Source organism: Chelmon rostratus, chromosome 13 (genome assembly GCF_017976325.1).
Source record: "Chelmon rostratus isolate fCheRos1 chromosome 13, fCheRos1.pri, whole genome shotgun sequence".
NCBI classification, from domain to species: domain Eukaryota; kingdom Metazoa; phylum Chordata; class Actinopteri; order Chaetodontiformes; family Chaetodontidae; genus Chelmon; species Chelmon rostratus.
The window spans coordinates 2,853,601-2,925,689 of NC_055670.1; the positions used below are offsets into that span (position 1 = coordinate 2,853,601).

General features: G+C 42.1%; 3 protein-coding genes across 4 annotated transcripts in view; 2 read left to right on the plus strand and 1 right to left on the minus strand.

Annotated features, from left to right (window-relative positions):
• Positions 1 to 3,384: 3,384 nt before the first annotated feature.
• ndufa10 (NADH:ubiquinone oxidoreductase subunit A10) lies at positions 3,385 to 9,323 on the minus strand. The gene is made up of 10 exons (XM_041950657.1): positions 9,165 to 9,323; positions 7,768 to 7,936; positions 7,264 to 7,479; positions 6,960 to 7,046; positions 6,592 to 6,713; positions 6,271 to 6,350; positions 6,115 to 6,169; positions 5,949 to 6,034; positions 5,571 to 5,679; positions 3,385 to 3,608 (listed from the first exon to the last, which is right to left on the minus strand). Exons 1-10 carry the CDS (start codon positions 9,237 to 9,239, stop codon positions 3,540 to 3,542), a joined length of 1,068 nt encoding a protein of 355 aa, XP_041806591.1. The 5' UTR covers positions 9,240 to 9,323; the 3' UTR covers positions 3,385 to 3,539.
• Positions 9,324 to 19,304: 9,981 nt separating this feature from the next.
• Positions 19,305 to 49,154, plus strand: LOC121615695 (aryl hydrocarbon receptor-like). Of its 2 annotated transcripts, none has more exons than XM_041950042.1 (11): positions 19,305 to 19,760; positions 26,282 to 26,472; positions 39,589 to 39,695; positions 42,134 to 42,223; positions 42,721 to 42,835; positions 42,953 to 43,080; positions 43,297 to 43,499; positions 43,635 to 43,744; positions 44,598 to 44,739; positions 44,907 to 46,641; positions 46,909 to 49,154. In XM_041950042.1, the coding sequence occupies exons 1-11, from the start codon at positions 19,702 to 19,704 to the stop codon at positions 46,987 to 46,989; spliced, it is 2,961 nt and encodes a 986-aa protein (XP_041805976.1). In that variant the 5' UTR covers positions 19,305 to 19,701; the 3' UTR covers positions 46,990 to 49,154. The 2 variants fall into 2 exon arrangements, with proteins under 2 accessions (XP_041805976.1, XP_041805978.1); XM_041950044.1 differs by having other exon boundaries at positions 46,912 to 49,154.
• An 8,553-nt stretch (positions 49,155 to 57,707) lies between these two features.
• LOC121615707 (aryl hydrocarbon receptor-like) overlaps positions 57,708 to 72,089 on the plus strand; it is a 40,115-nt gene continuing 25,733 nt past the window's right edge. Inside the window, exons 1-2 of the mRNA XM_041950066.1 lie at positions 57,708 to 57,820; positions 62,218 to 62,405. Coding sequence (XP_041806000.1) covers positions 57,780 to 57,820; positions 62,218 to 62,405 — 229 coding nt within the window. The 5' untranslated portion in view covers positions 57,708 to 57,779. The remainder of the gene's footprint in view (positions 57,821 to 62,217; positions 62,406 to 72,089) is intronic.

The following is a 72,089-nucleotide window of genomic DNA, read 5'->3' on the forward strand; positions in this document are numbered from 1 at the left end:
CCGCATCAGGTCATGGCACGCCACCATGATCTGAAAATGAAACCCAAAGAGAATCACTGTGCCATTATGTTAATATCAGGGGTTAATCTTATCCTGTTACAGGTTGCCTGTCCCCGGGGAGATAGAACTGGAGGGAAAGGGGACTCAGGATAGAGGGCCCTCATGTGAGGAGAGCCCACAAAGATACTGGAATGAGTAGCCTTGGATGTGGGGAGGGGCTAGTAGAGAATGCCTATATACAGGGTTCAGGGTGTCATGCTGCGCCCCTGCCTGTCCCACTCAGGCCCCCTCACAAACTTAAAGTGATATGTTGCATTTATTTCCTCGTCAGTCTGTGGGTTTCAATGCCAATAAGTACCAATAAGATGTAAGATCAGTTCTACTTCTGCGATGTCTATACAGTTACAACTCCATTCCACAAAAATACTCCACAGCCCCCCTGCCTGATAAGACCTCTGTGTTACATTATACCAGACAGGACACTGTGCCAAGTTGCCTTCTCTGGAGTTCATGTTTTCCATCCTCCATTAGCTCACTGTGACTGCGCTAGGCTGCCGCGCTGTCAATTATTCACACTCCTTTTGTCTGAGTAGCCCTGATGCTCTGGCACTCGGAGTGCAAGTAGACAGCCTCTTTTCAGCTCCTGGCAGGCATCCGGCCTTCGTTGCCTGCTGACTGTCCAGGCCAACTAAGGGTGGATTTCTTACTTTGTTACACTTTGAGTGACCTGCAAAGTACTTCTTTGTTTTGTTCACACTGAACTTGTAACTTTGTTGTTGGTGTTTCCACCTGCAAGGGAGGAAAGTGTTCACTCAAACACAGTACAGTCATGAAGGTCTTTCAATACATGCCAGTTTTTAAAAATTAACAAAAGTATTGGATATTTTGTCTGTTGAGAAACTTTGTAACAAGCACATTTATTCCTTTGTTTCTTCTGCCTTCAGGTTACTTTTCCTTCACCATGACTTCTGGCCTCGTCAGTTGCTGGGGAAGTTTGAACTTGTTGTAAGAGATTTAACGTTCTGCCAGACCTGAACTATAGCAACGGTTCAGCCAGAAATGTCTCCACTGCTCTCCGCCACTTCCCATTCAGCACGGAGTACTTCGATGTGTCCAGGGACCTTCTGACAGCGCTCCCCTGCGGCTCCTTTGGGGCATTTTGGGGTCTGAAGTGCTGGAGAGAGAATAACATGATTCCTGTGGAAGGCAGAACTTTCATCAACTTCCAAGGGGTACAGAGGCTGAAGCAGCTCTGTCCTGAGGGAGTCTTCTCTTTGGCAGTGGACTTCCTCACAGTACTTGTCCTAGAACTGCTCTGCCTCGCCGTTCTGCAGAGCAGTACTTTTGGAAACCACCTTGTCCAGCATGTCAAGTCCAGGCCTACTGTGATAATAATGAGCCAGTCACTTGTATGACAGGATAATGAAGGGATTGATAATCACCACTTCTTTTTCACACTCCAGAACTGCTCTTTGATATTTTTAGCCCTTTGATTATTATTACAAATAGCAGATCTCTATTTCGTTTTGTAGAGGACTCATTACTGCTGAGATAATAGATATAATTTTAAATCAACCATGGGTGGCAGACTTTTCCTTCACACTGCAATCAGCACAGCAGACTGGTCAGAGAGTCCTGCCACTACATCATGCAGTAGTTCAGGGAAAAGGGTTGCTTTCAGCACAATACAGATGGGCGATGGCGACAGCAGCTTTAATACCTTCTCTTTCCCCCCAGGCGCCATGCTGGAGAAAATCTGGGTTCTGGATACAGACAAGAGCAGCTTGGTCTGGTTCATCAAAGGCTGCAGCATCATGGACGGGAACACTTTATGGTAAAGGCACACGAATGATCATGAATTCATGAGCAACTCAAATAAAGTGGTGAACCATCAACACTGATGAGTTACACATGATTAATCGTGGCATGAAATTAGATGTATTAAGGATTAATGGTTTGGCAAAATGATACTACGGTCGCAGAGTTTACACAAAATGCCCTGCAGATGCATCAGTTCTTCAATGTGTTTCACTCACAACACTCAAACTTAATAAGGCACTGAAACAGCAACAGTATGTTGAGTTTAGGTTACGAGCTAAGGACTGTCAAAAAATACAAATAATAAAAGAAAATACTTTCTGCTGCTAGAGGCCTGTCCCTTTAACAGCAGAGTTACCAGTGAAGAAGAATTGAGCATCATCAATAACTCAAAGAAATCACGATGATTGAAACACCCTACTTGTTGCATTCAGGTTAGTTAAGTCCTCCATGACATACTATTGATTTCTGCTGACTTACTTCATGCTTTTCACGCTTGGAGCTGTGATAATTAATGTACCCTTGCCATAAAGTACTTCCAAAACCCCAGAAAGCACCAAAGGCCCAGCAGAGGAGTACTTCCTGTGCCAGCTGAGGAAGTTCAACCTGCCTCAGGAGCTGCTGCTCCAGTTCTACACTGCAATAATCCAGCCTGTTCTCTGCTCGTCCATCACTGTCTGGTTTGGATCGGCCACCAAGCAATAGACTGTAATGGACAGTCAGAGAAAACCATCAGTGCCGACCTGCCCTCCAGTCAGGACTTACACAGGTCCAATCAGGAAAGAGGCAGGAAGCATCACTGCAGACCCATCACACCCTGAACACAACTCATTTGAAACTTCTCCCTTCAGGAAGGTGCTGCAGAGGTCTGCACACCAAAACCAACACACAGGAGCAGTTTCTTCCCACAGGCCATCACTCCGATGAACAGTTCAATCAGTCATACAGTGCTAATAACCCTCTAACACCAGAACATCCAACAAATGATATACAGTTTAAAATGCACACTGTGCTGTAACAGGGACAGATCATCCATCACTGTCAAATATAAACCCTGCATGCTCCATATACTGTATACAAACATGTCTACATGCATATACTGGACAGAAATATGCACTTCATGTGTGTAATCTATGACATTAATCATTCAACATTTATTCCAGCAGTCTTTGCACTGTGCACCCTTGCAAATCATATTCTTGATTACAATTTACAGAGACAGTTCCACATGTACAGTGTTTACTTTTGCTTTTCTAAATACTGAATGAGATTACCCATCTCTGTCCAGCTTTGTTGTCCTTGTTTTAGCTGTATCATGCATCGATCCAAGATGAAGCCAAGCAAGGCGTCACAATTCAGCCGCTAACTTACGGGACCGTTCACCTGGAGAGCTTCAGGATGGCAGATGCACAATTCTCCACACAGCCAAGTTGACTTTAACTTCGCAACATGACATCATGTGATCCTGTGTATCCTGGTGTATTTGTGCTAAATGTTTCTCAGATTTTGCGTTTGCGTTTCAACCTCTGTCTTTCCATTGCCTTCCATTAAGACAAACACATGTTGTAGATTCAAAATTTATTCTTTTAATAATACATACACGTTATTTAGGATGTACAACAGAAGACAAGGATCAATAGTGAAGGAGTTGTTCAGACTTCACTCAGAGAGCTGATCAGCCAGTGACGAGGGTTGAATTAGCAGCAGGCCCGTGGACTCATTTACTTCAGCCAGATGTGTTTGTCCCCGACGTCTGCATTGTAACCAGGGGCGTACTTCTTCCCAGGAAGCTAGAAGGCCAAAAAAAAGACAATTAGAGTAAAAGGAGACAGACTGAACTCTGAAAACAACAGAACCACATAGCATGTTGGACAAGCATAATTAAGTGAAGCACTGTACATAGCAGAGGTATCACTTTGTGTTTAAATTTACTGGTTCTAATTAAAATAGCTCAATGCATCTAATCAAGGTTACTGAGCTAAATCTGATGCTTTCACACTCAATATAAAGGCATTTATTCTGAAGTAATGCAGGGAAGTTATCTGTTTAATCAGTTTAATCTTGGGAATAAGAAGAACTAAAATCAACCATTTACTTGTTACAACTTGAAATGAAATATCTTTATCTTTTTTCACTGTTGAGCGATATTTTCTCCTGAAATGGGAGCTGCAATACATCAGTGTTACAAACGTCCTTCCATGACTTTACTTTGTCAAGTCTAATGTGCTGAGGGAGATTACGCCGCCACGTGCCACAGTTCTCGTTCTCTCCACTGAGAGCCGAGCTCAGAACTAAATGTCAGGTCACAGCCTCCTGTAGCATTACGCAGCCTCGTTTTTGCAGCAGGGGGAGACAAAAAAAAAAGTCTCCAGTCAATAAACAGAAAAGGTCACACCCAAATGTTTCGCTGAAAGACTGATGATACCAAAAGTCTCGCAGAATATTCCACATTTGGTATTTGCCTTCTTGTAACTACGAGCCGTTCAATATTTCAGTGAAAGAAAATGAGTTGCGGCGTGCCTACAGCACAGCGCAGGCGTCACATGGCAAAGAGAACGGCGAGGATTTAGACATAGGCAGGGCTCAATATGGTTTTGTCGCTTTCAATAAGGTGCTCTTCACAAGACTTATCCTCAGATAATAACAAAGCATTGAAACAAAAAGGCAACCGCCGCTCCTTCAACACAGCTAATTAATGTTGCCAGCCAACAGCATCCAGCGTCTCATTAGGTGTCGCCACCTGATCTGCAGGATTAGTAGAACGATCATTCCACACAGGTGTATGTGCAGAGCGCTTGGGAGCAGAGCGGGGGTGCGTCGAAAAGTTCACATTTGTTGATGTTTGAGATCTGCTGATCCAAGCAGCGCTGTCCTTCAAATCGCTGTTGAATGCTGCTTGACTGAAGGATGGATTAAAAGATTAATTTGCTGAATTTCCTAAACCGTGCAGTAACGGATCAGCCTCGCGAGATGAGACCAGATGAAAAAATATATATATCAGCATGCAGATTCAGGTACCAGGTTCTCACCAAGATACTGTAGCAAACTACTTCTTGCACCATTAGCATACTAACTATCAAATGGAAAATGCCTGCCTCAGTATATCTTGGTTGCATCTTTTTATTGACCAAATTCAAAAGGTACCTGTGGAGTTTTCTGATTCACAAACAAAGCTGTGGCTACACTCAGTGCTCCAATCCAAAATGCTCTGTGTGGGTCCCTGAAGCCAGACAAACACGCTGTCTTCCTCAAAACACACCCATGTTTGCTATCGAACTGTTTTTACTCGCCTTCGTGGGCACGTTGACGTGTTTCTCTGCGCATCACTGCCACCGACTGTCCCTCAGTGGAACAGCATGGAAGCAGCAGCAGCAATGTGTGCTGCGTCATGCGCACCTGCGTCCTCGCGTGCACCCCACCGCCACAAACAAACGGGGGCTTGCTCGTAAAGACTTGGCTCCATCTCACGGTAAGCAGTAAATGTCCACAGGGGGTACGTTCAGCATAAAAATAATAACACTGCCACTGATGGGACACCACACAAAACCCAAATTAAAAGGACAACCGTTAAAGCAAAGCTGTGATGCAGGCCATATTTTCCGGATGCAGTGTTTCCCAGTTAGAAATATATATGTCGTTGGACAGGCTTTAATAATTCTAATGCAAGTCAATCACACAGGGTTTTCATTCTGTCCATTGCTGTTCTGTTCAGCTGTCTAACATGAAATATGTGCAACCTTATCTCTACATACCGATTTATAGGCATAGTATTTTTCATCGTACTCGTGGGCCCCGATGGTTATCTCTGGCAGGAACTTCGGTATGTGGGTCAGGGTTGCCACCCGCTGTTTGTCTTCCACCCTGTGAAACACGGAGAAAAAGACAAAAAAAAAAAGACAGCTTATGGCGAAGTGTTGAAAACCTGCATGTCGGCGCTCGCACACAACAGTCAAACAGAACAAATCTGCATTTTCAGTTCTCCACATGATTCATTTCAGGTGCTTTGCATATTTATCTATAATGAGCAGGAACAACAGAGGCAGAGGTTGTGATATGTTGGTACGAATCTGACTTCCTCTGTGTCATTTGCATTTCAATGAGGAAACGTAGTACGCTAATCAAGAACTCACAGCATCCGCATGTGGTGGTAGGTGACGTCATCCTGTTCCAGCCACGGCCCTTTGTCAAACTTCAAATACTCAATGTCTTCTGCCACCTGTGGACAGCACACAATAAATAAGCTGCCTGTCCACTCAAATAGTGGACTTTAGGTGCTGCTGCCCACTATAGTCTTACCCGTTCAACATCTTGGGCTTGGGCGGCATCATAAGCCAGCAGTTCTGATGTTTTGCTAAAAGAAAAACACACACAGCTTCGTTTAAGCAAACACTTAAGATTTGGAAAGAAAGATATCCACACACTGGCTCGGAGTTTTAATGTTTTAATCCTCACCTGATTTGGGGCATGAAAGACTTCTTGTAGCAATCCTCGATGGCCTTGAGATAAGTCAGGGGCACATTCTGAAGATAGGACTGAGAATAAAGAGATTCCATTTTAACAAGTCAGTCACATGAAGCTTAAAGAGCCTGATTAAACTGCCCACATTACACCATCAACGTTTTATTTGGGATCAGCATATCCAGCCCTCTGATGTCTCTTCCTGCTCCGCTGTTGCAGCGGAAGAGGGAAGATTACGCCCTCCACTCAGAGTTAATGAGTGAGGCTGAAATGTGTTGACAGGATCCCAGGATCCAGGTGAGTGTGATTCGCTACCTTGCCGCTCTGTTTCAGCTTCTTCTGAACCTCCTCAGCTGGCATGTCAACATAGATGGCGAGGTGCGGCGGCAGGAACTCGCAGATGCTGATGTCTTTGATCTCATTGTAGTGCTGCACACCTGCAAGCCACGGGACATTTGTTTACCAAATGTGTAATGTGTGAACTGCAATTTGTTTTTGCAGTACGCACAATATCCAAATTCTACATTTCTTTTTAGCAGCTGATCTAACTGAAACCAAACGAGATGAAAGCAGGACTGAATTATATACTTTGTATATTTGAGCCTACTGAAATAAAGAAAATGACTTTTAATGGCTGTGTGTTATAGTTCAGTGGGTTGTTGTTAGTGACGCTGAGTACTCACACTCCTTCCTGATGTAGCCCTCTTTGAACATGGCCTCCAGGAAGACCATGTCACTGAAGGGGGAACGCTCCAGGACCACTCCCTGGCCTTAAACGCAGAAGATCAGTATGTAGATGAGTTATTCTGTTACTTTCCTCCCATTCTCCAAATGTTATTACTATGATCAATCTACTGACATCACAAAAACTGCAGACTTGATTGTATACAATCACAAACATGATATTCAACATATGTACGAATCCACTGCCTGCCATGCATATGACCTAACAGGAGAGCGCTGCGTGTTCGAGGTCTGGCCCCCTACCTGTGGTGAGCAGGTGTTCGATGGCGTCAGCGTAGTGAAGCAGCCTCATGGTGTACATCCACAGCTGCAGTCTGTAGCTGTTTCCGTCGGCAGCTTTGGGGTCTGTGTAGAACTTCTCCAGGCTGCACATCCCGTTGAAGTCGACAGGAAGTGGCTCCTTCTCGTTGGTCATCTTGTCCAAGTAGAAAGTGTCAGGCTCGGGCATGTAGAGCATCCCTGTGCATATAGAATTAGAAGATCTTGTTTTCTAGATTATAGCAGATGAATCAGTATTACTGTATATGTTTTTGAGGGGAAGAGCCAGAGACATGTCTGAGGTCATTTAGCCAGTCTTGTTTTAACTTATTTTTCAACAATGAAATGCCCCACTCAGTATGTATGTAGCAGGTAGTATGGATTTTGTAACTCTAGTACTAGCCTCAGAAATGTCAGTCAGTCATTTTAGCCTCATTTTAGTCATCCACTGCATAACTTTAAACCTGAGGGAATCACTGAGATCGTTACCCAGCCTGTCAGCCAGCTTCTGGGCCATTGCTCCTTTCCCTGAGGCCAAGTTGCCATCCACGGAGATGATTTTGCTGTACTGGTTCAACCGTGGCGTCGTCCTCTCACCGAGTGCGTAGGCCCACCAGCCATACCGTAGGCTTCTCACGGAGCTTGTGTGAACGCCTGCCTGCATGACACACACACACACACACACACACACACACACACAAATCTTTAAATGATAACAGGCCAGAGCCAGATAAATTCCCCAGTGGGCCCGAGGAGACAAATGAGCTGTCGGCCCATATTGTGAGTATATATCAGGGCTGAACGATATTAGATAGAGAGAACAAAAGAAAAATTCATATTGCGATTATTAAGTCAGATATATTGGTCCAAATGAATTAAATAACCAAGCTAGAAAGAAGGAAGTTAGTTTGTCAACTCAAATTTGTTAAACAAAATGCACTATGTAAAAATCATTTCAACCGATGTATTACAGGTATTAAAACTAGAGATGACACAAGCCCCCTGTACAAGTACAAGGTCCTGACTATTTCAGTTGTTTATGTGTTCTAGTGGTACACAAGAATTGCAATTAATGACAAATACTACAAAGAAACTGCCACACCAACAACCTGGGGCCCAGTGCTCAGGTGGTAATCCAGCCTTGACACAGACTATGACATAAACATGTTAATGGATGTTATCTTACTATTCTCTCCTTGTAACAACTGACCTGGAGTGAAAACAGTGAGCCATATGCATTACAGCTCAGTGACAATGTAAAGAGGAACAACAACAGGCAGTGGTACCAAACGACTTGTGAGACAGACCTTTACAGTACACTGTCCAGTAGCTGCTTTCCCAGGTGCATCTATCTTAAACTAGTGCAGTGCAACAGTAGTTGATGCCGTTGACTTGTTGTGCTGCAATGAGAGAGGTGTTGCTAATGGTTAATCCATCATGTTTCACGTATATGCTCCCCCCCGAAGGTTTGCATATACGTGACCGAATCACGGAGTGTTGAGGTAAGAAACGAGAATAACGACAGCTGTAAACCGTTGCGGTGTTTTGGTTGAAACCCTGCATTTGGAAACATCGGGACTGGCTCAACCGAATGACATACCATTTATTAGCTTCAACAGTGGGATGCCGACCTGCCTGGATAAGGAGGTCATTTAACTTATGCCTCCACGCAAATATTTTCAAATTTGCTGTACTGCCAACTTGTTTTATTGACCCACTTAGCTCTCGACTGCAAGCATCATCTGCAAACCAGGAGGTAGCATGTTCACGACCGGCTGTGATGCTAGCTGCTAGGACGCTAGTTAGCAAAGTTAGCTTGCCCTTGTAAACTTGAGACATTTTGCAGGACAGAGAAGAGTCAGTGTCTGCACGTTCCCCATCTTTACCTTCTGCACAATGTTCACCGATTTAAAAGCAGTTGCTCCCGATGGGATGACCAGCCGGATCACCCTCAGGGCCATGATTAACTGTCCTCCAAAGACCCTCCGATCTGACCCGAAAAATCACCGCAGCCCAGCGACTGAATAATACGTCAGAGGAAGTAAGGGCCTTTGCGTAGGGTTGTCTCATACATTGTACGTTTAAGTATGTCTAACTGTTGCCTGAATATATTGCGTTTTTTATAAAGTGAATGAAAAAAAAACATCCGCACCCTCAAATCTGTGCAAATAGAGGGCTTTCTGTCAGAGACCTCTTTTCATTCAGTTGTATAGTTTTCAGTTGACTCCAGCGCATCAGATAAGTCTGATATCGGGTGAGCGTGTTTTTCTCTCTTTTTTCGACCAATTAACAGTTTAAATAGCAAAAATGAAAATGAATGATTATAGTTCACAAAAAACAATTTTGATAAAAAAAAAATAAAATAAAGACATCCTGCAGGAGTCTAATAAATCATTGTCTTGCCTATAAGATGTAAGAAAATACTAAAAAAAAAAAAAAAAAAAAAAAGTCATCTGGCTTATAATGAATTGAATGAATGAATAACTAATCATTCTTGCAATTAACTGTTATCTTTACCTTTAATAAAGCTCCACTGGAGCCACAACATTGGCCTATATACACGCCTGGTGTGTATGTCTGTCCTCTGACCAGCAGGTGGCAGTGTTGATTTATTTTAAACAGCCCTGTCTCACCAATCATGTCAGAAAATGCTACCGCTGTTTATTCACCAAGAAACAACAAAAAATTCTACTGCAATGTGACCATATGCAGTGAAAAAGTCGGTGGCTCAGTGTGCTTCCCTCAAGAAATGTAAATGACCATAACAATAAACTGACCGCCAGACAAGAGACATTTCAAAAAGGTGCTGCTTTGATAAAGGAATAAATATCTGAGCAATTTTGTATTTGATGCATGGATTTAAATCACATCACTCTGCCAGAAACAAACACAGTCAGTGTGTGATAGTGGTGATGGCCCCATATGCCCATGTTTGTGGAACCAGCAGCATGAGCTCAGTTTCTACCCTGAAATCAGCATCACATCAAAGGGAAAATTATAAATGTACAGTAGTTATTTGACAAATGTTTCTGATTCAAGATGAAAATATTTTTCCGATGTTAGGATTCTTCATGATTCGGAATAGAATTTACATAATGTGGGTCGAAGCAATGCTTGACATCCCATTGTGTCTTTGTAGTACAGTAATGACTCACCAACAGGACAGGTGTAGTAAACAGGTGTGGCAGAGGTGCTGTGGATTAAACCATCAAAAGAAAGCTGTTATTGTGACATTGGTTTACGGAGAATGACACCAAAACAAATGACTATACCTCATTCTCTTCGTCTCTTCAGTGGTTTCACACTGACTATACTCACCAGTACGCAGTCACCTTCTGTTTCGGTTACACTCATCTCTTCCTGCCCTTGCACTTTCCCCTACAGCTACAGGCTTCCTACATTCACACATGAATTCTCAAGATTTTATCTGACACCTCCAGCCTGTCAGCATACAAGTGTGACTCACTGGCTGTTTCCTCTGTAGGCAAGGAAACCACCAATGTAAACAAGTCTGACGGTCAGCTACACAGCTTCATATTTCATAGACGGTTCAGTCTGAGCTCTACAGTGTTTCAGCTTTGCACAGTCAAGTCTGTTCAGACGCACTCACTGAAAGATTTCAGTTGAATTCAGTTAGTGCTGACACTGCCCACGACACCAACAATAACCTTCTACTGTTTGCATCTGTTTTCCAGCTTTTACTCTAACCTCTCTTCCTCCATAGATTTTGTCAAATGCACAGCTTGGATGGAGCATCATGTTTTAGTTGTCAGCCATTTTCACGATGCAGACTAGTTGCACCTCTGGAAGTGCACATCTAAAGCCTCAGCAGTGCCCCCGAGAGGCTACAATGTTTATTACAGCCTGCAAGATTATTCATGCACCCTTAAGCAAGCATTAACATCAGTGGGGTTACACTGTTTTCGGAGGTTGGAGCTAGAGAAAAGGTCATGGCATGACCAACCATGGCTCAAAATGCAATTGGGTCAATTTTGTATCAACACGATACGGCAATGTTTTTGATGATCTGCAAAGTTGTGTTCATCCAAAATGTATCTGCAAAATGTTCCCTGGTAGCATTTTTTGTTAGTTTTGCCACAATATTAAAGTATGATTCACCAAAGGGTTGGGTTTTGGAAAAGTTTGCGGTCTTTTTTGGACAGGATGTGTTTTCTTTTAAAATATTTAACCAGAACCGCAAATTCCCTCAACCTTAACCAAAGTGTGTCTGTTGTCAAAGCCCAGCACTTTGTACCAACCACCTCTGCTGCTCCTGTGCAGTGCGAGAACACAGCTGTTTGTGTCCTGGACTAACTTTGAACATTGAAAGTAATCCACACAGGAATTATGTTTTCCCTAAAACATTATTAGGCAAATACACTACAAACTAGTATCTAAACATATGTTTTAGCATGCAGGGTTCCATGGGGGTCATCATAATAAAGGATTATCCTCTATGAAGTTGAATACACTCAGCAAATTTCATGCATTGTGATATCTTTTGTGCAAGAAGTTTCAACCTGATGTTGACTCCAGAGGGAAGCTCAGTGGCTCACCAAGAACACTACGATTCATGCACAGCTCGTTTCAGACCGACAGATGTTTTTGTCAGCAAAGTTTGAATGTCTTTTTTAATCCCAGTTCCACTGATTAAAAAAAGAACTGGCGATAGTTTACTCTAACGTGTGGGAAAAAGGGGCAATACACTGAGGGAAAAGCCTGCAAGCAACAGATCTTTGCAGCCAACGTTGAGAGATGAATTCATTCAACACACACGCACACACTCATACACACAGTTACAGTACGGTACCAACACTTTCCTGTGGACACATCCTGCCACACAAAGACACACACACACACACACACACAGACACACACACACACAGGAACCAGAGTAATTAGTCAACAGTAAAACAACAATACTCCACATTCAGGTCTCACGGCTGAAGCCCTGTGAGGCCAGCTGAGGGGTTTGGCAAATCTATCTCTGCCAAATTTCCCCTGGTTTTACAGCAGTTTTTATTTCACTCCTCTGCAGTTTGGACTGGCTTTAACAGCAGCAGCAGGGAGGAGGCTCGCCTGCGTTGTTTACCATAAATACAACTCAAAAGCATGGCAACCAGCACGGTAGCGTGTATTTTCTGCTGTACACCTGCCTTAAAACATGCAAAGAAGCCCACTGCAACAGTAGCATGAACATGAAAAAACCCAACATTCAGACAGTAAATGTATCACTGTTGCTTTTCACACCGTGTTGTGGGTGCAACCTGTGCTCCAGTGTTTGTACTGCGCTTTGTATCCGCATCTCACAACTGGAAAATAACGACCAAATGCCACCAAAATGTCAGCACGCCGATGAAAATCTCTTTGGCTGGCTTTAAAGTGTAGCTTTGACTGACGCTGTGGTTCCACACTGTGTTGCACAGCTTTCAAAGCAAAACGATACGACAACACTTCTTTGAAATACAGTTCACATCGAACATTTGAGAATTCAAATCTGAGACTGGCAGCAGTGTTTTTAAAGCAACTGCTTGACTGACACCTGTTGGCTCGCACCTCGGACCGTTTCCTGTCGGATCATTTCTTGACTGCACTGTCAGTGTTGGAACATGTGATGTTACATAAAGTCTTTTGTGTGAAACGACCGCAGGCAGGGCGCTCAATGTGAAACCATTTTCCAGAGTTTTGCAATCCACCTGGTCTAACAGTATGTTGTTTCTTTGTGTCACATTTTGCAAATCTTTGATATCTGAGGTACATCGACTACAGCTGGAAAAAAATATCTGATTAATCCTTTAGTCCACTAACAGAAAATGACTAGCTGCTGTTTTCATGAGTTTAAGTGACTTATCAAGCAATGTGAAACCAGCTTCTCAGTTTCACACATTTACTGTTTGCCATCGTCTTTACCACAAGCTGAATATTTTTAAAGACTAACTAATCAAAGAAAAAAGCAAATAGATCAATAATGAAAATTAGGTATCCAAAATGAATCAAAAGAGACAGCTGGAGGAGTATATACGCACGTATACAGTATGTCGCTCTGTCAGTCTGCCTGTGATCATGATGCTATCACATGTTACCAATCATCCTGTTTACCTGTGGAATGATCCAAACAGGTGTTTTTGGAGCGTTCCACATCTTTCCCAGTCTTTAGTTGCTCCTGTCCCAACTTGTTTCAAACAAATTCAGAAGAAGCAGATATTTACAATGAAGTTGATGATGTCGAACATGAAATATATTGTCATTGTGCTGTTTTTAATTGAGCACATGTCAGAAAGTTTTTATTTATGTTTTACACAGCGTCTCAGCTGTTTCAGAGTCAGGGTGTGCAACCCGTTTGCGTTGTTGCATGTGTAGATGTGATGGCGCTCAGATTCTTTGTCATCACATCGCATGTCACATTTCTGTCAGTGTTGGCTGTCAATGCAAAATATTTCCACTGATGATACAGTGTCTGTAACGAGAATGACTCTCTCTTGCTGCTTTTAAAAGATGGTGATGATGATTCCACAGTATATGCTTCAGCAAGTACAGTAGAGGAGTTAAATGAGGTGTTAAATAAAGAACTAATGCTTATTAAGGAATGGGCTACAGGAAATAAATTAAAGTTGCTGGTATTAATTATTGATGACAAAATGTTGTGGAACAGTTACATTAATCAGAGGGTGACAAAGATGGGCAGAGGCATGGCAGTAGTAAAACATTGTAAGAAATTTATACCAAACTACTTAATCAAACAACTAATTCAGACACTAGTTCTATCACATTTAGAGTACGGTGCTGTCATCTGGTCAAATACAACACAAAGTAATCTGCACAAATTACAAGTGGCGCAAAGTAAAGCTGCTCGTATAGCTCTGAATTGTCCATATAGAACTAGTAGCACAACAATGCATAATCAACTATTTTGGTTAAATGTCAAAAGTAAATTACACTGTTTGCTTGTATCTTTCATAAAGAATGTTATTGTGTATAAAATCCCTGAGGTACTCTATAATAAATTGACATTCTTTTCTGATCGACATCAGTATTGTACTAGGCAGGTGTTAGAGGGGAGATTTAGGCTGCCTCAGTGCAGAACAAATTTGATAAAAGGAACGGTGCACTATAGGGCAATGCGGCCATGGAACTTATTACCAAGTTTTTTAATTTCAAGTAGTAATAGGAGCTGCTTTAAAAAAAGGTTAAAAATGTACTTATTTACATATGGGATACCTTGAAGGAACTGCTCACTGCTGATGTGAGCTTTTCTGATTAGTTGAGTTATCGCGTGAGCGGAGAGTTTTGCTTTTTGTTTGTACCTTTCTTTTCCTTTTTTCCTAGTGCTGTGTTTATTTCTATGAAATCAAGAATTAAATAACAGAGCTACTTGCATGAAAGGATTGTTGGTATGAATGTATGGAGTGTATTGTCTGTAATTTTATGTTTCAGATGAAAATATTGTTTGAGAATGTAACGTGAGGACCCCAGGAAGAATAGCTACTGCATATTGTGGTATCTAACGGAGGATCCAAACAAACAAACAAACAAACTTCTGGCTAAAGAAGCACAAACTCGATGTATATTCTGCAGTTTACAGTGCAGCACTTGGTTACAATGAGGGGGTGATTGAGTTCTTGGTAAGACATTTAGAAAGTGAATGCTCATGCTTCACCATCAGTTTTCACCACTGGCCCAGGATCATGATCTTCCCACAGTGTTTGCTAGCAGCCAAGGTCAAACCACGTACAGGACACAGGGTGAAGACCCCTGATTCTAAGTGTACTTGTGTTATGTACTTCCTGTAAAGGCTGCTGCCCCGGTGACACAATGTCGTCCTCAAAAAAGTACAACTCTGCTCTCCTTTTTTTTTCTGACAGTGTGGTCTCTCCCTCTGGCTGCCCACCAAACACACAGTAACTTCCATACCTAACTAATAACGTCACGCTTGAAACTATCTGACCACACAAGCGCAAACGAACAGAAATCCTGACACTCACAGGGCGCTTTATACGACCCGGTGTTCATTTTAATGGAGCTGCGGTTGAGTGTATAATGGATCTCAGTTACATCTCACTGTGTTAAAGACTGCCCTCCTGTCCTTCACACGCGATTCTTCCCTTCCCAGAGGGCAGCAGTCCTGCTTCTTGTCAGGCCTCCGCCTGTTTGAAAAGGACTCTGCAGTCTGATGGCCAACAGAATATCAGAGCTGTCTGCTTTTCCACCAGTTTCTTCAACTGCAGCATGCAGCCTTATGGAGACACACTCCCACCTCCGAAACAAATACACTGACGGAGCTCGAGAGACGGAAAAGAAAACGCTCGTTAGTATGTGTTATGGCAAATCTGATCATTTTCATCTAATATAAATAATAACTCAATATCTGATAATCATTCTGAAGTAGACTCTCTATGACGCAAAATGTCCTGTTCCACACTTCCTTCAGGAAAGGTCTGCTGCTCAAAATCAAGTCTAAAGTATCAGACAGCATCTGATAATTCCTTCCTAGTAAGCCACAGTCATATGTTATCCTCTATTTATGACTCTGGGTCTGAAAAGTATGGTTGAGTTTATCATAATTATAATTTATAAGTCGTACAATTGATTTTCATAGCAAGCCATCATTATCCCCTTTAATCATTATGACTTTGACTTCTAATTATGTCAAATGAAAATATGTGTTTTTGTCGCTGATGGTTCTTTACAAACATAATCGTTTACAGGTGGGAATACTGAGCTTGACTTCGCTCAGAGCAAAGGAGGGAATTACTCACAGAACGTTTCTAACACATACCTGAGAGGCTCAATCCTTCACTTTCAAAGTCTCAGTGTGCTTATCTGGACATACTGAACTCTTCAAATAATCAAATCAAAACAGAGAGTTGTGATAAGTTTGAGGGAAGTTATGGGCGGAGGACAGTAAAAGGCGGTGAGGTCGCTGCTGTGCTGAACATTGCTCTGAGGCTGGTGTGAAATAAAGACATTGAGCCTGGTGTTGATGGCCACTCACCGGTGGCTGTCACACAGGAATGCCATGGTCCAAATAAACAAGCACACAAAGTGGGTTAAATGCATGGGAACGGTTGCACGGCGCTCACCAGCAACCGCACGCCAGATTCTGTGGTGCGGCAGCTGCCGTGCTCACATTTCCCATTTCCCTCAGTGCTTGGCTGCTTGTTATCCTGCTCAGCGTGGGGGTCTCTGTCGCTGCACGCAGCCAGGCTGGCCTTAACTAGTCTAAATTCATCTGTTGCACAAAGCTGTCTGGTTCCTAAGCATCTTAAACTGGACTGATTTGAATTCAGGGTGGGGTGGGACTTCTTTAACACACAATACTCCACAAAGTCACAGCAAAAATGGCTGATCGATGTCCTCACTGCTGCCTGTCAAAACTCTTTCCCTTCTCATGACTCAATCCACAACATGGTGAGAAAACCAGAGCCACGTTTTGTGATTTGGTGCCGCTGATTGTTACCATGGAAACACAGCTCTTAGGTTTGAGCTCATATGGGTGGCAAACTTTTAAGGCTTAAAGGAAGCAAGTTTTCGTTTTTGTGACTCTATCTGACCTTCATGTGCCTCATCTAAAGTGAGGGCTGGCTTAGAACGACGCCCGGCCTCACGCTACAGACCAGACTCACATCTCTCTGTGGAAGCCGAGGCATTCTGACCACTGTGTCAGTGGGAAGAGGCTCGATTTCCACCACCTTGGCCTCAGCATGTGTCCTGATCAGGAGCTGACTGTTTGTGGAGTTTGCAGCTGCGGAGAGATTATGACTTGGACACAAGCTTTTTATCTTTAATAATATTATATTTAATATTGCAGGCTTTTCCCTCTGTGTATCGCCCCCTACTATGATTATATAGACCACAACACTGGTGATGAATGTGTGAATGATTAGTGGCATGCAAAGTGTGATGATGAAGACAGTTTAACAACCAACCCACCAACAAACAAGCAACATACATTTCCTTCAAGACAAGTCATGCACTCGACTACTCTAGCCTTTGTTTAGATGTTTGGCGCTTTAAAGTGTGTCGCTTTGTGTTTGTGCTACAGTTTTTCTGATGTTATTCAGATGTAAATGGACAAAACAACGGTGCATGTTTTGACAATAGTGAATAGTGTGTAAAGACAGCTGCTCACCAAAGACAGCAAAACAAAACACAAGCCTCCACAGACAGCAAATCAAATCATGCATTTAGAGCTGAAATAATTCAGCTGAGAAACAAAAGTGAAATAAAAAATGCATGTTGCCATTGCAGAAATAACGTGCGTGCAGTCAGGATTTTCTACAATGTCAGCCTGTTTTCTTTAGTGCCATCAAGGAAACAGAGTTGAGCATTTGAACCGGTGACAAACACCAAGCAGGGAATGTGAACATGACAGACAGCTGTTATGTGGAAGTGTGGCCAACATAAACACTGCTGTTTACAGAGGCAGCACAGGGAAAGTTTAGGGTGTGCATGGTCTCCATGGGAACTGTTGGCAAAGTAGCTGTCACTCCTTTGCGGTGAGGTGAGGTGATAAAAATCATCTGTGCAACAACCAGTGTCAAATGTCAGAAATCAAAACCTCGAATGATTAGGCAGAGGTGTTGTTCACAAATCAGAAGGTTTCCGGTTCGATCCCCGGCTCCTGCAGTCTCCGTGTTGACGTGCCCTTGGGCAAGCCTGCTGTTGGTGATATAGATGTGGTGGACATAAACAAAGCAGAAACACCTGTCTGTATAACAAAATGCAGATCAACAGCACCACAACCTGCAGTCTCCAAACCGATCGCATGGTTGAATCAACTTTCAAACAGCTTCAACTAAAACGGAACTTTTTCACCTTCCTGAAAGGAGGATTTAATACAGGACCTATCAGACAGCATTAGTTTGAACTAGGTGCACCTAATAAACTAGGAGCTGGCATACTCAGTGTATGTCTTAATTTTTTTGCCACTATGTCCTCATTGCTGCTTGTAACTACGTTATATTTTGTTATAAACCATTTATCAAATGTATATGGACACATTGTCATTTGAATAATCTTGCTCCCTGGCTGTCCTCCATGGTTTGAAGTAGACCCCTTAGTTCCAATAACTGTAAAGGGGAGACTTAATGCAGCAGCATACAGTGATAGTGTAGACAATAGTGTGCGATCAATGTTGTCGCTGCAGTTCGGGACATGAGCAGGAAAGTGCCCCTACGCACAAAGCCTGCTCCGAAAAGAAATGCTTAGGAATGCTTGCAGGAAACTCAAGCACATTGAAGACCCTGCAGCCAGGGTCCAAAATCTGGTGGAGGGCCTTCCCAGAGGAGTAGAGGCTGACAGCAGCGTATTCATGCCCATTGTTTTGGAACAAGATGCTAAATCACATATGGGTTTAATGTTTGCATAATATAATTTTGGCCATGTAATAAAGTATGTCTGAAATATGTGCATAGTGTGCAAGTTAAAAGCCCCCACTAATGTGAGGCTGTTTGACTTACCCCACACAGGGGCAAAACTTTGTGCCTGTTTATCTCCATCTTGTACGAAATCAGTTGCAGCTACTGTAGCGATCATTCTGGACATCATATTGCTTGCAGCTCTGAGCTGATTAATTAACGTGTCAAGAAGCTTTTAACTTAATCAATGAGAGTTCCTTGGATTTTGTTTGTGTTCCCTTATTAGTTTACAAGATATCATTGCTGTGTAAACATTAGTTCTTTCTCAATAGTGAATAAAGTGCATGGCTTCTGCACAGTATGAGATTAAGTATGATTACAACAGCATACAGTAAAATGGGCTGGTGGAAATGTCTCTATGAAGCCAGTTTGTAGCGGGTTCCAACAACAAGATAAGTGTGCATTATATATGATGGCAGTTATCAGAGAAAACATGTATATCATATTTCCAGCTGTGGGTAAAAAAAACAAGTATTTTCCACAACACATTGAGGATATTACAGAAGCGCACTCAGTCGACGATCACAAAGAGTCCAGTCCACCTTAAAACGCAGCTCTGTCAGACTGTACATACATGTTTCCTGAAAACGCCCCGTGCACCAGAGAGAAGAAACCAGCACTGACTCTGAATAATAGGAAGGCCGTGTTGTTTATCTAGAGGTGAGGGGTTGGACAGAGAGAGCCGCATTCTTCGCCAAAACTTTTCTAAGTCTCCCTGTCCTCCCCCCTCAAAGCAGCAGCAGTCAGCGGTGCCTCGGCCCCCTCTTCTGTGAAGCACCGACCAAGGTCAGCGGCAGTGGCCGCCCGCGGGAGTTGTCAACGCGGCACCAAACCTGCGCGGACCCCGGCTGCCTCCTCACATGTGACTTTGAACCGCTGGCTGAGTAAACGCCGGACCACCCGCCGTCGCTGTATGGATGGAAGAAGCCCCTCTAACGAAGGAGTGAATGAGCCACACAAACACTAGCCTAACGTCAAGTTGTGAGCATTAAGACGAAGTGACACCATGTTGGGAAACTCAGGGTGTTATGCTAACAAGAAGAGGAAGAAGCCTGTTCTCAAACAGTAAGACGTGTCAGAAACTGTTGGGCTGAAAACGGTTGTCTGACTTTTGACCTCTTCTCTCTACTTAAAGCGTTCAGACTGCAATATTTGAGGTTATTCTGAATATATGTGGAGTTGTGTTACATTTTGAAGTGAAAGTTACGTCGCCCGTTTTTCACTGTGGACGGTGAATGCACCAACCGAGAGCGCCTAACTTTGAGTTCACTGAAGTGCTGCAAGAGATGGTGGCCACTAACATCAGTTTGTAAGCCATGAAATCAAGCTAACTTAAGATATTTTTTAACTGACGTCGACTTTGTTTCATAAAAAGCAACAGAAAAAAGCAACAGATGACAGAATAAGGACGTAGTGCGGTTTTGTGTTCACGATCATGGTCTCTTCTGGTTTGGTTTCCACTTTTGTGGACTACCTTAAGAATGTGTCTAGCTTGGATCTGGCATGGATATCTTGGCCTCGCGCATTAATCACAATCAAGTCGGAGAGTCGGCTGCTGCTCTCACGCGATGCTCCGAGGAGGGCGGGGGGCGGGAGAGGCGAGGGCTCGTGGGCTCCGAGTATGTTATTGTAATCCGATCCGGCCTCGCGCTTCATGCTGCCCGTGTGATGTGTGCGCTGCAGCGGCTGCTGCTGTCTTCATCCTCCGTGTTTCGACTCATGTTTTTAAAGTTTGTTTCACCGCAGACCGGACCATACCATGTAGTTTGAAGTTCACAAATGTCGTAATATGTAATTAAGGAAAAGTAAAAAAAAATGGAAATCTTGCACTACAGAGATAAATTCGCATTTTACTTTCTTTATGTTACTTAATTATCAAAATGTACTGAAGGCCTCTTTTCAGTGTAGACTGATGCATTAACATACAAGCAGATGTTTTTAAAGTTGGAGCTTGTCCAGACTTAGTCTGACTGCTGCATTATGGTATCTTCTCTAAAATGCATTTATGTGAACTGATTGATGGTCTAGTTCATGAAATAAGTCATAAGTAAATATTGGATATTCATCATGTGACTCAAAGTTTCATATTTAAAAAGGAAGTTTCATACTCAAAGTTTCATACTTAAATATGAAACTTGACCAATAGTGAATAGTTACAGCTGACTTCTGTTAAGGCACATTTTCTCTCAGATGTAAACCAAAGATCTCGGCCTTGATCACAATCCAGAATTCAGGAATTGGCCCTGCTATTACTTTTGAATTGATTGGCATTTCTTTAATACAGGGATTAACGATAGACAACAAACCAAATCCAAGTAAGGTTTGTTTACACAAGTAATGTAAACGTATACCCGTTCTAACACTTTTAAAAACTGATAACAGTACTATCGTAAAATGATTTTAAACACACGTGCACTGAGTCAACAGAGTGTAGTGCTGCGTATAGCCTGCTTATAGTGATCTGGCAAGTTGCATATAGGCTGTTCCCAGTCTAAATCCCAAAATAAAAAGGTGGGCTGTGTGCAGACGTCTGTGTTTCTGATGATGTGGGACTGCGATGAGGACTGAAGTTTCCTGGACGGCCAGCTGGGCTCAGCTGCACAAAGGCACCATTGAGCCTGACTGTAAAAAGCTGTGGTCACTACACAGGGGCATTCCACGGCAGAGCTGGCCGTCCAAATTCTCTGTTTTATTACCCGGATGCCTTCTGTGTATGTTACCAATTTCCTTTGCCCTGCATCGCACTGTTATTAAAAGTACTCATTTAATGTATTCTGCGTAACGGTTTTTAGAAGAGATCAGGTTTTCCACTCAGCAACAATTTTTAGACAGTTTGTCAGCAAAATTGTTCTCATGCATTTTCTACCGAAACACTGCACTTAAGTTCCAGTGTCAAAAATGCACACTCACTTTCCAAACTGGTGAAAGTCATCTTGTGACGGGCCCACATTTGTACCCCATGTATAGTCTCCTTAATTCGCAACTAAACGAGATGAACTGACAGCGATCAATTGCTTAGCTTTTGCTATGTTGTCTTTGTGTATCTGCAGTGCAGCACTGCTGAATGCACAGTAATGACACAAAAAATTCATTTGAAACCTTCTTTTTATGTCCTTTATGTGCTGTTTTTCAGCAGTAGCAACATTTCTACAGGTTTCTGTGAAAGTATGGGTTCATTATAGTGTATAGAGCACATTAAAGCCCCCCTTTCTCTACCCATAGAGCACAGTGGTAATACGTGTGAATGTGTGCTTAGCACTGAGTAAGTGGATTAGTAAGTTATACACTTTACAGTGTGACCGTGCATTTGTATTAGCAAGCAATGGTGTCCTTAATAAGAAGGGATAATTTGTTTTTTAAAAGTATTTCTTGCACAGTAATCTAAAAGGGCTGCGAGACACTCTCGCAGGCAGACATGCTGATAAGAGGTTTGGCAGAACACCAAAACACTCCCTGTGAACAACAAAGTTGCCCTTTGTTCTTTGCCCTTTGTTTAATTTTCAAACACGAGTCCTTACAAACACCACTTCAAAGCTTTTTAACACTCTTATAGGAAAAATATCTCCAGTTATGATATATATACAGTATACATGAGCTTGAAATAAAACCTAAATGATGAGTATTCATAGCAAACAGCTGACAATAGAACTGTGCACCACTGTAGTTTGTTGTGTATGTTAAAGCTGTCTTAGAATATCAATTAATGTAGCTGAAAGTCAGACTTTTTAACTGAACTATTTCTCTGTCAGCCTAATATATCCTTATGTTTATCTGCATGGTGGAACAGGGTTAATCAAATGAGGCAGCTGTTGCTCAGGTGATAGAGATGATCGGTCATTCAAAGTAGGATTGGAGGCTTGCTCCCTGGCTATTCCTATCCATATGTTGAAGTGCCCTAAAGGAAGACACTGAACCCCAAATCTCTCCTGATGTGAGTGAGTATAGGGAAAAAGTTGTCGCTTTGTACAGAATCATCGGCCAGATGAATGCAATGTAAACGATGGCTCTTGCTGGGTTTTCGTGATTTTTACTCCTTCTAACAGATGGGATTTTTCTTGACAATAAAATAGAAGCAACCAGTGTGCCGTGCAACAGAAGAGGCTGCTTCCCAGAGTATTACTCAGACCAGAAATTACAGTCCAAACCAGTCCCAGAGCTTTTAAAAAAACTTTGGTGCAAACCTGACCTGAAGCCAGTGTTTGAAAGTTGGCTCGCAAGAGTTTGTGACTTGCTCCCTCCCAGAAGATGGTACGTTCAGTGGACTTCTCACTTCTCAGAGAAACTTCTGCATCCAATTCTCCACTGTATATCCACATGTTTCAAACAGTCTTCCACAGCCATAGTTTTTCCAGAATACACTACCTCAGTGTCACGCTATTGCCTCTGCATGGCTCTGAAGTTCCTCTGGATGTAGGAAATTGAGCAGAAAGTAAAAGAAAACCTAAAGTTTGGATTGATTGCAGAACGCTATGAGTGTTTAGTGAAAATTGCTCTTCTCTGTAGGATACTGTTGAATACAGCAACTTTTGTTGTAACCCATTCATCATGTCTGTTCTTGTACATTTATGTACAACATATGTTATTGAGTTCTCTATCCCCCCTCTGTGTGGAAAGCTCTTTGTAGGCTTGAGTACGCTTTCATAAACTGTCCTACTTCCAACTTTACAGTCTGTGTTTATCAGCAGCGAAACACGTGTACGAAAAGCACGTTTTTCATACTTTTGAGCCACCGAGGCATCCTTATGAATCTGGCAGATGCTTCACCTACTTCGAGCAGACAAATATGGGTCAGTGTCATTACAGCAGACTGAGTGCACCATGCCTTGACTCTGAGACGGGGGTGTTTGGGTTCAGATCGCTGCTCTTTTGCTCTTGAGATAAGGAATCCAAATAGGAATGGAGAGATTCCATTTCAACAACAAACATCCTGATGTCTGCTGCTCAGCCCCGTGATCCATCGCAAATCAAGGTAGAAAAAACAGTTTTGCATGCTGGCTTTTGTCTCCTCTAGGCATTTCTTCAGAGTGAGATCAGTCCTGTTCGGTACAGCTTGGGTCTGAAGCCAGCAATCAAGTTTAAGCTGCATTCCCTGCAGACTATTCAGTGGCAGAGGAGAGCATTTTATAACCTGTCGTTGACTAAAGTTTCAGGAAAGAGAAATTTAAGGAAAGGTATAGAGTCTGCAACTGCGGATATGCTTTGGTGATACTTGACCTGGATAAGCTGTTGACACTAATGATACTACGACGGGCTGAAGGGCTGAAACCAACAGATTGGTTCCTCTTGCTAAATGTTTGCAGAGAAAACTCCACCTTAAGAACATCTGAAAGAGACACTGCCTTCGTCTTATGTTTAAGAGTTGTCCATAAGATTTTAAAATACATTGATCGGAATCCAGACTCTATTATGGTAACCATGTCGTAGATTTTTTTTTAATTCCTATTTCTAGACTTGCCAATGTGCTGATCTTCAGTTATACAAAGTGATAGCTTTCCCGTTACCTAAATTGTGGGTTCTGCACAGACTGCATCTGAATCCTACCCTGATCAAAAACTAGAGATCTGCAACCATGACAGATCCGACAATGAACTCACTTAGTTGACACCCAGCTGTTCAGTATGCATAAATTCAGTACCATCAATAACATTTTATTAGCACAAGGGCCTTTAATGTGACAGATCAAATCAAAGTTTATAGATTTACTCTTGTTAGGTCTTAATTGCCATTGCTTGCTGCTTTTAGTGCTGTTCCAACCACACAGATGGTGGTATATCATGGACATGTATGGGTTTGGACAGGACACAGCAACAGTCGACCATCAGCCTGCTGCTGTCACATGGGTCCCAGCTAGTTCAAACTCAGGATGTAGCCTAGCAAATGTTTGGTCTGACCACAAAATGACATCTATCCATTCATTATCTATAACTGCTTATCCATAACTCCTTGTCTGCAGGGTTATGGGGGGGGCTGCAGCCAATCCCAGCTGACCAAAATAATAACAGTTACTGGGGCAGACTGGCTCATGCTCTTTAAAATCACATCCATCTCATTTAAATTAATAGTAAATAACCGCCCTACTTTGTTAGACTGCCCACTCCTGCTAAATGTGACTTCACCTCTGCATATAAAAGAAGCTGGCCTGGTAGAGGGAAGAGTTAGTCACTTTGATGTGCTTTTGCAGAGATGCCAAATTGTTCAAGAGGGAATTTTGATGCATCTGAGAATTGATACTTTTCCCACCTGTTTGAGGATGTAAGCATTCTGACATTCACTCAGCTGAACTTGTGGAAGAAGAATATCCCTACAAAGTCAACAAATAATTATGAATTACACATGTCATTCCTTGCTCTTAGACACTTTTTTTTTGGTATAAAAGAAAAAAAAATATTTTGAAGTGAGCGGCTTCTTAAAACTCCAAAGATGTTCTTTACATCAAATGTCAAGTGTAGTTTGTATGACTATACAGGCTTTTTAGGGCCTGAAAGCTATAAGCTGTGTGTAAGTCTGTGTCTGTCTCAGCAGGTGTGCAGTGGAGGAATGTCAACAGTGGAGTTGTGGGTTGGTCCCATTGCTCTCTTTCACTGACACTTGGTTTCACTCCCAGTGTCGCATGTGTGTCTGATTTGTGAGTACTGACATGTATTTCCAGCAAGCCTTGTGAGTTTGTATTTTGCACTGGAGCATGGGTGGTCTCGAACCCTTTTGTCCTTAAAGTGAGAGTCAAGCAGAGCAAATAAAGCTGCTGTCATGGTAAAAACTGGTTTCCATTTGACAAACTGCATGAGGAGCCAATGGAATGACGTGTGGTTAAGTTGTATATAGCCCCACTGTGTATTGTTTTCATGTTTGAAAAGATAGAGAGCGGATTGGGTCCTCTTGTTGTTCAAAAAGACCAAACCGACTGGTTCGCCTTTCTCTAGATAGACAGTTGTTATGATGGCAGGACTTCATTTTCAAACAGGTCGTTAGCAGCTTGCTGCTTTAGCTAGGTAGTTGTCGAGTGCAAGTAATGGACAATTGAACCCATGAAAATTTAAGCAGCATATTTCCTTGTTTTACGCTTATCATTGAGACTTTAAGGATTCAGCCTGTTAAGTATCACATCCTGTTTGTGATGCTCTTGGTAGCTCAAGCAGCTAAACTGCAGAGGTGTCAGTGATGTTATTAGTTATCCATGTTGCATTGCTTGGGTAACTTTTGCACAGCATTTTACTTTAGTTTGTCATTTTTATATTTCTAAATAGTGTGTCAACATGTTTTGTTTTTGCTGTACTTTATCATTGCGTAAGAAAAACGATTGTTGTGTTGGCATTAAACAACTGTGGCATTGTGGGAGCTGATGTACTGTTGACTCACCTGAACTGCAGTATTTGTTAGTCACAGTTTGAAGCAGCTTGCAACATTGCTGAAAGTTAATATGGCTCATATTTAATTGGCATGTATCACCCAGCAACCCACAGCAGATGGCATGCTGTGGCAGGGCCGGTTAGCCAGGCCTGAGCTGAATCACTCGTGGTCCACAGTCTTAATTACAACATATTTAACACTTAAATAACCATATTTTTTCTCTTTTTGTTTCGCTACAGAAAGAAGCTCTCTGCAGGTAATGACGTCGTTAAATCAAACCCTTCAAAACGCCACCGGGATCGGCTGAATGGGGAGCTGGACCGGCTGACGGGCCTCCTGCCGTTTCCTGAGGAGACTTGCTCTCGTCTGGACAAACTGTCGGTCCTACGCCTCAGTGTGGGATACCTGCGGGTCAAGAGCTATTTCAAAGGTGAGGAGCAGCCTGGGTCAAATACCAGCCAACCGTGCAATTGTATCTCCTTTAATTTTCCACATATAAATGTCAACACTGACTGCAGGACGCGATCCTGGAACACCAGTTTTTAAGGCAAATCCTGATGAGACCATCCATTTCTATGCCCCTACTTTACACAGTGTTATATGAACTTCACACTTCTGTTTAGATTGACACAGGATAACTGTTAATCCAGAAGAATTGCATATTAATGTATTCATGCTTGCCTTTTGTTCTGTTGGGACAGAGGTGTAGTTTTAAAGCTTGTGCATTGTTTCATAGTCTTCTTATATCCCATCATCTTGACAACCAAGGAATTAGGACTAAATGGATTAAAATATGGACTGAAGCCTGGGTAGAGTGAGTCAGGAAGATTTAAAGCTTGATAAATTGGCAAAGCAACATTGAGGAAAGTAGGCCAGTAGTTGCAGTCGTTGGAATAGGAACTGATTTTGGAGTTGAGTGTGTGAACGTACCGGCAGTACATTTGACGGCCAAGACAGGAATGAGAAGCATGTCGGAATCTGGTTATAGGAAACGACACATCCTCAATACTTGTAACCTTACTCCACCCTCTCTGTAAGCAACACCGACTGCAGACACTTTGAAAAAAAATTATGAAACGTCTCCTTCAAGAATAAGTCTTCACTGCAGGCACCCTGGCTTTGAAAAAAACCTCATGAGTTGTGTGTGAGTCAGTCATATGTGAGTCACACATATAATATCTCCACCACCTGCAGATGATAGTTTTCTTTGAGTTAAACAGACATTTTAACCGAGGCGTTGGCAGACAGGCTGCTGAGTAAGTCACCTGGTTGCCTCTGGCTTCACTGAGGTTTTTTGGATTTATGTGTCTTGTCTCTGTTGATTTTTCATATATTTTCTGGGTATTGTTTTGCATTGTTAATGTGATCTTGTAGTTATACTCGACATGTTGCACTAAATCTGTGCTCTCTCCGTCAACAAAAACCCTACTGAATCTCTGATGAATTAGCCAGAAAAATACTAATGAAATTGCTTTGACATTGGCGTTGGTTGACTACTATGCTAGCAAGGATGTTTTTTGTAATCAAAGAATAAAAGAGTCACTGAAGTAGGGGCAAAAATGTGCACAAAATGTATCTCAGCACTATGGTATTATGAGGATTAGCCTAATAAGCACCTGTTATTACACAGCTAGTTTGTACATTGATAGCAATTGCACATTGCAGACTGTAATACCTTTGTTTGCAAAGTTGTTTGCAGTATGAATGGGCATGTTACATGCATCAGAGGAGTTGTGACATTCCAGCGCTCCTTGTTCTCACACCCTTTTGCCTCCTTTTTTTGCTCTGCAGGTGAGATAAGATGAAAATGCTGTACATGTGCCATCATTTCAGATAGCAGTTTCCTTGCATTTTACTATTTTGATTTGTGATAAACTTTCCCCCAGCTTTGATTGCCCTCTTTAATATAATAGATAAATATGTGGACAGCTCTTTTCCAAGGATCTGTCCTAGATGTCTCAGAGGTTGCTTTTACATAACATAATTCCAATGTTTGCAATTATAGCGATCCATGAACGGGTTGTGTTTTGTAGGGCTGTCAAAATTGGCCAAAAATGATGTTTGATCCATTCAAATATCTATTTTTGCACATATGTCCATAAAAGGAAAATCAACGCATTACAAAAAGTCATGTCCTATACTGTGTTGCTGATTTATTTGCTACTCTCAGCTTGACCTACATTTCATTTTCAACCAATGAAAGGGCGCAGAGTTTCCAGTTGGTGCAGTTGGTGTACATATTATTTGATTATGGACCCTATTGTCCCACATTTTTATGTCCAAGTGACTCATGGAGAAAAGAATTTTTTGTTTTCCAGTATTTAGCCAGAGCGCTGCACCCAGCAGCCACAAAACATCCTAAAATGTAATCCATCCGGGCTTTTTGCGCACTGCGTTTTTGCCACTGACGGGCTCACACTGTTATTCTGTCTTAAGTGCCTGACAACATTATGGAAAGGATCCCTACAGAGACAGACCTTTTTATTAAAGAGTAAGATCCTTTCTGTTTAAATGGAAACAGCAGCTATATCGCTCTCGCCAAAGCCACCAGACTCCATTCACAGAAACTGTTATTTTATCATCGTAAAACACACTTCATTCAAACGCTACAGAATCAAAATAATGCTCACCACAACTTTCTTGGTTCGTCTTTTCACTGTTCCATCCATCATTACTCACTCTGGTTTGGTTGAAATAAACTCTTAATTCACTGAATATGGAGAGGATCGAGAGAGAGGGCGGACATCAGAGAAGCAGCGCAGGAAAACAGCGATTAAAGCCAGAATATTTTCACATCTAACTTAGGAATAGTTTTTCAGCAGACATTATGAGCAAAGAGACTTCTGTCAGACTTCAACACATTTTCCTGAAAAAGAAGAAAAAAAAAGAGGAATTACTGGACAAGAGAGTTTTGTGACTCCTGTCTGTCATATGATGCCTTTGCATGACACACAGTGCTGCATTTTTTTTTCCACAATCGAATATTATTTTTCACAATTAAATGCCTGGATTTATTTTACAATTGGAATATATATTAAAGAATATTTGATAAGATAAGATAAGATAAAACTTTATTATGGGTATTACAGCAGCATATTGACAACCCTAGTGTTTTCTCAAGAAGGGATAATAGGATGGGATATGTCTCTCAGGTATCTCATTTGTCATTCATTCAGATAATTGGTTTGGAATTGTTTTCCCTTGTCCCAGGTTCTACATGTTTTTTTTCTACTGTATTGTATGTGGACTGACACCTCATGTGGAATATCAGTGGAGTCATGTCAAACTGCACCAGGGGCCAGAAGTTAAAATGATGCTTAAACACTGAATCTATGAACATGCCATTTGCCACACATGAACTGGCATTGACAATTGAGGAGCATGCAGTGAGAATGTGTGAACATCTCACATACTTCAGACCATGATGAGAGACTGAATCAAATATCTAATATCACAATTCAGTTGCAGTCAACACCCTTAGCATTGAAATTATTCCAGTGTAAAAGAGAACAGTGTTTTTAATTTTTTAGAGTCCTTTACCATTCACAGATACTGCCCAGCATATTAAAGTCCCATACAATGCTCTTGTCAAAGGTCAACCTTGCTCAAAGTGACATTTGCCCACACAAACGTCCACAGAGAAAGAAAAATAAAACTTTTTCTCTGCAGCACTGGGTCGGTCAGCTAGCTGTGTTTCCAATATTAGGCTGCCTTTTCAAAATTACCCCCACCCAAAAATATTGGGTATAAAGAAAACTTGCAATATGAATTTTGAACTCTAATCATTCAGACAGTCATAGAGATTTAGATGGGCTTCCTGTTTGTGCAGCGTTATACGTTGCAGATATCTTCCTGCAGTTACTCTGTGTTTGTGCCACTGCTCGTCTCACTGACAATCCGTTACTCTTTCCTGCTACTACTGCTCAGTTCATTTGATATCAGCAGTGATCAGGCACACTGACGGAAAGACAATCAGTGCCCTGTAAGAGTGGAAGGCAGGCTCAGAATCACATGTCACATCACACTGCCCATGTGCAGCCCATCACCCCATCAAGACTGCTGCTTTGTCATTTGTATGTGCGCTCACTGTAGGCTGTTTTACAAGTTCATTTCATTTTCCTGTCTCAGATTTTAGTAAGAGGTAATATTGGATCGTAAGTTATTACGGAAACGTCTCCATTGAATGATCTGTAACTCATTGATTTGTGCAGATACACATAAAATGATGCAGTTATGGCTCTGAGTCAGACAGCATTACTTTGGATAGAATGAGTTGCTTACAGGATTGAGTGCTTGAGTGTGTAAGTTATTTACTGAGGATGCCCCCCCCACTTCAAGATATTTGTTATTTTCTGAGAGAAACACACCACTCAGTCACTAGCACTAGCAGGCTGCTCGCTGTGTGTTCACAGGCCCTTTCATGACTCTGATATCTGAGTTACTATGAGCATCATCACAATAACATATTCAGAATGTGGGCTGCACCTTACTCACATTACTGCCTGACAGATTTTACACATGGGTCAGTTTATGAGCCGTCAGGAGTGCTACACAGCCTTTGAAAACATTGGTATGATGCCTTCTGTGGCTCTGGAGTTTGTCAAGTCTAATTAGATAATCTCGGCTTTAACATACTATTCACTTCGTAACTGCGAACTTGGAGTTACAAAGATGTTGACATTTTCCTGGCAGGGAACATAAGCCATCAGTGACATTTTGAGAAATTTATGATCCAGATTTTTGAATCCTGACTCACACTAGCCAGTAAAAAAGTCCAGCTTTCATTTTCACTATTCATCATCTGATCTTCTACATGACACTCTGACATAGGTTGGAAGTTATTATTGGAGATGTAATCTTTATTCACTGATAAATTGTAGCTAACTAAACTGCAAACTTCTCTACTAACAGTAACAGATTAACTCCTGATAGTTGTCTGTTGCATTGCTGTGAGTGTGACATCTGATCCACTTAGTGGACAGTACGTAGTGTCGGCCATGCCAACTTACTTCTTGTGTACTATGACACTTAACGCCACCAAGTGTGTTGGAAAGCCTCACTGAAAGGGACTTGTACTGATGACATGGCTGTTGTTCATTTTTAATGTTGGTAGGATATCACAGCTTTGTTTTTTCTAATTTCAGTGAAGTAATCAAGCAGCTTTGATCTCACCTTTAGTAAGACAAGTGTCTGTTTATCCAACCAAGGTGTTGAGTTTTGTCACACTTGGCCAGAGTTTGTGCAAAAGTCATGCTTATTGTAATATTATTGTGATATCGTTTCACCTAGTTTTAGCTTTTAATAGAAGAAGCATTATCAGATTATGTATTGAGGCTTTCAAGAACATAGTAATCATACAGTTAACAGGTTAAATTAATATAGATTGTGGAAGAAGCCTGAACACCACAGGACTAGTGTTTGCTGTGGTTCATAATTACAGTGATCATTAACCAGTTGCACATAGGCAGATAATGTGCATGCACATTATCTGTTCAGTAGAAAGGTCATTTGTAATGATATTATGATATGATATATGATGATATTAGTCCTGTCTAAAGGCAGCTGCAGAATGATTAATGGGAGCTCTATTAGCATTTTGGCCACAAACTGCTAGAGCCACTCAGTATGGAGAACCATTTCAGCAAGCAGTCATCCAAAGAGTGAAATCTGGGTAGGCAGTCAGATGAATGTGGCATGTGGTGTGGAAAATATTGATCTTTTAACTTCATGTTGCCTTTGGTCGGTGTAGCTGGTACAGGTGGTCAGATGCAGATATGTGCCATGATGTAGTTTTGACATGCCATTTGTTCCATAGAAGAATGAATCAGTGCAATGAATGAATGAATGATGTTACAGAGGCAGGATGAAATGATGAGGAAACCTTGGAGGAATGTTCGAGAATGCTCTAACTTAATGTCTGTTGTAAAAAAAGGTACACTTTCACAGACACGATGGACTGAGTCATTGTCTAATAGCTGCCATTATCAAAAAAGCCAGTGGTGGGGGATGTTACATAGATGCAAAGTTTTGATGGATTTACAGAGTGTGTTTGAAGACACACATGTAATTCCAAGTCAACAGACAGTCCACCCAAAACAAGCTTTTGTGAGAAAGTGAAGAGAGCAGACACACACACTTATAAATACACACATGGCGGCAGCTGTACAGTATGATAAGCTGTAAACTTCCAGCTAAAACCCCAGTTTCAGTCGTATCAAGTTGGACAAGATGAATTTGCACAATGTTTAGACAGATGACGGCTGTATAAAGCAATGAATTTTCAAACACAGAGGCTTTGCTGTATGTCTGGGGTTATCCCAGCCACAACATAGGCCAGGGATGTGTCTTCAAGTGTGGACATGCCGAGAGTTTAAGATAAGGATCCCGTAAATCATTAGGAAAAGAAAGGGCTTTGAAAAAAAGAGCAAACATAAGCAATTTCAGGGGAATGGGTGAGATTTAAAGACCTGATAATAAGCTATTTATGGCTGCCTTGAAATGAGCAAGCAGGACGGTTGGCTCATAGCGTGACTTTATGAGGCATTACTGGATTTTTTTGAAAGGCTTGTGGCTCACTGCTGCTGACATATTTGTGTGACGCTGTTCGAAACTTGAGAAAAATGTGGACTCGCTTTCCAAGCTCATTGAAAACATCCAGGGCCTGTTAGTAATCATAGCTGATGTGGTAACACCATAACATGTGCAATAATTTGATATAATTTGGTATTCGGGATATCTGAATGTATGCACAAACCCATACTCATGGCACAAATGTAACAGGGGGAATAAAGAGGTAAGAACAAGCATTTGCAGCTTGGAGGGGAAGGGATCTGTATGGGGGAGCCCAGTGTTGTTTGTCATTGAGTATAATCCTGATGGGCTCATTATGAGAATATTTTTTGAAAGATGTATGTTTTACTTAGAAGCGCCCTTAAAACTTTAGCATAATTCACCTGTTAGCTCGGCATCATAACACTGTCAGGAGGAGAGGACTTCTTACTGGAGCAACAGAAGTTGCCGGTTGGCTCTTGATTCCTGACTCTTCTTTCAGTATATCGTGAGAATGCAAGAAACCGCTGGGAGAATTAATCATGTTTTCATTTTTTTTCCAATTTCCATTCTCTGTAAGGTTTGTCTCTCCAGCTTTAAACCACAGCGCTACATCTCCCTTCATCCCCCTGTTAGCCAGAGCCGAACTCGCCCACCAAGGCTTTCTGTGACATTTAGAGTCTTCCAGAAATGCTGTTGTTTGTTTATGTGCCGAACCAAAATCAGCTGTCATCCCGCTCAAAGTTTGGTTGGAGATCAGAAACAAAGAATTTGTATTATTACACTCATTTAAGGACTATGATTTAAATCTGTCATGGTTCAGAAGGAATTTGAAAATGTAAACAGTGATTTTTATCCAGGAAAGTAAATTAGCTTTTACTTCTGATTAGATTTCCACTTATTTCCAGACTTCAAACATTTGTATTCATCTTCATCCAACAACAGCTTCAGCAAACAAGTGCGCAGTATCTGATGTTACCAGGGCTAAATTTAGACATCTTGTAGGAGGCAAAGTTGATATTTCTGGTTCAAACTGTTGCCCTGCATGATTCCCTCCTTCTGACAGCTTTGACTGACCGCCTGGAGACTCGATAAGAATCATTTTAGCGATAGGCGAGGCAGAAACCTGTGCCAGTCCAAAACTCTTGTTGTTACATTTCAAATCTGATAAAAAGAGCCCAGACAGCCAAAAATGGCTCTGTGTTAATTAAAAAAAAACAGATGCCCCCAGACTCCACTGCCACCAAAACAAACATTGTGTCTTGAATAGCATGTAATCACTGTTTATTTTGATCATCAAAGTCTGCTCGTGGCTTTTGTGTTGCAGCACACAAACCTTTTTAAACCTACAGGGCAGGCTCAAGGCTTTTTGCAGCCCCAAACAAGATGCAATAACAAACACAGCAACAATTAACCATAATTGCTAAAAAATAAAGAATTAATTGCATGAAAAAATGCCTGCTACAACTTAATGTGTTCTACAATGTAATTGTAAATGGAAAATGTACAGAAAAGTAGAATTTTTTAACAAATACTCCCCAGTTTTGTTGTAATATTTAAATGGATCAACTTGCTTCATAAATTGGCACTGTGCAATAGCCCTTCTATATGCATAATAAGCCTTGGTCTGGTTGTGCAAACCTCTGTTTTCCATCCAAAGCTGTTCTTTCCTAGACATGCCTACATCACACTCTTGTCTGATCCTGAAAGAACTGAAGCTGTTTCCTTCCCCTAAAGTCATGGAAGTAAATGGGGACATTAATCAAAAGGCTAATGGCAGGTTGAACCTATGGACTGAGTGACCCAGTTCATTGGCTGTTTTTTTTTGCTGCAAGCACTGCCCCCTTCCTGTACATCTGCGTGAGAACAGAGATCTCTGTACAGGATCTACTGGAACTAAATGTTTTCAAATCAAGATAATATTCCCCTATGCATTGCTGGCATGCTTTATACTCTCTGAATCTGGAAGACTTCCAACCCGTGACAGCGTTTCCTGTTTCTCTCCTTAATTTCAGCTTGTCCCAGCTCCATACCACATGCTTTATACTACTTAATAATACTTTAAAATAGACGCAGTGTACATACACATTGTTTTAGTGCTTTTTTTACTGCGTTATTTTCAGTTTTGCTTCATTTTTCTTTTTCATTTCAATGGTCATTTGCCATATCGAACACTGCCCAAAATAAGACGGCTCTCTGCAACTATTCTCTGTGTCACCTTGTTTTTCTTTACTCTAACTTGTTTCCGTGAATAGACTGGATTGCATGTGGAAAGACTCCGCCCCTCATACTTCTGTGGATTTCACTTAATTACCCCATGATGAAAAGACGTCAAATCCTTTAAATGCTACCTCATTCCCTGAGTGACAGGGATAATGCCTGGAGTGAATCTTCCATCAGAAGCATGCTCTGCATTGAACCAGTCCTATAATGGCCTAGTTTCTGAAACAGGAAGCTACAGTTTGATGCTGGAAAGTGGCCTCTCTTGGTGTCAAATTACACCGTGGCTTAAAAAAGAGTATTGAAAGAAGCTTTTAGGGCTGCTGCAAAATGTTTTGCTTGAGATGTCGTCTCTACTGTTGGGTTTGTTATGTGGGCTGTTTTAGCCAACAGTTAAGAGATACAAATTGCAATTCTTTCTTTTGCTCTTTGTTTTATAGTAATCAGATGCCAAAGGCAAACTTTATCTGTCTGGGAGTGGCTCTGGCTTGGTCTTGCAAACAAACAGAATTAACGTATGGATGGAAAGCTGCAGTAACGGCTCCTTCTGGTTTGGTCAGGGCAGCTGAGGTTCTTCTCCAGTGGAACTGGTGTGAATCTTATTTGTTTGACACCCCATATGAGCTGGCAGGTGAAATGCAACTGACTACATGTAATCAGCACATGGCAGGAGAAATCATTTCATCATCAACAACACTGAGTATTCATACTGAACCGATTCTACTGAATCACCATTGTAGTCATTGACTGAATCAGTGGCTTTTAGCAGTGGAGCTCCCCTCACTGGTGACTGAGAACATCATCATCAGCTCATCTGCGACTCATAGTATGTGACTTTCTCATTAATAGCTTATTACAGTGGTTGTCACTGCCTGCCAAAGCTTCCCCTTTGCCCAAACAATAATAATAATCTTAATAATCATCATAATAAATGATTCGTTTTCCAGCCACTGGCACCAAACCAAAAAGTCTATAATTCATAGTTCACCCTACAGAAACTGATTATTGCCCAGCTCTTTCCTCCCTGCTCGTAGACACACCATCAAGCTGCTCGACTCCCAGGCTGACTATTCCTCCACAACGTGAACTCTACTATACTACTACAGCAGTATAATTAATTTATCCATCTCGGCTGCATAAATATTCTCCTGTAAATCTCCCATATTTTTAACCTTCCTAGAAAAAACAAAGAAAGCGCTGGCTTATAATGGCCTATTTGATGTGTTTGCTACATTTCCCTCCAGTACAGCAGGTGGCATTATATTGAACACTAGCTGTAACATATAGTGATGAGAAGTCACTAAAAAAGGCTAAGTTTGTGCAAGTATTTCACCAAATGGGAGGAGGCTTACCGTCAGACATGCTTTTTGTGAAATATGCCACATGGATTTTAATGTATCACACAGAGGGAAAGGCGACGTGAGCCAGCATGACAAATTTGCCCAGTATAAACATGCCCAAGAGGCGCAGAGGCATGCTCTGCCAATGACTGTATCCTCTCTCTGCCATCCATTTTTGTAATCACACTCTCTTGCCAATTGTCTCTCTTGCCAGGAGCCTCTGTCAAAATCACAACTGAAGCATAATGTGTACGAAAATAAACGTAGTGCATTATTTATGTGATTTCATTTACTGTATCTAATGCAGGGATGTTCACAGCATTTCACTTTCAACCAGGTGTCTGATTCTGACCACCTACACTGTCACTGACTTAATGTAGGAACTAGTTAACCCAAACCTTGTTGCTCAGATATTTCAACAGAAGTTGTTGCCTAGTGGTGATTTTAGGGTTCACTGAGTGCACTCTTATCTAGATATAAGGGCTATGTGGACAGTGGTAAGGGTGGTTCGACAGCCCAGAGAGTGGTGCCAGAAATCCCAGTGTTGACAGGTACGGTAATGGACAGTGTTTGGCATTTTTACTTAATAAATGACTTACAACAGTTAATGTATCATCCATATTATATTGATTGATCTACCAATCAGTTAATCAACTATAATACATCTAGCTAGTGTTGCGGTGACAATACGCAGACCTGTAAATCCTTTCAACAGCAAGAGTAGCTCAATAAATAAGAATACATCTGCCCTTGGTGCCTATCCACACAAAGAAAATTAAAATAGTGCTACAGTATTTTGGTCCCATGTGAACTATCCTGCTCTCTGACGGTGCCATGTGTGTTTGATGTTAGTGGGAACCTGTATTTTTCTTCCTTCGCTGCATCCCATAAACTTGAAACATAAATGTCTTTCAAACCTCTTGTCAAGCTCTGGCCAAGTGTCATCAAACATGTTTCTCCTGTTGTGTACTGACAACTGTAAGTGGTCACGAGCAACTCTGCAGCGCCATAAACTGTTGGCGCTGTTAGCAGCAGGAAGAGATGGCGAGGTAGAAGATGATGCAGAGTTCACCCCTGAGGAAGAAATCTAGTATAAAAGCAAACAGATGGCCACAAAGACATCCTATTACACATGCAGACAGTGAAGAGAGGGATGTGGTGGGTTGTCCAGATTTGGGCTTGAAGTGGCATGGTCTGTGTTTACCTCTGTATGTTTGGCTGAGGCAGCAAGAGTTAATCGTGCATGTTTGATTTTAATTTGTCTTATGGTTTGTTTGTGATGACTGCTACCGATTTCTATCCTGTACTGACTGCACATGTAACTCACATTTTATGCCAGTAGTGGTTGTTTGCGTGGATTGCATTGTGTGTCTGGCCTGCAGCTTTGTGTGGTGTAGATGTGTGATTGTAAGGCTGTGCAGGTCTGGCTATTTGTATAAACACTGTCTGAGTTCTAGCTGAGCGGTGGGGAGTGTGTACGTATGTGTCTGCGTTTGAGGGGGAGTGTGCAGGTGCCCCTTCCCTCCTTAAGAGAAGTTGCGTGACAGGACTGGATGGACGGGTTGGGAGAGGCCATATCCTGGGATTTTCCTGTAGTGGTCGTCAAGATAAGGGAAGCGCTCTTGTTGACTATTGCTTACCAAAACCCCCCAGAGGCAGATGCAAGAGGACAGTGTGTGTTTGTGTGTGTTATTTTTGTGTACGTGTTATGTGTGTGCGGATATGCAGGCTACCAGATCAGTTGTCCTCTGGGGGGGGACCAACAATTGAAGCTTTGCTTTTTTCTGCTGCACTCGTGATCTAACATTTAGATACATACAACAGGCTTGTAGCGTGTTAGCCACAGCTAACATATGCTTTTATTTGCATACTTTTGCATGTTATTCAGGCTTAAAGCTTGCAGCGCAAGCATGTTCAACCATAAACATGGAAATAATTCCCATGTTTACATCTCTTTGAACAATAGCCTAGCTCTTCTGAATTTGAGAAGCAATCTAAACCTGCCATGACAAATAATGAGAGTGAGATACACAGCACTGGCAGGAGATGCCAGGTGGAGCCAAAACAAACACTGCAACTGAATAGGTGCTGTACTTGGTGCAGGCTGTCATTCAGTTTGGACATGCCAGGACTGCCTGAGTAGTATTAACAAAGTGATGCAACTTTTGCCTACGCTGGGAGTTTGGTTATCTGTTTGAAACAAGGGTATCTCACATGCCTTTATAAAAATAAAGTCCCTACCCAGGAAATGGTTGTTTAAACAGCTTTTGTTCTCTCTGCAGCTCAAGTGAATGCTAGTGGTGTTCTGTTACTTCAGGTTCTTTAAGTCACAGGACCTCACAAATAGTACAAATGAAGGCAGGGACTCACTAGACAGGTTTGAGTACAGCCTGGTGGACAGGCCTCATAAGTGGCCTAATCATATCAACAGAATCAGAGTGTATATCGCCCCTAGAGAATAAACCTGCTGTGCTTACCTCAGACTTAAACATGCTGAAGCATATAAAATAAGACAAATTCTCAGATGAATAATTATCTTAGTTCTAAATTAATAATCAGGCAAGCTACACAATGTACTGTACATGTGTATTAAAGAGACTACAGAAATCATATTTCTTAAGGCAAGATACAAGATTTAACGCTACTGTCATGTGACAAGTATATTAAAGAGCCATTATTTATTCCCTTGCTGCATATACAGTACAGTACAGACAGTTTTGAACCCAGAGACCACTTATTCATTGCTGCAGTAGTTTATAATTAAAAAATGCCAAGACATGTAATTTATTTCAGTGAAAATGACAATAAAGCCATATTTCAGACATGATTATATGTCCTAGTACTGTCTGAATGTGATTATGGCTCTCTACTTGTGAGAATCAGTGATGATTAATAAGAGGGAGGCGATAAAACTTTAATTCTAAGTGCATTGCTAATTGTCCAGTAGGGCTGCAAGATGAAGTTATTAAAATCAAGTGAAAGGGAATCTCAATTTTACTATTTGTTACAAGTCTAAGTTAGTTTTTGTACAGCTAGCACCTGGTTTAGCTTTGACCTTGCACATGGAGTCTTTCAAATGAAGTTGTTAAAATGTGGATTTGTATGCAGTCAGTCTCCAGCACTGTTCTGTTGAGGTTTGAAAGGACTTGCCTCCAGTGGTGATGGAGCATTTGCAGGTCTCAGAAATATATGTATCTTGATTAGGAAGATATAACTACATAATAATATATGTATAACTAAAAAAAAAGAATTTTCCTTCTAACACCTACACCAAAGGGATATGATGCCCCCTACCTAAGCCTTTCATCAGCAGAAGTCCTGAGCACACCACAGTCAGTAAATTAGCTAGGAGGACCTTGCTATAAATGCTTAAAACATTAATAGAGTTCGGTGTTACATCTGCTGACCCCTCCTCTGTTTTGTCACCCTCTGTGCAGCGACCATGAAGAACAGTAGCAGCAGTCTGATGTTTCCCAGCATGAACGGGCAGAATGGGAACAACATGAACATTGCAGGCTTCTCTGAGGGGGACCTCCTGCTCCAGGTATGAGACAAGTCAAATGTCTATCTACTGATTGTCATTCGTGCATGCCATGTTTAGGACTTGCTACATTTTTACAGCAAGCATCAAATATTCTTATGCTTAGATATATTATTTCTTAGCATATGTTATCATGCAGGTATAAGATAGTTGAAAATCTGCTTTAAAAAGGATACTGTGTGTTTTTCACTGAAAATATGTGAAACTGAATTTTTTGATATGTCCCACCTCGAGTTGCTTTAGATTTATTTCTAACTCTAACCAACGGTACCACAGCTGTCATAGAGGTAGTGCTGCTTTCTGGTGTCATTGCTGAGGTGTCCTAAGATCGAACTGAGAACTGGCCTCATTAATCCGACTACAGCGTGTTTGGTGTTACACTCTTGTAATAATGTTCAAGTGCCAACCAAAACCACAGAGTGCAGCTATTCAGGTGAAGCTACCTTTAATCCTTTCATGCAGGTGATCCGTGTATGACTGTAAATGCATATTTAATCTATTCATATAGAGCAGTGCTGCTGCTCACAGACAATCCAGTCTGCAACTTAGTTTAGTTCCATGCAAACTTCCAGACCCCAATATTTCACAGAATTGCTTTAGATAAATTGTGCTACATTGCATTTAGTAAAATGAAGTAAGATTCAAATCTCTAACATGCTTGGTCATTGAGCAGGCACACAGACTAAATGACATTTAAATGTGAATAGCTTCTTCAAAACCAAGCAGTGTCACGAAGCAGGTCAGATGGCGTACATTCACCCACGCAGATCGACCTCCAACACAGTATTAGGCTGTATAACTGTGTAAGTCTGAAAGCAGCACTAGAGAGCTCACACAAGGATCTCGGCATAAGCACAAACTCACACACTTAACAGACAACCAGAGCAGGAGATAAAAGCCAGGCACTCTGAAATATTTGTGAATTCACCCTTTAACAGCTTCAGTGAACGTTACTGCTGTGCACTGGAGGAAAAGTCCCATGGCCTAACTAATAACTGAACAGCCTGAGGCTAGCAGGTGCAGACTTTATTTATTTATGCACTAGTCGTGTTGTGTAGAGCTAATCCAGGTCTGTCCATTTAGTAGGACATTATGACAGGCTGCTCGTCTCTGCGCTTCTCACCAAAGCTTGGCCACACTTTGTGGTTCTCAACAAAACCCATGCTTGTCAAGTGCCCCGCACCTTGTTTATCGACTCTCACCTGTCGGGTACATTTCCACACTTTGTTCTGCATTATGATCACAATTGGCAGTGATTATGTTGCACAAAGGGCCATTGAGAAGCAGCAGCTGACATCGTTGTGTATTATAAATACGTAGCAGAATTTACAATTCATTGTTTTCTGCGAAGCATCACTTAGACTGAACATATACGTACAACATAACATTATGTAGTGATTTAAAGTTAAAACATTTAGAATTTGGACAGAATGAGATTTAATCTACGATAAGAGTTATAAAAAATCTAAAAGAAAATATATATTGCCGCAAAGGAACTATGTTGCCATAAAAATATGCTGCCAAATATTTGAGGAGAATTTCAAAATTTTAACAGAAATTGCACGAATTGAAATTGCACATGTTGGGTGGGATAATTCAAGTCCAGTGTTTACTCTAATATATATATGTCACAGTATAAAAAAGTATATATGCATAGGTTGAGGACTTGAAGAGAATGGAAAAGTAATATTGCACAGATTTGATTGCAGGCTGAAGTAAACATAAATCACACATTAGTGCTAAAACAGTCTGAATATGGACCCAGTGCTACATTAAGCAATGCAATGCTGGAGTTGAACACTTTGACAGCTCTTGAAATGTAGGACCTGCCGTAATGACCCCTCTTGCAGAGTGCTATGATAATAATAAAATGCTACCTGCAAGTCAAACCTGTAGTGTTTCTGTGAGGACAGTTAGTGGAAACATATTCTGAGCTGTCCTTGCCACCAGGGGACCCTGCTTCCTGTAAACTGTGCTGAACTGTGCTCTGGAAGCAGCCAACACTACGGCTTTGTGATACAAAAATGAATTGCAGATGAAAATCTTTTAGCATTCACTGTTACACGAGACGCCAGCACCTCCAGAGTCTGCTGCTGCTTCTATGGAAAGTCCCATGAACTATATGCAATAACAATATCAACAGACTTTCATCATTTTAATCATCGTGGTCATTTTCAAAAAGAAGCTGCTACATCAAACCTTTAATTTAAAAATGTTATTTGAATGAAACAAAGTTAAAAAAAACTAAAATGAGGGCCTTGCTTCTTGTTACTTACTTAATTATGTGTTTGGAGCCTTTTTAGCACATGTATCTGTGCCGTGTGATTTTCATGTCATTTACATGCGTGCATACCTCCTCGCTCTGTGTAACATACCTGACATGTGTGCATGTACTTTAAAGCTGCTTTCAGAAACTCACTGACTGTCTGTTCCCTGTGCAGGCGTTGAACGGGTTTGTGATAGTGGTCACGTCAGAGGGAACCGTCTTTTATGTTTCTCCCACAATTGAAGACTACCTGGGCTTTCATCAGGTGAGAAGCTGGTCTTCAAGGCCATCTTAAAGTAATATTAGATATTCTTTTGGTGTCAGACACTCCTTCTTTGACCAATTCAAAGGTTTCTGATAAAGTTTCCTCCTTGAATTCATATTAGTTACAGGCAGTAGAGGCCTATCTAAGACAGATGTGCAGTTGGTTTGGAATGAAAGCTGCAGCTTATGATTCATACCACTTTGATGTGACAATTCAGCTTCCCCTCATGCCCTGTATGGAAGCATGTGCATCACTTCACAACATCAATAGAAGCTTGTTATACCACTGCTGTAGAATGAACCACTCTTGAGCTGCCACTTCATATGGTCGCTATGTTCTAAACAGTCACGGTTTAGACAATAAATGGCTGAATGAATGCTTTGCCTCTATTTCACCACCAACATTTTGATTAGAGGTCGAGCCTTAATTGGTATCCACCTCATGTCTAAATGACTTGAACTGTTGATGAACTGTTGTGTTCTCTCTTCTGCCGACAGTCGGACGTGGTTCATCAGAGTGTGTTTGATCTCATCCATACTGATGACAGGGCCACGTTCAGACAGCAGCTTCACTTTGCTCTAAATCCACCAACTGCTGGCGAGACTGGAGATGGTAAGATCAGTTCAGGCTTTAGCCCTGAGGTTTTAACATGAGGTTTGAGTACGACGTGCGTTTGACATCAGTGGTTCATGGTTCAGTTCGGTGGTTCTGTCTGATCTATGTTCTCAGGCCTGCAGAGTTGTGGTGTTGCAGTGATGTACAATCCCGAGCAGCTTCCCCCAGAGAACTCATCCTTCCTGGAGAGGAACTTTGTGTGTCGCTTCCGCTGCCTCCTGGACAATTCCTCTGGATTTCTGGCTAGTTCAATATTTTAAGTAATATTGTCAAAAAATGGCCAAAATGGAGGGCAATGTGGTGTCATTGCCTTTGCTTGAATATAAAAACTCTCATAGACATCATCTCATGCAGTCTTATGAAATATCTGGAGGCATTTTAATACACGTTTTTTCCTTGTTAAACTGTTTCTATGCAAATCTCCCCCGTAGTTACTCATGTTTTCTCACCTGAACCAGGCTCTGAAGTTCCAGGGGCGACTGAAGTACCTCCATGGCCAGAAGGTATTGAGTGACAACGGGGCTTGTAACCAACCTCAGCTGGCACTGTTCAGCATTGCGGTGCCTGTCCAGCCTTCATCGATTGTGGAGATCAGAGCTAAAATGCTCCTCTTTCAAAGCAAGCACAAGCTGGACTTCACACCCTTGGGCATCGATAGCAGGTATATAATAGTTATTAAAAAAACAGATAAATGATGACACTTAACTATGACTAATTTCATTACCTGTTGTTGGTTAACCGATGTTTATTACAGCGGAACAAACTTTAATGGTTTTTTCTTTGTGTGTCCCTGCAGGGGGAGGGTTATTCTGGGTTATTCAGAGACTGAACTGTGTATGAAAGGCTCTGGCTACCAATTCATCCACGCAGCCGATATGATGTACTGCGCCGACAACCACATCCGCAGTATGTTTGCAATTTGGACATGAGTTCTACATCAACTGTTGATATTATTTGGTATTTGATAGTGATGCAACAACATCAGCATCAGCATCTACAGTTGATTGTCAGTAGAAATGCTTTGTCATAGCCACTAATAGCAGCACTTGTTTTATACGATACAGCATATTTAGATGATAGTTTCCAGTGTGAAAACTTTGACTGTATATGAGGATGGACGAATTGACAGCTCCTCAACAGAGATGCCAAAACATCGCCCCCTGATGGCTGGCTGCAGTATCGGTCATAAACCCCGCCCCTGCAATGTTAGCAGATGGGATATGGGCCAAACTAAATAACATGTAAAAGCGCACGTCAAACAAATGTAAAAATGTAGGTAGTTCTTATCATGCTGCAGCTTGTTCAAGTGTTCATTTTTCTGGTAAGTTTTGTTTTAATTAGTCATAATCGTTTGTTAGATATCTGACGACCAAAACTCAGATCATACTTTGGTCCAGAGCAAATATCAACTGCTGTACAGATTGCCATGAAATTTCATTGTGGCCTCCTTTTGAATTAATAATGAATGATAATCTAACCCCTTGAGCTTTCTGCATAAACAACATGTTGATCAAACATTTGATAGGAGCATTATTTAGAAATTTGGTGTTTCTGTTGGTCAGAGGATGAACTTTTTTGATTTATAATGACCCGGTAGCTTCTTTTATAACGCTATCCTCACGGAAAACATTTCATTTTTATTTCTGCTTCTGCTAAAACTGTTAGAACAGTACATGCAGGTATAAGGTGACTGAACCATTTTTAAGAATAGTAAACTGATAACCTCTCATTGTACTTTGTTTTTGTCTTCATATCAAAGTGATTAAAACAGGAGAGAGCGGTCTGACTGTTTTCCGGCTCCTGAGTAAGTCAGGCGGCTGGGTGTGGGTGAAGGCCAATGCCAAGCTGATCTTCAAAGGAGGAAGACCTGAATTCATCATTGCATATCAGAGAGCTTTAGTGTGAGTGTTTGATCCTGTAATAACTTCACTGTCAGTGGATCTGTTGCTTGCTAAAATTGTGAAATTAGATAGCAATGGCACAAAATAACAACTCAACAATGTTTCTTAGCTTAATCGGACGGAATTTTACGTCAGTAATGTGACGTTTCCTATTTGGCCTGTTTCAGCAATGCCGAGGGTGAAGAATATCTACTTCAGAGGAGGCTGCAGCTTCCTTTCAGCTTCACCACAGGAGAGGCTGTCCTGTACGACACCGGCCCCACGGTGGATGTCGCACAGTTTCAGTTCAATAAAGTGTTTCGCAACAATGACATGGTCACGGATGTGACCCCCGGCTCTCTGTTGGACTCCTTCCTGAGACAGGACGAAACAGTCTACACTCAGACAATTGAAGCCCCCTTACCTGTGGATCAGGTGTTCATGGACAGCCGGGCCCTGGTCACCATTCCCGGTGAAAGTGGGGCCACAGCCACAACAGGTGACGTTGCTGTAGTGAAAGACAATGCCAAGCAGTCAGTGATGACTGTGATCGACAACCTGGAAAAAATGGCTCAAAATGGTGACCTCTGCTCGGTGCTGCAGAATCTTGACGTCGCTGATGCGGAGCTGATGGAGTGGGAAAACACCCTCAAGAGATTCAGTCAGGACGAGACTCAGCAGAACAGTGTCAGTTCTGAGCTGGACAGCATCCTCACGAATGACTTATTTGACTACATCGATACAGTTTTGTTCAAGGAGAAGGGAGAAGATTGTCTTAGTGAAAGCCGGCTGCCTCCCAGCTGTCTCACAGCAGTCAACAACAATCAGCAGGACCCCTTCACTCAGGCTGCCCAGCTCTCAGCCACTGGACTCTGTGATCCACAGCTGTTTCAGACAGTGAGCCCTGATCATACCTACTCTCCGATGAATGGTATCCACTCTCACAAGCAGGAGTGTACTCAGATATTTAGCAGCACCCAGAAAGTCTCCCATCATGGTCCCCTGACTCCAGCTGAGGGTAACCTGCCTCATCTTAAACATCTGCAGCTCCAGGACATTTTCAGCCCTTCTATAGAGATCCCACTGCTCACTGTCCCTGACGCCTCAGCTGATGATGCCTCAGCCCTTTTCCAGTCTTGTGAGCAGGCATCTATCACCAACATGGTTTGCCATCAGGGGATTTCTGGACAGACACAGTCTAAGCAACTTCTGCTGTGTCCTCAAAACAAGTTGCAAGCTCCTGCAATGGCAGCAAATGGACAGTTGCTGCAGAACTCTGCTAAACAACCAAACAATGTAGCTCCTGGCGTAATGGACATTTTGCCACCCCTGATTCCTTGCAATGACTTAAATTCCTCTAACACACCTAATATTACCATTCCTTTTGCGGCAGCACGTCTGCAAGGAAGCCCCCCTCTGGAAACACACAACCACCAGGTTCAGCAGTGGCCGCAGAGCCAGCAGCAGACGCTGCCCCATGCTGGCATCATGCAGAATGGACATGAGCTGATGCCAGCATGCTACAGCCAAACTTCAGAAAGCCAAACATTCCCACGTGCTGGCCCTTGGCCAAGTAGTGTCCCTGGACTGAACCACGCTCAGCAGGGAGGGCTGGCATGTGGCCAGGCAGCTACTCACAGCAGCTGCATGTTCAACCAGCACTTTTCCTCCAGTCCAGTAGGAGGCAACGCCCTGGCTTTCCCAGGGTCTTTGGGCCGGAGGGGGGCTGACATGTCTCTGGATCAGAGTCCTCCTCAAGGTTCCTGCTACTTCCAGTGGAGCCACAGCGAGCCTGTGGTGGGCACATCAGCCATCAACCAGGAGAACGCCACCACCAGCCCTCTGACAGCTCCGCTCAGCATGTCCTCCACAGAGCTAACATTCAACTTTCAGCACTACCTGGAATGCCACAGACAGACACAAGTAATCATGTCCCACTGCACAATACTACTAATTATTTCAGCACTAATTTAATGTGATAAAGAAAACACAAAAACCAAAATTTGACTTCGACATCAGTTATTAGCAATTTGCATTTAAAAAAAAATATTTTCCTTGCATTTTACTTCTAGCATTAAATTGTAAGGCTCAATTCTCACTTGTTGTTAACAGTTATTTTACCTTTTCAGTTTTTAATATTTACTGTTTGATTTTCTTTTGCCTGACGTGTTTCCTCTCTGCTCTATCCAGCAGGACCAGAGAGCCTCTGCTGAATGCAGTGGAATATTTGCCGCTCCTGCTCCTGATGTAACCATGAACCTCTCAGAGTAGAAACCAAGCCATGCTGTTATTTCTCTCGCAACAAATCCAGGAGGAGGGCAAAACACCGTAAAGTTTGCCTGTATCAGTGCTTATCCAACATTCTCATACTGTATGTTATGTACTTTGTCTGTACTGTTTAAACGTTGTTGCCTGTCTGTTTTTAGTGAAGATACATAATAATGAAGTATAAAGCCACAAGTGCATTTACCAGGATGGAGCCAGCTAGGAGGATTGGTCAAGTGAATCCAAATAGCCAAAGAAATTATTTTTATAAGGGAAACCAGATGTTGTCACTTCCTTGTTTTCAGCCAGGAACAATAATTTATTTTCCAAGTCTAAATAACTAGAAATAAATTTAAGTGTAAATCACATTAAAATCACTGTTAAAATGAGGAGGAATTTTTTAACATGATCATTCGAAACTTTGATGTTGGAAGAGTGGAGACTTTCTCCAAAAGAATTGTGTAAAGAATCACTAAACCCTCAAACTGATATTATTACAGCTACAATACTATACTCTATTTTTTAAGAAACCCTAAATGTGGTTTATGTATTCACTGTGCTAGTATCTGTTTAACCACGAGGGCTGCTTTGGCTCACTGAAATCTCAGATTTACAGAGTACATCAGCATGTGGCACAGGTTTATCTGTGTGCGGTATAAATGTGCTCTCATGAAGGATGCTTTCCACTTGGGGAAAAAAAAGTTAACATGTCAGGAGTAAGCAGAAGAAATCACAATCAGGAATTTGGTTGACACCAAACTGCCCGTCTGAGGTCAGATTTACTCTGTTAACAGGTTAGGAGCTTCCATTTATTTAGGTCCCGCAGTGGTAAATGCAGTGTGCAATTCATCGAGGATAGCCTGAATCCACGATTAAACAAATGTGATCAGTATATTTGTGATATGCAGACTTCAGTGGAGCCACTCCCTAAATTTGGAGGCAGCAGATGAAATGAACAGCCTCCAACAAGTCTGCTGCAGAATTTACACCTGCTGTAAAACTCCATGACCTTCACTCACAGGTTCAGGTCAATCTGCAGCAGTCCTCACCCAAATACACTCTCCCACAGGATCTTCATAGGAACACCCTAAAATACATATTGCAGTATAAATGTTCTCGTGCCTTCACGCCAAACAGACAGCTGAAGTGTCTCCATATAAATAAATGTGTGCCTTTGTTTATGAAGCATCTTAAAAGAATATTTTCCTCTGTAGCTCTTGTTTTTCTAAGGCAATCCTTTAGAGCTGCACGACTTCAAGGGAAGCCATGTCCACAGGACACGCAGCGTCCTCGCTGTATATTAATAAGGTTTTATCCATGAGCGCATTTCAAGGCTCTGGCGAAATTCTTTAAGTCTATTTTCCTTTACACAAACATCCTTAACAATGGAAACAAGGGAAAACACTTAACTTCAGCTGTGACCAGTCTCTTAAGAGATGGTGAGGTTTCTTTCTTTGATGAACAGAATGAAAGTGTACCAAGCAGAGGTTTCGACATTGAGATGCATTCAGATCATATTTACTCTGCTGTGTCTGTTTCCTGTCTGTGCTCTTCAGTCTAGTTTGGCTGCATTTATCTGATGTTGTAATATTCACACTACAAAAACCGCATTAATGGTCTGGATTAACATGAGCAAGAACAGCATTAACATGGCAGCTTTATCATATTCCTGCTGCACTGTGGGGAGTCACTCAGTATTTTACCTTTCCTTAACAATATATTGTGTATGTTTTTACAAATATCTTTCAGTGCAGTGCTTACAAAAGGAAAAAACGACCATCTTAATTGAAATCTTAAAGAAAAATAGCAAAACATTTTAGGGCACAGATTAATACGTGTCATGGTTGCTCGTTGTTCTTTGTTGTCTTCCCTTTGTCGAGGACCTCGGTGTGAAGCAGACTGTGGAGGCTGAGGACAGCCTGTAACCCACCTTGGATGTTGGACTTTGATACTGACGTGTCATGACTGTAGCCACTATGAAAAAACACCTGGAGCCAAATGTTTTGTTCACCGCGGTGTTAATGTTTTGTGCCTTGACAGTTGCCATATTTCTGATTATTTCTGGTAATCCATTTGTATTTCGCCATGTAATTATCATATCTATATCAACCCATATGTTAAACAAATAACCACCCTTTGTCTAATGCTTTTTCATAAATACATGTGTGCAATGATTAAAACTGTTTGGCTCATTTCTTTATGAATGGATGCTAAACATCAGATGGAACTTATTGGACCCTGGAGGGCCATGTGATGACCGCTGCAGCAGCAGTTCCTGCTCTCAGCAGTGAGTGTGGGACAGCAAAGATTGCTTTAGTCTGTATACTAGTAATTGAACAGTTGTCATCACAGTTACTTATACTGGAATTGAATCACAGTCAGTGATAGACTACAGTCACAAATCATTGATAAACCTAAATGAAAGAGCTTTCCAGCCTCCCTGCCAGATTTCATCTATATGCTGCAGGAGACAGTATCTGTATCGCATCTCTTCTGTCTACTTGCGTCTGGTTAGAGGGCGTACAGATGAAGTGGTCCGATCACAAACTCAATTCTAATCGCAGAAGTACAACAGTGTCAAAATGCTGTTTATTCTCTTTCTGTGTGAATATGTTTGAAATGGCAGAGAAGTAAATTAAGGCCCAATAAATATGTAAGCTGAGTCAACAAGAGACCGATGTCCCTGTAACCACAGCTCTATATGTGAATAAAATGTTCTAGTTCATCACCTTGGTCTTAAGGAAATTATGATTTTCCTATTTGGTGTCAAAACTTGAATTGCAGATTAATCAGTAATTAATCAGAAGATCAACTGATGATGAAAATTCTCTTCAGCTGCAAATCTAGGAAGTAAGTGTGGGCCACACAGCATCAGTGGCAGCTACGCCATTCCTCTTATTCATTAAGCATTAGATAAGAGCAAGATGTACAATATAAGTGCATCACAACATCACCTGTGCATCATGGAGAACTATCTTCCTCCATCCTGGAGATAGTGAGCTGGATGTCTGAAAGAGAAATGATTGTTTGTCCAGCAGAGGGCGCACTCTCCCTGTCCTCGCACTCCAGTGTCTCACCGGCTCCACACGGTGCACCTGTGCTGGAGCTTACCTGAAACCTTTCAATGAGTCTGGCGTCACATGTCTAACGATAACTACTGCTATATAACTCATTCATATGGATAAACAAATTTCACTTTTTTTAAAAAAATCATGATTAGGCTACTTCAACCACGCAGTTAACTTTCAAAAAACAGCACCTGCGTCTTTTAATGTATATAAAGTAAATTAAAACAACGTTACACAACATTAGGCAACACTCAATAAGACACACATCAAAATAAGTAAAATTATCATTTGATCATTAAAAAAATGTGCTTTAGGATCCAAAGGAAGGAGCGCGTCAGGCGGTCTGCAGGCTGGACTCACTTCCGGTCGGCTCGGCTCGGCAGAAAGACTACACGAGGAAGTGGAGGTGCTCTGATTTCCGTTCCGTCCTTTCTTCGCTCCGACCATTCCGTTTAAAACACGTTGGTTCCCACCCAGCTATGGCCTCTGTTTGCATGAAAATACCATGTGAGAGAAATGTTAAACGGACTGATAATACATCACAGGTCTTAGGCGAACTGAAAGCATGGGCCTGGGATGTTTTTAGTTGCCTTGACAAACAGTACTTGTTAAACATTATGAACTCAGTGCCTGAGTTTAAGACCGGTTCATCAGTCTGAGAGTGACAGCAGGAAGCCAACCTCGTGCTTTACATTTTTTAAACTAGATGATTTCAATTAAAAGATGAACAATGAAGTCGTTTTCTACTTTCTTCTTCATTTTTCTTACTTAGGTGTGTTGTCTGTGTGAGAATATTTTTCAGCTGCATAGTGCATACATGACTGCAGACCAAATCCTTTTTATTCATTTTACTTGTGTGACTTTTTTATTATTTAATAAGTTTTTTTCATTATTATTAAACACTTTCAGGCAATGTAAATTTTTATGGCCAACATTAAATTTTACTCTACGGATGTGGCACAACAAACTACACAAAGGCAGCGGCAGTATTTTTGCTAATGTAAAGAATCCTCATCAACTTTATTTGCCGAAAGGACTGAAAAAAAATATTTAAAAACATATATCTGCAATATATCAGAAAGTGTGCCAGTTTTCATTCAGAATAAAAGGGGGAAAAGAAAGTTTTGTGTCCTGTGCTCATTGAGTCTACATGTAGTTATACTTTTGGAAAGTGAGATGGTCACAGCTAACTTGCCAACTTGCCAGAATTATTTGTCTGTATTTTGTTTGCTGTAAAAAAACCAAACAAACCAGATATTGAAAACAGAAGTGGGCCCAAGCCACATTTTTAATGAGACCAGGCCAAACTTAATATATTTTTTCCACTGCAAAGGCACATTAAAGGGTTTGAGGACAAAGAGCCTGCGTGCTAATGTAATATTATATTATAAACAGCTGATTGTATGATTTAATTTCCCCGTGCTCTTTAATTTGTCTTGCCCTTTCATTTAACACTGCAGACTGTTTCTTCAGAAGGAGAAATACACTTCCATCATGAGTCCAGGCAGCATAGTGAGGCTGAAAATGTTTGTATTCTCTCATTTGTTTTACAAATGAATACTGGACAGTAGGCTATACTATTCATCCGCTTTTGACAACACTGACAGATTATTAGTGTTCCATCCAAGATATTTGTATCTTGCATGATGAAAAAGTCAGAATTTGAAGAAATGTAAAAGCATTATCAGCAAAGTCATAATATCACAAGAATACAGTCAAAATCATAAAAACGTATCGGGAGAATATTTGTTTTGGTTAGCCTAATCATTTCATTGGTGAAAGCATTCATAAAGTGTCACCGTGTTCTCCACAGATACTTCATGATGCATAAGCTAATTTGAAGATTGCAGTGAAATTGCTCATGAAGAAGCACCTTAGAGAGAGCATGCTACAGGGCCCTGTGCTAACACTGTAGCACACATGATCAATAGTCAGCTTCATGTTAACATTACAGCTCTACTGATCTGCATTTTATACTGACAATGAGCTTGTATAATGAACATGCAGAGAATTATCACCCAGTTCAGTTCAGCGTTGCTTTTTTTGTCTCTTTTAGCTCATTGCTTTGGTTTTCCAGCACACTTGGTTTAGTCTCAGCTCTCTCATTTAGTTGCCTGTTTACCACAGAAAAGCTCTGATGATAAACCCTCTGTGTGCTGCCTGCCCAGCACCAGTCAGCCAATAAAGTTAGCAACTAGCTTGTTAGGAAAGCAGTCACAGTTAAAATGCACAGTGTTGGTGAAGACAAACCAAAGCTTAGAGAAGGGAACAGTGAAGTTGCTTTGCTTGGATGATTCTATATGAATGCTCATGTTGCTGTTGCTGCTCAATCAAAACTGGAAACAACGTTTTGTTTGACTCAAATGAGCCCTTAGGGGAGCAGTTAGGGTTAGAATAACCCATCTGTCATCGTTTGGGCCTGACCTACACACAAGTAGAACAAAATGAATAATTAGCTTCATGCTAACACAGTAGCATCAGTTTGTTAATAGGCAGACAGCATTCTTTATATAAGACTGACAAATAATCATAAAGGAACCGTACGTGCACTGATGCATTAAGTCATGAGTGTACGTCCATGTGTAACTTGACAGTGAACATTTATGTGTTTGCTCTACAAAATACTGTAAAATTGTTTGTAATTTATTTGTCCATCATATTATTTGTGTAAAACTAAAAATATTACACTTGCAAGCAAGCATATCATGGTCCAAGCACCCCACGCCAAGACTCACCAGCCAGAGCAGCCAGGAAGCCAATCGCGCCACTTATTAAGATGTTAACAGGTGGTATAACGTTTTTTTGTTTCAGGTGAATCAGATGCACTTTCTGCTGAGTGGCCCGCAGCACGACTTTGACCAGCAGACGGACTAAAGAGACCGGAGCTCTCTTTCTTCCTCATTCTGTTGGGCTCCGAGCATGAAAAACACATTTACAGCTGTGGTGGAGTCTGTCCCGTGGGACAGAAACACTCCACTGCATGCTGGTCGCTACGAAGCCAGTTGTAGCACAAAGTCAGCCTCAGTGCTGCCTTCATGGGCGAGACCATGGCATCTGCTGGGCTGTGTCCTGGAGAACAGCACACGTCTTCATGATGCTTCATTAGGTCCATGAAGGATGGAATGACTTTTTTTTCTTTCTTTTAGCCAACACCTGGTCTTGTACTTAGTCGCTGTTCTTGCGTTTTGAATATTCTGCTGAGAGGATGAAGTAAAAAAAGGTCAGACAGGAAAAATCATTCTGAAAAGGAGGCCGGTCTACTTTAAGGATGAAACACTAATGGAGTCGACCACAACCTATCAGCATGTTGGCCTAGTTTTCTTTCTACGAGTGTTGTGGGGTCTTCAGCACCATGAGGGATCTGATCTGGTCATGTGACTCAGTGTACGCGTCTCCATAGCTGAACATCTCTGTCTTTGTCTGCATCTCTGTTTTCACACACCCCAACAAGATACTGAGCATGCTCACAGTGTTGAGCTGTGAAGTGCAGAGACAAAGGCAGGATTTTAGAAATGCTCGAGTTATGACTCCATGTCACCACTAGGCCCCCCTTCATTTTAATAAATAATTTGAGTGATTCATGCTTAATTTCTGTTAAATCTGTTAACTGTTAATAACTGTTCAGTTTTTTTTCCTGTTGTTTTTATTTCCCAGCATTAAGGTTTAAATGCCTTCTCCACACTGAAAAGGTTGGCCAGTGAATGACAACACATTCTTTAGACTACATTTCACTAACTGTCCAACTGAAAGCACCTTTTTGCTGTCAAATATAATGTCACTGTGTTGTTTAGACGTCTCTTCTTGCTGTATTTCATCTCAGGGGTGGGTGGCTATCTGTGCTTGATTGACAGCAGCTGGCAGGCTGAGCTTCAGCAGGGGAACGACAGCCAAATAAACAAACTTGGCCTGCTGTCGGCCGCTGTGGCCGTCTGCTCTGCCTACGATGGAACAATGATGTTGTTACTTTATGTCACGGGTGGGGAAACCTTTCTCCTGTCAAAGGCCATTTCAATTTTCATGACATCCTCTGAGGGCCACACTAAATTATTGAACACATATATCACACTGACCTCTAATGCAACTGCCGGAACTGCTTCTCCCTCCTATCAAACTCCGCAGCTATCCAACAGATTTAACAGAATTTGTCTGTTTTCAAAACCTGAAAAAGAAGAGAAAAGATGAAGATTTCTTGTGTTGTTTTTCAGTGTGTTTGTCAGTATCTTGGGTCATATCAGAGACGAACAGTTTTACTTTGGTTCTAGCAGCTCCACTGGCAGCAGCAACTGGACACTCCTTCACAAATCGTCTAGCTTCTTTGCTTTTAGCTCTCTCACCGCAAAACTCGATTGCAGAACACCTTCTCTGTCACAGTGTGGTTTTGTGAAAACTTCGCTGGAGACCATTCATTTTATCTAAGTGCATTTGCTCTGGCAGCTCATCCAGTTTAGCTTGAAATTAGCTTTTATCCCTGTGAGCACGTCCCCACAAGCCAGGCACGCTGGCTTTCCTCTTACTATAACAGAAAGAGGCTTAGACAGTGCAAGAGCAGGCATCGAGGGCGTGCAGCGAGAATGAAAGAGGCACCATTCTCCCTATTACAAGCCAGTGTGACATGGACAATTTTTCATACAAGCGGGCTGCATATTTTTATGTTATATAAAAATGTTTTATTTAAAAAATATATATTTTAAAAAGGTGGATTTTAAAACAGGTTTTTGAATCTATAATGGTAGTTAAAATGGTAGTTTTGTAAACTAGTACAAGTGTATTTGTGGTCTCTGTGTAATTTATAATACACTGCTATGTTGTCATTATTATTATCATTATCATTATTATTGTTGTTGCTGGATGTTACACTTACACTTTGTTATTCGTTGAATGTAAGTCTCAGTCACATTAAATACTTTGTACAGTGCTTCTTTACGTACAACAGAATGACATAAAGGACTTCATGCAGTGGTGTAACAGTGATGCAGCTGCAGGTTCAGCGGTGTCTGGCACCATACCAAGCACTTCAGAGAGGTGTACGGTGAAGCAGGATCAATGGTTTAGTGAGGTATATTGATCATAAAACCAGAGTTTTCAGTGTCAGGAAGGTGGCTCTCTGCTAACCTGACTCAATCGCCATGGTAACCAGGCTTGTACAAAATTCAGAATTTCAGAATTCAATTCAATTCAGGAAGTGGATTTGAATTGAATTTGAATTGACTCCACCCCCAGAGGATATGGAATTGAATTGGAATTACAGGAAGTGGAATTTTAAATTCAGAAATTCATTCTAACCACATATCAATGAGACTGTGATACTTAGCATGTGTTTTTCTTCCATATTGGAATAATTATATCTGAAACACTATAAATGAAATACTGAGACTTTTATTAAGCATACATACTTATATTAAAAAACAACATTTTCATTTTAAAGTAATCAAATAACACAAAGCTGTGGTGAATGCAACAATTGTTTTATTTACTTGACGGGGTAACAGTGTTACATTTAATGATCATCAGCTCTTCAAACGTTTTATCATTGAGGCGGCATCGCTCTGGTCGGAATATCTTTCCACCAACACTAAATATCCTCTCAACAGGTGCAGAGGAAGCAGGTATGGCCAGATATTTGCATGCAAGTAGAGCAAGGTTTGGGAAACGATTTTGGTTTTCTTTCCAACAAAGGGTTGGAAAGAGCCAAACATGGCTCAAGTAAGCTGGGAGCTCATTTGCATCAATTGGCACAGAAGTTGTTTCAGTGCCCATGTAGGAAAATAGTCTGGGGCGTTCTGATGTCAGAAGTGGCTTTTGGACATACAGAATCAACTTTTGCAGCGAGGAGGTTTCTGATTGTGTTCTTTTCTTCACTGTTACACAGCACTCCATATCTTCAAATTTTAAGGATCAGTTTTATTGGGTGTTTATTTGTAGTGACAAATTGTGGTACAAATGGGGCCATTTTCTGTTAAAAATATAAAAAAATCGTGCTGTGGACATAAGGTAAGGCCCGATATTAATATACTGTAGATACTGTAGATATTAAATACATGTTGTAATCATATACGTCTGGACAGGATCTTTGTTACCTAAATTTCATTATCATGAATTTCTTTGAATTTCATTGAATTCCAATTCTACTTCCTGCAATTCGAATTTGAATTGCAATTCCACTTCCTGTTTTGAATTTCAATTCAAATTCATATTGAAATTCAAGAATTGAATTTGAATTTGGGGGTCATTCTCAATTCAATTCCGAATCTTGTACGAGTCTGCTGCACACCTAACCTGCGCGGGAGGAGCTTCTCAGTTTCAGATTTAAATCAAATATAAAAAGCCTAAACTACAAGGTTTAAATATGTTGTGTCAAGTTTAAATTAAAGAGCTTGAGAATGTGCATCCAATCCTGATCTCGCCCACAGCCCTGACTTTTAACAAATGAGTCAAGTGCGTTTTGCGAGATGTTTTATACCTGTGCCGTTCACATCCACATTCACCTTGCAGCAGCCTGCTTCTGTCCTGCCGTTGCTGGCGGTGGTTTTAGAGCTTTTCCTCAGAAAACAGCTGCCTGCGATGATTAAAAATGACACTATGAGCGCAGTGAGAGTGAACCAAAACAATAAAGGAGAGCTGAGCAGTGAGCTGATCTGCTCTGACAGAGCTCTCTGTTGACACTGTCTCATTGTTTCCACATTGTCACCCGATGCATTATTACAAACATAGTTGCTTTAAGGAATACTTTTAATAAAGCTTGATATTTTTTCCACCCCTGGCTGTTGGATGATTGCCGCCTGCAGGTTCCTCTTCTTTCCCACAGCATCCCCAGCTGAGATGAAATGTCCAGCAGTCCCATCTCTGCAGGTAAACACCCACAGAGCGCACTTTTCAATGTTCAAATGAATTCAGTTACATTATTTAAAAGTCTAACCCCTGACCCACATTCAGCACGGGCCACTGCGGGCTCAACATAAACCTCCGACTCTCATCTGCGAGCTGATTGGACGGCGGGACTCGCTCGGGGACGCGCCGCCGTGGACGCGTTCGGCCCGTGTTTCCAGGAGACTCTCCCACGGGCCCGCGCGCGCCTCTTGCCCCCGTGCTGTAATTTGTGAGAAGGCGCTGGAGCGCGCGCCCGTCGGAAATCTGTGTCGGGCGTGCCCGCCAATGGAATGCGCGCTCCCGCGGCCCCCTCTCGCAGCTCGGGTCCGGCGCTAATTGGAGTGCACCGCGGATGTCGCTTCTAAAATGTAAATACTTGAAGCTTCTGCCGCGTTTGACTCAACTTCTCGGGCTGTATTCAGAGAGCGGAGTTATGATGGGGAGGATCTGTCCGCAGACCGCTTCTTCTCCTATAACCGCATCCTTTTTTTTCTCATGAGGATGAAAACTCAGCATCGCCTTCCTACTTGGGACAAGTTGATCTTCCCGTGAAGCTGATGGCTCAACTGTTCGCCTCTTCTCCTCAGCGGGTCGGGTTGTGCTGCGTCACTGGTTTTGTGCAGATTTAGGTTTGAGCGGCCCTTAAAAACGCGTCCGCTCGACCCAACTTCTTCCACTTGACGCGCACTTTGGTTTCGTGCTTCTTTTTGCAGATTTTTAATTTTTTTGTGTGCAGAATGTGTTTGCAGCCCTGGTCTGGAGGATTATAGCAGAATATTGTCGGAGGCTTACATGTAGCGGAGAAACAGGCTCTGTGTGTTTCTGAGGGACTCATCAGAGGCTTATATAAGAAGAGCCGTCATGTATGCAGGACGCAAGAGGAGAAAACCCGTCCAGAGAGCGTGAGTTCATTTCATCTTGATTTCTTTATTCAGTATTATTCACGGAAATCGAGCTGCAGATCTCCAGTGAATTGTTGTTATTCAGCGCATCAGCTCATCAGGACATCTCAGAGAAATGCATCCTTCAGCGTTTCCTCCTCTTCCTCACTCAGACTGAGCTGAAGGCACAGGTGCAGGGGCTGTGTCCACGTTAGCTCGCTGGATATTCCGGATATTGCACACACACACACACACACACACTGCGTGAAGAGTGCGCTGTGAAACGCTGTGCGGGCTTTCTTAATGCCTGCGGATTACTGCAGGCCTCAAACTGCGGCCTGATTTTAACCTTCAGCGCTCTTTCGTGTTTATTTACACAGCTATGGTTGACATAGTTCTGCAAATAAAGAAAAGGAAAATAAAAGTGAACTTTATTCCTCTCCAGTGTGTTTTTATTGATCATGTCAGGGCCTCGCTGGGACGCTCATGGACGGTGTTGCGCCATTTTCGGCCAAAACGCCCTTCAGAGGATCACAGCGAGTTATTTCTAGTCCGGTTCTTTTGATTGTTTGTGAAATTTAATGTTTAGTCGTTTCTTGATAAAATAGTAGATTTCTTAGGCTGAAATCTTAAAACGAATAAACGTTTCGTTGACAGGCCCTGACTCGTTTTTTATTCAATCGATCCGTTTTAAAGCTGCGTCGCTCCCACAATCCTCTTTTTTTTTTTATTTCCAAACCTAAACCTTTGCTGAGATTTAGGATGGATGCTGGGTGAGAACATCCCGATGAGCTGATGTGATGAAGTGTGAGCAGTGGGTCAGCCAGGCGGCGTCGACCTGACGCCATTTCCCTGCCGACCCGAAACCCGCAAACGATGAAGAGGCAGCTGGATCGTCTTTGTTCTGTGCTGTGATCACTTGTGAGTGACTTCAGAAAAGTGTGCAGGATTCAGAGCCATCAGCCAGAGCTGCTGCTGCTGCTGATGATGATGATGAGAGCATCACTGACCTGCTGTCTGAAATCACTCTGTGTGTGTGTGTGTGTCACTGCTGGAGGTGTTGCCTCACTCATGAAGTCACATCTGATGATAATAATAAGAAGAATGAATGAATGAATCAAACTGTGAGTGCAGGCAGGAAGAGCGTCCCGCTTCAAATGCTTTGACGTGGGAGAATTTTAAGGCCCAAACGGATCTGATCTTTCCTAAAAAGGAGACATATGCAAACACAACCCAAATCCCCATAATCCTTTGAGATGAGGCAGATTCACGAGGGACTAAAACTGTAGGTGACACCGTTTAGGTTTGACTGAGGCTCACTGCTTGCTTGGTTGCAGTTTTACTGACTTACTGTGTTTTCTATTATTGTAAATCATGGTTCAATTTATTTATCTGTCCTTAAAAACGTAGAAATGGCAATAATCCCATTCTAATCAGTTAATACTGATCGATTATCAGCATGGCGAAAAGCCAGTTTGGAGATCTGTGGAATATCCAGACCGACCAGCGTTTTTTTTTCTTTTTTCTTTTTTGCATTGTTGATCACATTAAATAAGTCGCCTGTAGACTCTCGCTTATGACGAGTTGTTCATGTGACTTCATGACATGGTATAGACCGAGCAGTTCATAGAACAAATATTTAAAATCAGTGGATTCATTATCATTAAAAATAATTGTTTCTTACAGCAGTAAAGCGGTATGCATCCACACACACACACACACACAGAAAGGTGTCAGCGACATCCCATCATTGATGTACAGTATAAACAGACCTACACCCAAATTCATGTCCAGAGATAAACCTGGCTGAACGACTGTCAGCTCATATTTCTGCCACATTGTCCATTTTCTCCATGTTAGAGAAAATAAAATAAATAGTTCATTCTGTTAAACGTTTCCAAGTAATGAACACAAGCAGCAGAAAAACAAAACAAAACAAAGCACCAAATGCAGCTTACTTTGGATTAATTTGTGTATGAAAGTGGAATATTCCCTCGATGACTTGATGGGCAGAGATTTAACAACTGAGTAAGAGTGAAGTACCTCAGACGCCAACCTGTGAAAATAATGAAACAATATGTGTGGAACAGGATGGTCAAGAGACGTATAGAAAGTGTCAAAAATAATGATAAAGGTGTGTTAAGAAAAAATAATGAAATATCTAAGAATAAGAATAAAATGTCACTTTATAAAATGCATTGAATGCATGAGTTTCTGAGTCAGCTCTGTGTGTTGGCCTGCAGAGGTGAGGCCACTGTGAAGCATCACTGCCTGAACACTTCATGTACCAGCCACGATCAAATGACCGTGCTGGGGGTGTTCTTCACCCTCCACATGTTTCTCCAGCCGGGAAAATGAAGTGCGCTTCACTAAAGCTCACAAATATTTTGTTTAGTGATGCGAATCACACCCGCAAATATGTCAACGCTTTTCTTTCTACTGTACGTTTCTCTTTATACTCTGAGTGTGTGATATACAGAGAGTGTGTTTATCCTAAATGTTTTTATTGTTATTTGTTTTAGAGATTATTTACTTCAAATATTAAGCACTGCAGAGCCTCCATCAAAGTGCAGTGAGGGTCTCAGGCTCTCTGCTGTTACAGCTGCTTCAGAGTCGTGCCTTTAATAGTTTGTCTTTCATTTTTGCAGCTTTTTGAAAAACATTTAACTGCCAATACAGCGAAAACACACACACACACACACACACACACACACACACACACGCACAAAAGATGGGAGAAGGGAGGATTTTCTGGACGTTATCACTGTAAATTTAATAACATTTTTTTGCTCCAGAATATCTGTCAAACCTTATTTCAGCACTGTTTTTTTGGGAGATATTTTTTGTACTCTTTCAGGTCAAGATCTTTTGATTCTTATCTTTGTGGGAGGCAGTCATCACATAATGCACACAGTGAGGCACAACAGCCAGCATTTATTATTATTATTTTTTATTTTTATTTTTTTTACAAAACTATTACATCAATAAAAATCACTGCTTTTGCTTTATGAGGTTGTCAGCAGGTAAAATCACTGGTACTGATTCACAGGTCAAAGGTGAGAATGAGCCAGTAAAAAATGCGGCTTTGGTGAAAATGATGTTTGCAAATTTCCCTTTTCTGCAGTGCTGACAGAGCAGAATCACTGAAGCTTTAACCTTAACGCCAATTGTCGTGAATTCGCATCACACCGCTTTAATCCACAGTGCAGCTGAATCGTGCATGCATTCCTCTAATGCCGGTTTGTGCATATTCAACGCACACCTAGGAACCTTTTGCAAGCACTGGTTTCTCGTCGGACCGGTCAAAGTGAAGACTACATCTGTTATGTTGTTGTTACAATGTAATGGTTGTAAGCCAATTTTGTGGCTGTTTTGATGAAATAAATGAATTTTGAATGGCTTTTATGATGCACATTTATGAATTTTGAAAAAAAAAGTATTTTTATTGCATTTAAGCATTAACGCCTTTTGTCGCTAATTTGCATTATACCTAAATTTATATCTATTGTATGTGCTACAGAAAAATTAACAAACACTTCTTAATTTAGGATCAATTTGAAAGCAAAAACACAAAGAATTAATTTTTTAATATAATTCTAAATAAATTCAGGCGTCAAGGGGTTAAGACGTTTACTCTCAGTGAAATATTTACATGAAATTTTTGTGCATCACTGTCGAACATTTTCCTTAATTGTAGTTTGACACGTTTGGTGTCTGTGGAAACGCTCGGCCTTCCCTGACACAGTTTGTAGAAAATTTGTTGGAATAATTTCACACAAAAAAGAGAAGAGCGAATGAATTTTGAGCACTCGCCAACATCAACATGCTGTCAAGTAAAGATGATGTTGGTAAAAGTAATAATAACACACACTTAAATAAAAAAAAATGAAAAGAGGGCTGTAATTTACAGAAGTACTGTGTTATATATATATAAAGTGCATCATCCTCAGGTATTGTTTAATTTAATTTTTTAATTTTATTCACTTTATTGATCCCAAACTGGGAAATTATTCTCTGCATTTCACCCATCACTGTACTTGACACACACATGCACATGCAACATGCAGTGAAACACACAGGAGCAGTGGGAGCATATAGGGTGGTCAAGTGCCTTGCTCAAGGGCACATCAGCCAGCTAATGGAGGGGAGGCACCCAAATTTTGGGGAATCGAACCGGTGACCTTCTGATCACAAGCCGCTTCCTCAACATCTAGGCCACGGCTGCCCTTGTTGTTGGAAAAATAAAAATAAATTTGGTGTGTTTGCAGATTCAAAAATATATTTGCTGTTCTTCCAGCACTAGATTTGGTATAATGGCATCAAATTGTTATAATCACAAAGTCCCTACAGGAAGCGGCCTCTGAACAAAAGCTGATGAATTTACCATGACCTCTTTCTCCATGTGTAATGTTGGTCAGGGTGAAGCAGCCACCAGCTGAAGGGGCCAAGTCCAACCCGTCCAAACGGCATCGGGACAGGCTGAACGGGGAGCTGGAGCGGCTGGCCAGCCTGCTGCCGTTCCCCGAGGAGGTCACCGCCAGTCTGGACAAGCTCTCCATCCTCCGCCTGAGCGTCAGCTACCTGCGAGCCAAGAACTTCTTCTCTGGTAAATTTACTCGACACGAGAAGTGAACCGTTCTTATTGCTTAGAATGACCCTCACACACGCCGCTTTTGTTCTGTGCTGCTCGTTCATCATATCGAATATGATGCATTTGTTTGCTATCAGGTTGACTCTTTTGCATAAGAACAGGCCCGTTCGCACATTGATCACGTCTGTCGCACAAACCTGTTTCCAATTAGTCGGACAGTCATGGGAAATGGTCTCGTTTGCTATGAAACTCAGAGGAGATCAATATCAAATTAATGAACCCTGTGTGTGTCGAGCACAGACAGAGGTCTGCCGGGCTGACAGCCGGGTGGAGCTGCCAGCCCGGCTCCATCACAAGCGCCTCCATCAATCCAGCGGTCTTCTTTACACGTGCAGCTCTCGCAGCTTATAGTGACTGTGATAACCCAGCCCTGCAGACACTGTAACAGCAGGCCACTTCAGGTCACTTCGTCTGTCCAGACAGGATGATAAACTGATGTATAGTAATAATGTTGTTTTTGTTGTCCTCCAGTTTTTAGTTGCCTTTAACGACAAACATTTTCCACCAGTCCAAGACTATTACCGAGGGTTAGACATGACTCATTCAGCAGAGTTAGGCTGGAAGGGCTGGACAGCAAACACAATCATGTATACAGCAGAGACTGCAAATAGACATGATGATGGTATTAATGGAATTAATTCATTAATTGATTGCTAGATCTTGTATAATATGAACACCAAACCTTAACGGGAGCTTTAGCTTTTTGAATGTTAAATTAATTGTTGTGTAACTTGAAGACTTGAAGTTCGAATATAGCAAGTGCTGCAGTGGAAGTGCAGTTTTTCTGTGGTTCTCTGAGGAAGTGAGCTGGACCAGTCTTTCAGCTGAACACACAGAGATGAAAGTGACACTCACTGATCTGAGGATTGTTCTTTTAAAGGCCCAGTGTGTAATGGAATGGAATATTCCTAAATATGTTTTTGTTAGTGTGTATTCTCCTGAAAGTAACTATCTTTGTGTTTTTGTTTGAATATATATATATATATAAAAAATCTCCTTCTCACCCCGGTGGGGGGGTATCTATGTCATCCTCAAGCTCGGGTCCTCTACCAGAGGCCTGGGAGTTTGAGTTCTGCGTCTTGGCTGTTCCCAGGACTGCGCTCTTCTGGAGTGAGGCTTCAGATGTTGTTCCTGGTATCTGCTGGAGCCACTCTCCCAGTTTGGGGGCTACTGCCCCAAGTGCCCCCACTACCACAGGGACCATGCTAGCCTTGACCTTCCACATCCGTTCCAGCTGCTCTTTCAACCCTTGCTACTACTCAATGTTCCTTCTTCCTGATGTTGGCGTCAGCTGGGATCGCCACATCTATTACCACCACCCTCTTCTGCTCTTTGTCCACCACCACTATGTCCGTTTGGTTAGCCAGGAGCTGAAGTCCCACAGGATCTTGGCCCTGTTGTTCTCAGCCCATCGGGATTTGGGTACTTCTATTCCATACTGGTTGCAGATGTTTCTGTATACTATCCCAGCCACTTGGTTGTGCGTCTCCATGTATGCTGATCCAGCTACATCTTACATCCTGCTACTATGTGCTGGACTGTCAAGGGGGCTTAAATGTATATATACATTTATATATATATAGCCAGTGAAGGGGACTTGGGTTCAGTGGGATAGCACCATTTTGCATCCCCTCCAAGGGCCGTGTTCCGCCGGAGCTGTGTGTCTGAGCAGTTTAAAGCGGATGGCTCTTTCTAAATGCCCTCAGTTTTTGCTTTGGTCCCTTCAACCATTAGAAGAATGTCACAACAGTGGAGTCGCTCCGTCTGTATTTGTGCTGGAAGTGTTTCCCCACGTCTCAAGGCTCATCTCATCAACCACAGATGTGGAGACCACCACTCCGAGAGGAGAGCAACCGGCCGCTGGCTTACCGAGAAGGGAGAGCCCCTCAATATTTCATTGAAACCCATGGCATGCATGTGTGTGTGTGACATCACTAGGAGATGGAGCTTTGCCCGGCGTCCATTAAAACTGAACGCCACGGCATCGCACCGGCGGACGGGTGTTTATGGTCGCCTCGGCCATACAGAGCGGAGACATTGTTATTTTAGGCGGTGATCTTTCAAAGAGAATGCTGCAATGCGGCCGTCAGATGCTCTTGAAGCATGAATAATTGAGAGAAACCCTGGAGTTTAAAGAATTTATGAAATGGAGGCAGAGCGATGTTTGTTTAAGGCAGCGGCTTTTTGAGATGGCTGTTTGGGGTGAGACGGACAGGATACAGCGCCGGTGATAGGACTGCGTTTCAGACGGATGTAGGAAATGCATATCATGTTTTATTGTGTGTGTGCTTGGTTCGTACGTTGTGTATATGTAGAGGCCCTGCAGTCACAAAGTGAAGCCCACACTGCTTCTGGATCTTTTTTTTTTCCTCTCACAAATGTCAATTATTACCATTTTCTAGCGATCAGCAGACGTTATGTTTATTGTTCCCTTTTCAACAACATATGGAAGTATTCGCCGGCTATTCGGTCTGTCACAGTGAATTATTGATAGTGGATTTCAGTACCGATAGGTCAAAGTGTAGCCCATGAACAAACCCTCTTGTCTAACTGCATTAGCCTACTTCCTGGACGGTCTCTAAGTAATTAACGAGCTCAGGGCTTACATTAAGGGGGCAGCTTTCTCTCTGCGGACCCCGGGGCCCGCCTCCCCACGGCGCCTTTGTGGTCAGCCATAAATTATTGTTTGTAAACACAGCAAATCCTGCTTGTCAAAGGCATGCGAGGCTGGGTGGTCTGTGGAGCGATGCGTTAGCCCCGCTACACCCTGGGAACGCCGACGTATCTTAACGCTCGGCTATAGCCGCTCCGCTCGAATATGCTTGGACCTCACCTGCATGAAATATTAAACAGCCTTACAGTTGGATTGTGCTGTGGAGTACTGTATGTCTTTTAAAAAGTCATTTCAGCGAGGTTTACCCTTTGAAGTAAGTTGCAGTCAAACGCTCACGACTGTGTTGTAACTGAACATGTCGTAGGAGCTGAACAAAGCTCAGGCACAGCGAGGTTAATCTGGCTGACAGTATTATCCAGCCCAGCTGCCATCTTTGTTATTGTCGGGAGCCACAATTGGCTCGTCCCTCTCAGCCAGTCTGAAGAGAGGGGCGTTAACTCTCTTAAAACCAGTAGCGCTGGGATCACCCCTCTCTGGGTGTGAGGCAGCTCTCAGCCCCAACAGCCATCTTCACAGCTGCTGTCTGCCTGTCGGATCATTTATGCTACGTGTGGAATTTTGTCTGCGAATCATTTCGCGTCCCTGGAAGTGCCGCAGCCTCAGGTTGGAGGGCGGCGGACGTGATGGAAGATTTACACCGCATTGCTGGCCTTTGTCTAAACTCTGCAGCAGGCCACATGCAGTGTTCCCAGCAGTGTTGTCACAGATAATGTGCTGTGGAGAATCAGTGACACGCTTGTTAATATTAGTTTGCTCTCCCCTCTTTTTCCACGTGTGGGGTGAGTTTTCCAGTCAGTTGGTCAAATGCTGGTTTGCCATAAGATTTGTTTGGAAATATATAATTCAATAATTATTTGGGAGATACCCGACCTTCCCTCTAGTGCCACCTTCAGACTCAAATTTTCCATTGGTAAATGTTTTGTTCCATGAAATATTTTAAAAACTAATGTCCTGATAGACATTGGCGTTGGTGGAATAGTGAAATGACAGCTCCTAAACCTCGTGATATTTTCCATCGAGGTCAAGGAAAGATGTGAAGGAGAGCTCATCAGGACTCAAAGACGCTGCGTAGAGTATCCAGCTGCTCGTACGCCAGGCTGTGTCAGTATGTCACAGCGAATGTTGAATGGCGCTTTGCATCAAATGTTGCTGCCGCCAGAAATTGTGTAATGACATCATCTCCATTCCCAACATAAAGGATGGCCCAGTGTACCCAGTGCTGAAGGAAACCTGACAGGGACTCTGACCAGCTCTTATCATGGCTGCCACAGAGACACTTGCAGGTCAGAAGATAGACTTGATGAGCATGATCGTGCTCTGCAGAACATTTTATGCCTCACCTGAGACAAACTTAAAGCTACATCTGCAAGGCACTTGATAAACTTGAGTTTTACATATGTACATATGCATTAGTGCTGGGTTGAAAAAATCGATCCGCTTTTAAATCGATTCTCATTTTATTTTTAAAAAATCGATTCTCGCGTCCAAAGATCGATTTTTTATACATTTATATAGGTATTTTCCGCACTATAAGGCGCACTGGATTATAACGCCTTCAATGAATGGCCTATTTTTAAACTTTTTTCATATATAGGGCGCACCGCATTATAAGGCGCATAGAAACTACCGTACTGTGGTGTCTGGGGTTGCGTTATGCATCCACTAGATCAGGGGTCGGCAACCCGCGGCTCGGGAGCAGCATGCGGCTCTTTCATCCCTCTGATGCGGCTCCTGAAAATAATTAATGAGCATTCATTTAAAATGTATTTATTTTAGTTCGTTCGTTTTGAAACAAACACCGCATGCGCTCACAGATGACAGTTTATCCTGCGTAAAGATGCAGGGTCTGATGTGCAGACGCTGTGCGCTGAGGTTCAGGAGCAGAAATCACATTAACCACGTTTGATTAATATTTTAATTGGCTATTATTTAGCATATATTCAAATGTTTTAATTGTTCAGTGAAATAGTCATTTTATTATCCAGGTTGACAGCTGACAGCACGCGCCAGTGAAATGATGACAGCACGCAGGGAGTGGAACGCCCTTTACACTTTTACTGCTGTTACTTCGGCCACACCCCCTGACTACAGAACCGAATCGATTCTGAATCTCAAGAATCGGAATCGAATCGATTCTTGAAATCTGAATCGATACCCAGCCCTAATATACGTAGAAAAGCAGCTGCCATGTGAACAACATTGTTCAAATTCTTGCTCCTCGCAACGCTCTCGAGGTGGTCGCTTTATTTTAAATGTTAAAGGAACGCTTTGGAGATTTTGACCACAAATGGCACAAGTAAACCTTTTCCTCTTCTGTCTAAATGGCCTCTCAATGTTTACTTTATTATTAATGAATTTGTGTATTTAAGACATTCCATCTACTTTCTCAGGTGGCTTTTTTCATGTTGAGAGGGAAAGTTAACGAAATTGGCACAAAATTCATTGAACATTATCTCAGACCGTGGCCTGCAGTATGTAGGGCAGAATAGCCATTATGTTTTCTTCGAGTCATTAGTTCCAGCAGATGAGCAATGGTCGGTCGCCGTGGTGAGGATCGCTGGAAATTGTTACGGTGGAGAAAATCCTGACAAGATCCTGGATGACACAACTAAGTCAATCCGGGTTCTCCTGGGTTTCCTGGAAGAGTCATCACTGCCCGCAGCCAATGGCCTGATTGTCCTTTTCATTTTTCCTGCCCCCCCCCATTCACACCCTGTCCCCTGCGGTTCCCTCGTTCTCCTCCAAAGGTCTTGAGTTCCAGAGTTGGGAGCAAGAAGCAAACCTGCCATCACGTGACTGCTGTTGCATAACCAGTGCTCTGCATGTCAGATGGTCATTATTGTGTTCAGGGCTTCAGATAACGCCGTAATTCACAGATCATGGTTGAAACCTGGAGTGGACACGATGTGAAATTATGATTAATCCTGTGATTTTATCATAGCGGCGTGCCTGCTGTTAAAGTGAACTGCACCTCTTTCAGACACACTCTATTGTAAATATAGATGGAGATTAGGAGACATAATCCCTGTGACTGCAGAGGGATTCACTGTGCTGTGGCTTGCTGTTGGCTGTGTATCGCTGGAAATAACAATCCTCAAACAAGTTCAGTTATTTTACAAAAATACCTGGAATATTTGAATAGGAGAATGACTTTTAAACTTGTTTCCACAAGCTTTTGATGTTTCCGGCCGTTATATGGTTGTAATGTTTCCTCCTACCAGAGAGCAAAATTCAGGATAGTTTACAGTAAAGCTGCACTCATCAATAGTTTCATAACAGTAATGTGAAAGGTCGTAGTGATAAATCCACAGGAAATGATCACCTGACTCTGCAGCTGAGTTGGTGCAGACCAAAACTTAGCCAAAAGAAGAGCAAATATTGGACTGACACTCTAAACGAGTGTGGCTCTGTGTCTGCTGGATGTGTAAATTGGCTGCAGTTGGCTAACATGTTCGCCGTATGAACTTGAAGTTGTGATCATATGGAATTGTTGTATTTACTACACTAGCAAAAATATCAGTTATTGCATCTTTGAGTGAAGGTTTTTCATGCTCCTTCCATCACGAAACAAAACAGTGTTCGTTTTAGGTTTAGTTACTCAGCATGTTTTTTTTAGGAGCAAAACCTTTAAACATACAGTTGAATGTTCTGAAGAGCAGAAAGCTGTCGTGTCTCCTGCAGACACAGGACAGCCTTTAATACAGATTACATTAAACAGGAGCTCGTCTTGTGATGAGGACACTTCAACGCTTTGACTATGTGAAAATATGAAAACAAGATTCTGAGGATGCTCTCATCCAGTTTGTTTGGTGATTATATGAGATTCAGTTTCACTGTCATTGCAGAGAGTGCAGGAGCTGAGACAACAAAATGCAGTTTAGCATTTAACTGGAATTTTTACATATTTTTTCTGATGGCTGAAACACCTTCTGTTCTTTTGCTTTATTCGGCCTTTTAGCTCACATCATAATCACAAGGAACAAAAGAGCAGCGTGGCAGGAGAGGACAAATGAATTTTTCACAAGTTTCCATATGGTAGACCATCGTATCTATTATAAAAGCACCGGCTTAAAGTGTCTTCCATTAATAGAGAGATGACAAACGTGGACCAGCACAGCACACACATTATGCAACTCCCGCTGGATCAGGACATGGATATAGAAAATGAATTATGTAAAACACGACTGTGGCTCGAGTAGAATGTGGCTTTGTTGTGCGCATGAAGTTAGCGCGTACACTCACAGCGGGCTAATTTAATGCAAATTACATTACAGTAGCATCTCTTCAATGTAACTGTTTTGTTTTGCAGCTGAATTTGTTTATTTAGATTTATTAAACCAATAAAATTCAATTTGTCAGTTGTCAAATTTCAAACTGTGTTTTAATGGATTAATGCCCATACATCACTGCCATGACACGCCACGCATGGAACTGGCACACAGCTAGAAATATCTGTCAGATCTGCAGTTGGACTATGTTTCTATAGCCTGCTGCCGCCACTGCCGCCGCTGCTCCGGGATTGGTTATGTAAGCTGTGAGGCTGCTGTGAAAGTCTTGTGACATATCATGAAACCCGTCACTGTTTCGCTTAGAATGGGAGCGACGATTTGTTGTTTGAAATACCGCCTCCCCTCCCCCTCCTTCCTGTAGGTCACGTATCTGCACACGAATGAAAGGCAGAGCTATCTGGGCTACGTGGTCAGCAGCGGGTCATCCCTTCATGACGACCCTGCCTCCCTCCCTCTGCCCGTCCTTCCCTCCGTCCTTCCCCTGCAGGGCTTAACCCCATCCCCCAGCCGCGCTGATCACGATACGGCACAGCGAGGAATGCAGGCCACCAAAAAGAAAACCTGGTAATCAGCAGTGACCCCTCCCCAGCCTACCCCGCCCAAATCCCACCGCTCCTCACCTCCTCCTCCCACCTCTCTGGTTCGCCTCTCATAAGCAAATATGCACCATGTGATCCAGAAACCTCGGGAGACACGAAAGCAGCACAGGGTGCGTGCTTTCACCCTGCATTAGTGGCCGCGTGTTCATGTTCAGCCGCTCTATGTGCGGCTGTGTGTGTGTGTGTGTGTTGCGTGCATCCATGTGTATGTTAGTGGATGTGGGGGTGGTATGTATGCATCGCGTGTTCATTTACTGCAGTGTTGGGAGGGGGGGGGGGTGAAGGAGTTGAAACGTTCTATATTTACTCACTGCCATTCACTCTCTGGCAGAATAATTAACACACAAACACACTCACACACATACTGCATGCATGCACTGGACTGTGTGCGGCTGCATGTGCACATGCTGACACACGCATTCACTTTCCTGCTCTCCGCCGCTGACTGAGCTTGCAAACTTTCCGAGGCTAAGTGCAGTGGGTTTGCTCGGTCTTTGCTGTTGCAGATAGCATGCAGCGCTCTTACATGCTTCATGCAGAACGTTTACAATGCTGTCATGCTTCTAACTCGTATCAACACCAAAGCCGCATTAAAAATTTCCTATATTTTTCCTTGCTAAGAGTAAAGTAAGTGTTGTCCAATGCAACAAGAAAAAAGATCATTTCACCAATAAACTAGTTGGATTCAAGTTGCACTGTGATCGAAAACAAGCAGGAAAATGAGAAACAAGGTTTGGCAGAGAACACAAATGTACCGCACGTCAGTTATCGCTACGGATCTGCATCCAGAGTGAGCGCTTCCTCCGCAGCTGCAGCCTCGTCATCCTGACCTGCGCTTCCTGATCAGCTGCTAGCATTGTTACCGTGCAGATTAGCACCTGAGCTGAGCAGAAAGCGGTAAAGCGTGTTGCAGTGACACTAGACTTCCACTCAGGGAAGCTCATAAAAACAAAAGCAGATGGACGTTTCACTGTCGGGCTAAAGTCTCAGAGATTGTTTTGTTATCAGCCGGCTTTCTTGTTATTCTGTTAGATGAAGATGAAATGTGTCTCTCTTAGCTGAAAAAGGAAGAAGCGACTGTTCAATAAACAACTGTATCATCAATAACTGAAACCACCTGAAAGCAGAGTTTCCAGGTGTAGAATAATGAATGCATTTGCATGATAAGTTAGCCCTTTGTATGCCAGTTAATTTAAACACAAGATACTTGTGCTCAAAAAGAGGATTCATTCTCAGTGAAGAACCTTGGAGCTCTAATCTGCCTCTATACCTGCCAAAGAGCAGTGATTCCTAACACGTCTCTGGGGGTCATCAGGTGGAAACCTCCCTTCAACAGTGTTTCGCCTACTTAGTCCCACTACACCTCCAGGAGGTTAGGCAGTGAACTCCGGCGTCCCAGAGTCACCCCCCCTAGTGCCAGTTCACACTGCTCCTACACAATCCAAACAGCACCGCCACGTTCAACTGACCCAGAGATGCTCCAGGTAGTGGCCAGTACCGATGCTACCATTTAACTATTGCTAATGCTGATGCTAACCGCTAGGAAGAACAGAAGAAGACAATACAGTTCCGATGCTACCATTTAGCTAATGTTACGTGCTAACCGCTACCTGCTAAGACGAACAGAAGAAGATAATAAAGCTAGATTCACCTATACTGTTAATGTTAATTGCTAGCTACCAATACTAACTGCTAAGATACTATCATACTCTCACCGCTTTAGCTATTGTTAGCTGCTACAATGCTACCACAGGCCTAGATGCCACATGTAACTGCCGATTGCCACACTACCATCATCTACCCCTGCCTCTCACCAACTGCACCAAGAAAAAGCGGGGTGGGAATACAAACCCTGGTTCGGGTAGGGGATAGAAAATAAAGAGGTAGAGTCAAAAGATGAAAGTAGGGATTGGATACAGACCCTTGTTCGGGTAGGGGGTGGAAAATTTAGAGGGTGCTGAAGGTGGAGGCCTAAACCACCGACTAGATTTAACAGCCTCTTCTAACATTTCCTTCAAGAAGCAGCAAACCCTACCATTTCCTTCAAAAAGCAAACAAAGCAGGAAAACAAACCCTA

Bases quoted from the DNA above. Each gene is read 5' to 3' on its own strand.
- ndufa10 (XM_041950657.1), bottom strand. From the start codon at position 9,239: ATGGCCCTGAGGGTGATCCGGCTGGTCATCCCATCGGGAGCAACTGCT. The intron at 6,170-6,270 runs GTGAGGATTAAA...TTTTTCTTTTAG, and splicing joins TCTTTCATGCCCCAAATCAG to CAAAACATCAGAACTGCTGG. The intron at 3,609-5,570 runs GTATGTAGAGAT...TTGGCCTTCTAG, and splicing joins AATACTATGCCTATAAATCG to CTTCCTGGGAAGAAGTACGC.
- LOC121615695 (XM_041950042.1), top strand. From the start codon at position 19,702: ATGTTGGGAAACTCAGGGTGTTATGCTAACAAGAAGAGGAAGAAGCCT. The intron at 19,761-26,281 runs GTAAGACGTGTC...GTTTCGCTACAG, and splicing joins AAGAAGCCTGTTCTCAAACA to AAAGAAGCTCTCTGCAGGTA. The intron at 43,500-43,634 runs GTATATAATAGT...GTGTCCCTGCAG, and splicing joins CCCTTGGGCATCGATAGCAG to GGGGAGGGTTATTCTGGGTT.